Raw genomic sequence first — 70,599 nt, 5'->3', positions numbered from 1 at the left:
CCCGCCATCTGCTCATGCGGTTCCCCACCGGCCAAGGAGTAGGCAAGGTCCGCGGAGACTAGCTGGTCGCTAAGCAATGCTACATGGCGGCCCATGGAGCAAAGCAACCGACCGAGGCGACAATTCAGCCAACAGGCCCCTCATTGCCCATAGAAACCCTCGATGCGAGGGACACCCTCTGGAAGAAGCAAGTAGAGCCCGGTGAGCTTCTTATTCAAGTTCCACTACAACAAAATTTTTCCGAGCTAACTGTGCAGGTCGGCTCCGGCCTCGGCGCCCGCGAGAGGGATCGCCTCGTCAGCTTCTTGCGGGACAATACTGACGTCTTCGCCTGGTCGCCCGCGGACGTGCCGGAAATTGACCCCGAGGTCATGGTCCACCGACTCCAGGTGAAACCAACTAGCAGGCCTGTAAAGCAGAAGAAAAGAGGCTCCGCCCCGGAACGGCAACGAGCTGCGGCCGAGGAGGTGGACAAACTCCTCGGAGCCGGCTTCATCCGGGAGGTCTCCTACCCGGACTGGCTTGCCAACGTAGTCCTCGTCAAGAAGGCCAACGGGAAATGGCGCATGTGCGTGGACTACACCGACCTGAACAAGGCTTGCCCAAAAGACAGCTTTCCCCTCCCAAGCATCGACCAGCTCGTCGACTCCACTTCAGGGCATCAACTGCTAACTTTTATGGACGCCTTTTCAGGGTACAATCAAATCCGAATGGCGCCGGAAGACGAGGAAAAGACGGCCTTCATCACCGACAAGGGCACCTACTGCTACAAGGTGATGCCCTTCGGCCTGAAGAATGCTGGAGCCACCTATCAGAGGCTGGTCAGCCAAATTTTTAAGGATCAGATCGGCTGAAATATGGAAGTCTACGTGGACGACATGCTGGTAAAAAGCCGAGCGGCGGAACACCACGTAGCCGATCTCAACGAGACATTCACCAAGCTCAGGAGATACCAAATGAAGCTCAACCCGGCAAAGTGTGCGTTCGGGGTCACCTCGGGCAAGTTCCTGGGTTTCATAGTGACCCAGCGCGGAATTGAAGCCAACCCGGAGAAAATCCGGGCACTGCAAGAGATGTCGCCTCCGAAGACAGTTAAGGAGGTGCAGCGGCTCGCAGGGCGAGTTGCCGCCTTAGAAAGGTTCGTCTCTCGGTCAGCCGAGCGCTGCCTCCCTTTCTTCAAAAGCCTCAAACGGCCGAAAGACTTTCGATGGTCAGAAGAATGCCAGCGAGCCTTTGAAGAGCTCCGGAGCCTTCTGGCCTCTCCCCCGCTGCTCACCAAGCCCCAGAAGAGCGAGGTTCTTTATCTATACCTGGCCGTCTCCCCGGCCGCAGTGAGCTCAGTCCTCGTCCGGGAAGAGGACAAGCTCCAAAAGCCGGTCTATTACACCAGCCGGGTTCTCAGGGATGCTAAGACCCGATATTCTAAACTTGAGAAGACCATCTTCGCTCTCATCATCTCGGCTCGGAGACTCAGGCCTTACTTCCAAGCCCACACAATAGCTATATTGACCGACCAGCCTATGAAGCAAATATTGCAAAGGTCGGATCGTGCGGGGAGGATCGCCAAATGGGCGGTCGAGCTTAGGGAATTTGACCTCGAATATCGGCCCAGGCCGGCCATCAAAGCTCAGATACTCGCCGACTTCATCGTGGAATGTACCCTGCCGGACGACCCCAAGTTGCCTCCCGTATCCACGGAGGAACACCGAGGCCACCATGGGTCCTACACTCGGACGGGTCTTCAACTTCGGGGGGTAGCGGAGCCGGGCTCATCCTCACCAGTCCAGATGGAGTGGTGGCCGAGCAAGCCTTGCGCCTCGAATTCCCGGCCTTGAACAACGAGGCCGAGTATGAGGCTCTCATCGCCGGGCTCAAGCTGGCGAAAGAACTGAAAGTGGAAGACCTGACGGCCTTCAGCGACTCCCAGCTGGTAGTGAACCAGATCCAAGGAGACTTTGAAGCTAAAGAGCCATCCATGCAAAAGTATCTCCAAAAGGTGCGGGAACTTACGTCTGCCCTGAATTCTTTCAATATTCAGTACATTTCCAGAGCGGAAAACCTCAGGGCAGACCAGCTGTCCAAATTGGCAACCTCCCGCATGAGCGAGCTTCCCAAGGGAACAACGCTTGAGTATCTTCAGATCCCCAGCACGGAGGAACCCGAGCCCACCATGTGCATCGACTCCGAGCCAAGCTGGATCGATGGGCTCGTCTGCTACCTCCAAGATGGGACCCTACCTTATGACGAGACGGAGGCTCGCCGAATCAAGCGCCAAGCCCCCCGGTATGTCTTGTACGAGAATAGGCTTTATCGACGATCATTTACTTCTCCCCTTCTCAGATGCCTCCGCCCCTCCGAGGCGGACTATGCCCTCCGAGAGGTCCATGAAGGGATCTGTGGAAATCACCTGGGGGGTCGAGCACTGGCCCATAAGATCCTGCGGCAAGGATATTACTGGCCCACGCTCCAGAAAGATGCGACGGATTTTGTCCGGAGGTGCGATCGGTATCAACGAAACGCCAATATCCAGCGCCGACCTTCGGCCCTGCTGACTTCCATCATCGCCCCCTGGCCGTTTGCCCAATGGGGGATCGACATCCTGGGCCCCTTTCCCCTAGCCTCCGGACAAAGAAAGTTCCTGGTCGTCTCCATCGACTACTTCACCAAATGGGTCGAGGCCGAACCCGTCGCCCGGATTACCGAGCAAAAGATGCGGGACTTCGTGTGGAAGTCCATAATTTGCAGATTCGGACTATCCCGTATCCTTATATCCGACAATGGTCGGCAATTCGATAATGTCCATTTCAGGGAATTTTGCTCTGAGCTCGGCATCGACCACCGTTTCACCTCGGTTGCTCATCCCCAGACAAATGGGGAAACCGAGGTAACTAACCGCACTATTTTGCAGGGACTCAAGGCTAGGCTTGATCGGTCCAAAGGACAGTGGGTCGGGGACTTGTACAATGTCCTTTGGGCGTACCGGACTACTTTCCGACTGCCCACGGGAGAGACCCCCTTCAACCTAGCATACGGCACTGAAGCCGTCATCCCGCTAGAGATCGGCCTTCCTTCTCCAAGGGTGGAGCACTACGACCCTGACACCAATTCCTCCCAGCTCAGGAGCAATTTGGACCTCGTTGAAGAGACACGAGAGGTCGCCTGGGTTCGTATGGCAAGATACCAACAGCGAACGGCCCAATACTACAACTCCAGAGTCAAGCCCAAGCTTTTCAAAATAGGGGACCTCGTTCTCAGGAGAGCCGAGGCTTCTCAACCGACCGAGCAAGGAAAGCTCGCCCCGAATTGGGAAGGGCCGTATCAAATCGCCCGGGTACAACGACCAGGGGCATACAAATTGAAGTCCCTGGAGGGGACTCCGATCCCGCGAAGCTGGAACTCCGAGAATCTACGAATGTACCACCAATGAAACCCCTAGGGGTTCAAGACAATCAGGACAATGGACTCAGCTTCCTTTTTGCAAATAATTCTCTCATCTTGATGACTGTAATTCTCTTCTAATAATGGGTCGCCCGTGATCCTCAGATTTCTCGGCCAAAATCGGGATGCCTCGAGGCTCGACCGTAGAGTCCCAAACTCCCTCGACCTCGAGAAGTATCGCAAGACGATGAAACGTCGACTGGCGCAAGATTCCCTCGACTAAGGTCGAGATGCCCCGAGTGTCGACAGTGCGTGCCCAGACCCCTCGACACTTCGGAAAGACGGGGTAGTACCTTCGCGGCCCTCCGTGGCGCTCAACACCAACAACGGGGTAGTACCTTCGCGGCCCCCCGTAGCGCCTCCTCGACTAAGGTCGGGATGCCCCGAGGGTCGACCGTAGAGAACCAGACTCCCTCGAACTCGGAAAGCGTCGCAGGTCGGTAGAGCGTGCCCAGACCCACCGGCCTGACGAACGATTCCTCGACTAAGGTCGGGATGCTCCGAGGGTCGACCGTAGAGAACCAGACTCCCTCGACCTCGGGAAGCGTCGCAGGTCGGTAGAGCGTGCCCAGACCCACCGACCTGACGAACGATTCTTCGACTAAGGTTGAGATGCCCCGAGTGTCGACAGTGCGTGCCCAGACCCCTCGACACTTCGGAAAGACGGGGTAGTACCTTCGCGGCCCTCCGTGGCGCTCAACACCAACAACGGGGTAGTACCTTCGCGGCCCCCCGTAGCTCCTCCTCGACTAAGGTCGGGATGCCCCGAGGGTCGACCGTAGAGAACCAGACTCCCTCGACCTCGGAAAGCGTCGCAGGTCGGTAGAGCGTGCCCAGACCCACCGGCCTGACGAACGATTCCTCGACTAAGGTCGGGATGCCCCGAAGGTCGACCGTAGAGAACCAGACTCCCTCGACCTCGGAAAGCATCGCAGGTCGGTAGAGCGTGCCCAGACCCACCGACCTGACGAACGATCCCTCGACTAAGGTCGGGATGCCCCGAGGGTCGACCGTAGAGTCCCAAACTCCCTCGACCTCGGGACGAAGCTGTGAGGGGTGGAAAGGGTGGTTCCACCCGGGGCGCCACAAAGTGGACCCCCGGGAGCGGTCGACGATCCCCGATCCCCGGAGCGGACAATACTTTCTGAAGCAGAGCTCTGCCACTGAGCTAGCGCGCATCCTACTTCGGTAGAGCGCCCACAGACCCGCCGACCTGACGCAAGATCCCTCGACCAAGGTTGGGGCGCCCCGAGGTCCGACCATAGGGTCTCAAGCTCCCTCGACCTCGGAAAGAGCTACAAATCAATAAAGCCTCCCCAGATCCTCTCAACTTCGGCGGGTGCCGTCGGGTCCGTGAGAAGCCCGAGCCCCCCTCTTACAAGCCAAAAATGACTCCGGAGGTTGACGAGGAAGGGAAGTAACCTACTTCGCCATGTGAAGCACAACTCTGAGAATGCAAGAGGTACATCTAACTCGACGCCCTCCTTGTAAAATTTTGTCTACATACTGCTAATCATCCAACATTGGAGTCCTATTTCGCCCCAAAGTCGGGCTACTCCAATGGATCGGCTTAAGACCGATCTCCTAACTACATTATGCATGCTCCGTTCGACAAGTCTCCACTCGTCAAGTCTCAACTGGTACAAAGTCTTCATAAATTAGGGCCCAACTCGGCCCCCATACATAGACTCCGACGTCTAGCTGAGAAAGTGGCCCCGGCCGCGAGTGTACCAGCCGAACACAGATACTAAGGCGATCTTTAGAGATTCCGGCCTTACTCACCGAAACCTCGGTAAATTCCGAGAACGATAACCATGGAAACCTTCGGCGATAATTCGACTATTAGCTCGCGCTCCCTACAAAGGACCCGGAAGTCAAGTTCGGAAACCCGACTGGACTCCCCGAATAGCGGCACGAACAGACCTAGCCCGATCCTACTCGAAGGGCTAAGGCCCGATCGCAATGCCTTGAGATTTCCCTAAAGGCCGAACATGACGACTCTCGCAATTCTAAGATCCGAGTTATAGGACTTAGAAAAATTTTCTGGAAACCTAAGCTCGGAGCTCCCTTTGCTTGGAATGACTAAGATCCGAGAAGGCCAAGGTATAACTCAGGAAAAAGGGCAACTTCGTTAAGTAGCCCGAAAACTAAAATGCAAAGTTAGAGGTCGTCGAGGCGGTTAGCTAAGGCTCTAGCCTCATTCACGACAAGAAAGGAAAAGACGAACACAGAATGACAAAAGTATTTTTTCATTGACAAAGGGCCGGAAGGCCAATTACAAAATTGGAGGTCGGCCATTCAAGAGCCGACCCCGGATACAATGAAAAAGGAAAAATACGCCAAGTCTTAAGCGGCGGCAGCAACATCCGCGGGGTCGTCCACGGTGATGGCCTCGGGACCTTCAGCCGGCACAGGCTCGGGGTCTTCTCCAACTGGCTTAGCACTTCCCAGATCATGCCATCCCCCTTCCCGTTTCAAGTCAGCACCTTTCTTTCTCCCTGACTTGTCTTGCCCACGCTTCTTTAGCATCTCTATCAGGGAAGGATCCATCCTCTCCACCTGTGCCTCCACAATCTCGTCCGCTGACATGAAAAAATGCGCCAAGCCTTAAGCGGCGGCAGCTACATCCGGGGGATCGTCTGGCACTGTGATGACCTCGGGATCTTCAGCCGGCACAGGCTCGGGATCGGGGGCAGGGGCCTCGGGTGCCGCCTCCGGGATGTCGTCCGTCTCGGCCGCCGGTGCCGCCTCCGGGACGCCGTCCGTCTCGGCCGCCCTCGTCGAAGGCTCGGCGGGGTCTTGTTCGTACAATCCTGCCTCGGATGTCAATGGCAGGAAGGTCTTCCGTGTCGGACCCGTAGCCCAAGTCCATCCTCGGACGGACCGTCGAGAGGTCGTACTGGGGGCAGTACCAGGCCATCTGTAGCCGGAAGTTCTCGAAACCCGGAGAAACCCGTCGACCGTCTCCTCCTCTAACATGTCGCGGAACTCCTGCGACCCCTTGAAGAGCTCCACGGCATGATCAGCTCGCTCGAGTGCCCTCCTCTCTCGGGCCTCGAGCTGCTCGATTCGGAGGCGGGAAACCCCGTCCTCATACTTGAGGCCCGCAACCTCGGATTGGACCTCCCCCAGGCGCGCCTCCGAGGCGCGCAAGGCCGACCTGGTTAGGGCGTGAGCAGCCTTCTCCTCCTTGAGCCCCTCCGCCATAGCGAGGCGCTCGGCCTCGGTGGCCGCCCTCCGAGCCTCGGCCTCGGCCAGTGCCGCCTCCAGCTCGGCAACCCTTTTCTTAGCCGGCTCCAACTGCCGGCTGACCCGCCGGATCTCTTCCTGACATCCCTGGGCGATGAACACCAGGGTGTCGAGCTCGTGAACATGCTGTAAAGAAGGAGACAAAATGATCGTGAGTTAAAAACATACGGATTCACTAACAACTTTAAGGAAATCGAGAAAAGGACTTACCCGGGCGGTGTTGCAGTAGGTACTGTCAACGACCTCTTCTAGCGAAATATTCCGGAATTCGGCCCGGTCCGCCGGAAGCATCACACGCCGGAGTACGGCGCGTGCGACCTCAGCATCATGAATAGCTGAACCCCCCTCGGGGATAGGGGAGTCCAGCTCATCCGACTCCTCTTGAAAATACCTTGAGGAGCTCGGCACGTCCGGCCTCGGGATCTCGGGGCTGCTTGCTTCAGGGCCTCTGGTTGGCTCGGGCCCCGAGCGCTGTGAGGAACCCGAAGCCGGGCCCTCCCGCCGGGCAATGGGGGCAAGGCAAGGAGGGGCCGCTGGGCCCGCGTCGCTGACGACCCGCGCCCGCCTCGGGTCGGCTGTAGAGGCCCCCGCCTCAAGGCCACTCGTCCCGGCCGACGTGGAAGCGCCGGCCGACCTCGCCTTCTTCCGAGGCTGGGGCATAGCTCCCCCGGCCTCGGCCTCTCGCCTCCTCAGGCGGGAAAAAAGTGATGTGTTGCTGGTCGGCATATGGGGAATATCTGAAATCAAAAATTTCACTAAGTGTCAGACCAGTGGCAGTAAAAACAAAGGACAAGGAAAGAAAGTAATGTAACTACCCTTACCCTCGGGGCGCGCCGAGCTCAGACCCACGCTCGCCAGGGCGTCCTCCCGTAGGAGCTCGGTCAGGTTGTAGCCCTTCCCGAGGGCTCGGAGAGAGTCCAGGGTCCTCTGCTCCCTCCACGAGGGCTCGGAGAGCTTGTTGAGGGCCTTCAACCGAGGATGTCCCCACCTCGGATTGAACCCCCACGGCGCCTCGGACGCGAGGAAGAAAAATTTCCCCTTCCACTCATGTATAGAGGAAGGGGCCCCGTGAAAGAACGACATACCGCCTCGGAAGGCAAAGTATAGCTAATCCGCGTCCGCCGGGTTCTTCTTTAATAAGAAACACCGACGGAAGACGCTCACGGTAATCGGGATCCCATTCCCGAGACACAGGGAGAGGAACCCGATGATGGTTCTCCACGAGTTCGGAGCGAGCTGTGCTGGGACGAGTTGGTACTCAACCAGCAAGTTGCTCACGAACTCGTGAACAGGGAACCGTAGGCCGGCCCAAAGCGTCTCGCGGTAAACCGCGATTCGACCTGGGGGCGGCTGCGTCACCCTGTCTTCCGGCCCCGCAGTTTCGAGACGAAACCCGGGCTGGAAGAAAAATCGGGAGCGGATTAACTCCAACTCCTCCCCTGACAGACTTGACCCTACCTCCTCCGGACCAAGACCCATTTCACAGGAGAGCGAAATAAAATTAAAAGCAGAGGATGAAAACTGGGAGGAAAAGAGAAGAGGAACCCTAGCAATCACAGGGTAGGGACCTACTGGACATCGCCGGAAATCGCTCCGGGCACCGACGGCGAGGTTCGGTGGAGGAAGGAAGCAAGGGAGGAAGACAACAAAAATAAGAGGCAGCCAAATAAAACCTTTAGGGCAAACTCGAGGGGTTTATATAGACCCCCTTGACGGTCCAGATCGGCAGGGTCGGTTCCCATCCCCCGACCGGATTGCGCCACGTGTCGACCTCGGAGACCGAGGCACCGTATTCACTCCGGATCAATAAATCGGGTACGAAATCGAAGCCCTGTCCCATCGGATCTCGGGGCCTCATTATGGGTCCGCAGAATCGAATCGCCTTGAAGAACGAACGGACGGCACCTCCGCTCCCCTCATTTAATAAGGCCCTGGGGCACCTGGAGCCCCGACGTAGCCTTCACCTCGCCGGATCCATGATCCAGTAATACGAGATCGGAAGCGTCCGATCCTAGGTCATGCCGCGTGTCCGTTTTGAACCCCGTAACGGCACACTCATTCATGAGCGGGGAGTCTCGATTACGGGATCGAGGCGTCGCCTCGTCGAGCCCGAGGACCCTCATCATGGGTCCGCCGCACGAAGCGATCTTGGCGATCCAAGAGACGCCACCCCCGTTACACCCGCTCCGAGAAACGTAAAGACACGAGCTCCACCATAAGTTCGCTGAATAAAGCAACCTCGAAACGCCCAAGGGCGCGGGTCTCGCCATAAACACTCCGAGAAACACGAGGGCGCGGACGAGATTCGCCCCCCAACTTTAATGATAGACTTTACTTCCCACGTCCGAGCCCGCAAGCCGCTCGAACTCGGAAGTCGGGGGGTAGTGTTGGGGGAATAAGATTTTTCCCCCCAAGTGACACAAATGCCCCCAAGAAGCCGCACAATCGCCGACCCTGAACGGCCAAAGTCGGCGTCCGACCTCGGAACGCCCGACCTCAAGACATCCGACCTCGAGACCTCCGACCTAGGAAAATCCTGATGCTCAAGGTCTACCCTTGTCAGCCACCTACTACGGCCGTACTCCTCTGAGGTCCAACTGAGGACCATATCCTGCCGCTGCTTCAGCATTTATTGCGCATGGCTACTGTAAACCTCCAGTTCACTCAACAATCAATGCGGATCTCCGGCCTACTCTGCAATTAATGCGGATCTCCGGCTTACTCTACATTTAATGCGTATGGCTCCTGTCATCTACGGACTCTCAGCTCTCCACGGCAAGTTAGCCCAGCAAAGTCTGGTCAACCATGATAAGTCTCTGATCTCGGCCATACCTCCGACACCAATGCAATGATTCGCCTGGTAGCGTACTGGTTCGGGTCGTACGACGCCCTCACCGCCGACATCAGCACAATGATTCGCCTGACCGTGCGCCGACCTGAGCCACATGCCGAGCCGTACTATGGCCTCGCCCTGTTACATCACAGGTAAACCGACCCCCACCTATAAAAGGGAGCCTTGGCTTCTCAGGAGGGGGTTGGGAAATTCCGTGCCCTACAAGCACTGTTCATCTCCTCCTTACACTATCTGCCCCCTCCCTGACTTGAGCGTCGGAGGGCCGGCGCCGGAAAACCCGGCCACCGGTTTGTCTGCAGGCACCCAGGCGGAGGACGCCGCCCGCTGACGGATCGCTGCCCTGCCGTGAGGACCTCCTGCTCCCTCTCTCCAGCCACCCCAGACGGAGGACGCCGCCCCGCCGTGGTGACCCGCAGCTCCCTCTCCCTCGACCGAAGATTGCCCCCGGGTCCAATTTCCAGCAACAATACTAATCCTTGATTTTTGATTTAGAGGGTTGGATTACATACACCTTCATGAAATAAGGCAATTACCTATAATGATATTTTTACGATTAGAGAAATAAATATAGTCACCTCTTTTAGCTATATATATATTGATTGAACCACTATACAAAAAAAGAAAACTTCCGACTCTTATTTGCCGATGCTTATTCCAAGCGTCGGTAAAAATTTTTCCCCGTCAATATTTGCCTAAAAAGCGTCGGCTAATGACGATGCTTAAAAGCGTAGTCGAAGTTAATATGTAATTGACGACACTTTTAACGACGCTTTTTAACGTCGTTAAATAACGACGCTTAAAAACGTCATTAAAAGTGTCGTCGGAATCCAAAAAACTACCTCATTTTAGTCCCACATCGGCGGATCTGAAAAGAAAAAATAACTGTTTATATAGCCAAACCCAACCACTCCGCACGGATAGAATGAAGGTACCGATCGGGGAGGTTGTTTGTATTTCTGAATAGAAGAGAAGATGCAGACAACAAATGATGATTTGCGACGCTTTAAAGCGTCGGTAAAGAGCGACGCTTTAAAGCGTCGGGAATTAGCGACGCTTTTAAAAGCGTCGGAAAATATTTTTTCCACTATAGCATAGGCGACACTTTACCGACGCTTTGGAAAACGTAGGGATGGTTTCTACCGACGCTTAAAAGCATCGCTAATAGCCAAAAAAAGCGTCGCTAATGTCCAAGTTTCTTGTAGTGAACTAATCCCTGTGAGGGTGTTTGGTATGGGGTGATGATCTCAAGATCACATATGATATAGGTAGAGATGACAGGACCACATTTAGTTGCACCCTAGTGATCCTACGTGGCAACTACGATTCCAAATTACCCTCATTTCTAAAATCGCCCTCCAATCCGGCAATCTTAAACCCATCCTTCTGGGAATCTTAAACCCATCCTTCCGGGATTCAATGATCATCCTAAGGTAGTGACCTTGTGATGAAATATAGGGACAAAAATATCCCTCAATCTAGCAAAAAAATTTAGAATATCAATACACCATTAATATAGTATATCAGTATATTATATGTTATATTATATTATATTATATACTATATTATAGCAAATTTTTAATCATATTATTATTCAATTATACTTTTGTAATTATATTAGAGAAATATTATTGCACTATATATTTATATTATGAAATTATTTAATATATTACTTCAATTTACCTTAGTTTTCTAATCAAAACAAATATTAATATAATATAGGTACTGTTGTGGTTCATCTGATCTAGACTATATAGACGAGAAGGAGGGCAACGGGTTGACTATTTCCTAAATTGGAGGCGAGATTTCGAGTATCTGATGGCTACTTAATGGGCTCGTGCTGCCAAAAATGTCAAAGCTGCTGCCCTTGGTGTCGCTTTGTTCTAACTCCATACGGTTGAGTAACTTCTACCAAGGCCTGGTAGATAATACTTTAAATTCGAAGAAGGATTCATGGGTCATTCTGGCGGCTGAGCCTTCACCCAAAAAAAAAATAGCTAAAAATTATTATTTAAATTTTTTGATTCTGTTTAAAGTGAATAATCAATTTTAGATATTTATATAAGATCACGAAATTCAAAAAAATAGTTTTCAGTCAGCATTTTTAGATTAGGTTCTGAATTATGACCAATAGTATGAAAGCAGATCTGGTCTATCATTCATATAGACTAGATGACACTGTAGTACGGACTCTTTGAGACTGACCATGAATCTATCTAGGAAGTAGGTGGCTTGAACATATGACTGAACATGATATATGTTTCCTCTTCCGCTCTCTAAGCTGCATCTAGTGGATTGCTTATCCAAAAAAATCATTTAGTTTCAGCATAGCAAATGATGTGAGAACCGGCCCAAATTGGGCCGGCTTTGGATCAAAGTCCGCAGGCGCAACTCAATTCTATCCAAAAAATTCAACAGAGAGAGAGAGAGAAGAAGAAGAAGAAGAAGATCATCGAAAGAGAGAATACAATCGTGATGCTCTGCTTCCGCCCCCTCTCTTTCGTTGAGCCAATAAGCCACAGTAATCGTGGATGTTGTGGACTCCGCGGGGCCGTTGAACGGCCGTTGCAGTCATGCACAACGACCACCAAGTTTTGTGGACAGATGCAGCGACAGTCGAGCTTATCCCTCCCAAAATCCTCTATAAATCCTCCCTCTTCCCTCTGCTTGATCCACCATCGGGCTTCTTCTCTTCCTCTTCCACTTCTCCCGTGTCCAGCATGCTGCCTCGGTCAACTACCACCACCTAAAACCCCCTTGCTTCTTTCTTTAGATCTAAGTTGCATGCCTCCCCTGTTCAAAGAGCCATCACCTCTTTTCTCACCAGAATCCATTGGAAATCGCCACCGTTGGCCGAAGTCCTTCGCTTCCATTCGTCACCGGTGAGTTTCTCGTCCCCCGTTGATGCTTCCTTGGGCCGAGAGGGCAGCCACCGAGGCAGCTAGGGGCACTGCCCCTCTTCTTTCCTTTCTCTATTTTGGCAAAGCATAGCCGCTCCTGCCGACCATCGCCGGCCACTCACAACTTTCCACCTTTGCCTCCGGCTACGACCTCTCCGAACCACGACCACGGCAGCCACCAATCCACCCACTTCCTTCCCTTGCTTACGAAGGAAGAAGAAGAAAGAAGAAGAGGAGAGAAAGCCCATCCCTCTCATTATCTCAGTTATTTCTCTCTCATCTCCCACTTTCTCTCTCTAAAAGTCCTACAAAGAAAGGGTCCCACCTTCCTATCCTATGTACCGAGGTAGACTTCCATAAAGAAGCCTTAAACTATCCTCGAGCCCAGGTTGCCTACCAAACCGATCATTCTGGCCTGTTAAATGTCCTTAAACCCATTGATGATGAAACCTATTGAACGACCTTGACCCTAATTAAGTCATGCCCCACGATTCATTGTTCCGATCACCCAGGCCTTGCCCACTTGTAACCGTCGAATGGCATCATCCGGCTCATCGTACCTATTCCTTATTATTTTCATTCCATTCAAGTAATTGAATAAAAATTAATTTCACTTGTAATATTTTTAAATAGATTTAGTAGATTTACCTAACGAAGTTTGCCGATTTAAGGCGAAAGAGATAAGTAGATCTTACACTCCTTATTATTTCAATTTATCATGTTTTCTTGCATCAGACTTGCTTATGAAGATGTCATATTTTGCTTAAAATTATGGATCAACATATGTGTAATGAAAAACTTACTTATTTATGAAAATAACTCCATGAATGATTTAAAGAAAATATTTTTGTTGTGAAATATGAATCTGATCATTCTATTTAGTGTTTTTATCTATTGATGTGTTTTTTTTTAAAAAAAGATGTAAATTTTCTAAAGGTTCTTAAATAGTTATTAATGGGGGGCAAAATGGATCGTCCAGCCCACAACTAAAAAGCCGCCCAGTTTCGGCCCAATAAACGTCAACGCCAACCGGTTGAATCCTCACTTCGGCCCAGAGTCAGCTCGACTTCGGGACTCCGCTAAAAGCTCCACCAACTTCAGATATTCGCCAACCCTCCCGACCAAGTTTGGGGTGCCTCTAGTATTCGCCGACCCGCCCCGACCAAGCTCGGGGCGCCTACCTCAGTAGTACGCCCCGATCCTCGAGCTCGGAGGGCTCCACCGAGCACACCTCGGAATTCGAGAAGCCGAGCTACTCTCAGCACCCGTCAAGCCGACCTCGTCGAACACATGATGCGACCTTTCAACGGGCTCTGCCTCGCCAATGACCGCACCCATGTGCACACCTACGCCCACCTACGTGGTCGTCATTACAACACTACCGTGCCACGTCTCCATAGCCGGCCTTCAATAGTCAGACGGCACCTTGACTACTCTGGCCATACCCTGCTATGACTGTCAACATCCTACCGTTCTCAAGAACGAGTAGTACTACACGCCACCAACCAGCCTAAGTTGCGCGCCATCCGACTCAGAGCCACGCCCCCTCATGATGAGGGCTGACAATGCCTCTGCCACCTGGGCCTCTCCACCAGGACTATAAATAGCTTGGTCAGGTAACTTCTAAGAAACTTTTGGCTGGACCAAATTTATCCCACTCTAACTTGATCATCGAAGGGCCCTCACCGAAAACAGCGGTGAGGCTTTGTGCATGTCCACGGCTGTCGCACAGGAGGTAGCTCCTGTCTTCTCCTTCCAACAACCGGCGGCGCCCTCGACTCCACCAACATGGTCACCCTCGGGCCAAATTTGAACCACAATAGTTATGTATAACTCTTCTTGTAAATTAGAAAAGATCGACATCCGAAGCTAGCATCCATACAAAACACGGCCCTGCCAGTGGATATAAAGCTGGCATACAAAATATGAATCTTTATTTGTTACGGGGGAACTTAGCCACCATGCCCCACGTGACCGGCACGCGCGCCCAGGAAGACTACGGCAGCCCCTTGATCCAGCAATCCGACCCCGAGTCGGACATCTTCGGCTCCGCAGCCCGACCCCGAGTCGGCAGCCCCTTGATCCAGCAATCCGACCCCGAGTCGGACATCTTCGGCTCCGCAGCCCGACCCCGAGTCGGCTGCCCCTTGATCCAGCAATCCGACCCCGAGTCGGACATCTTCGTCTCCGCAGCCCGACCCCGAGTCGGACATCTCTCGACAACGACAGGCTATTCCCCAGAGGCACGCCGCAGCCTCCTGCTCCACTACTCCCTGCAACGGTTGTATCTGGCGCTGCTCCACGATCCCCTGTAACAGCCGTACAAGGCGGAGCTCCACTACGCCCTGTCATGGCCGTACCCAGCGCTGCCCCACGACGCCCTGTAACGGCCGTGTCAGTGGCAGCTCCATCGTGCCCCACGATGACGAACCCCCCTGAAAGACCCCCCAGCCTGGTATATATGCGGCTGGGGGGAGGAGGGGGGGGAAGCGAGAACTTCCAGAGCATTCTCTTACTTGCTACTATTATCTCTCCTTCTCCTCCAATCTCCTCTGACTTGATCGTCGGAGGGCCCCCACTGCCCCAGTGGTGGTGCGAGGCTTGCTTGCAGGTTTTCCGGTGGAAGGTGGAGCGCAATCAACACCAACCAAGGCAACTCAAACGGAACCCCGTTCACACCGCTGTGCCAATCGTTCTCAGTTTGGACCACCAGTTACAGTTGGCGCTAGAGGAAGGGCCTGAATCTCAGAGCGATCGTAATGGCACGGCGAGGTGGTCGTGGAGCTTCCAATGCCTCCGGTCGCGGGGTCTCTCGCGCCTCCGGCCGGGAGGCCGCTGCGTCTCCAACACATTCTCAGCAACACTCCACCGCTCCACCTCCCATTCAGATGGTCGAAGCCGCTCAGTTCGACCAGTTAGCCCAGCAGGTTCGCACCCTCGCGGAGGCAGTGTAGAACCTGCAGGGTGTGATGTCTCGGGCGCCGCAGCGGGCCCAGGAGCCGCTGCTCCCTGAGCGCTTACCTGTCCTCCTCAACCCGCGCTCCTTCCTCTCCTATGGGGAGGAGCGCCGGCGCGAGGAAGATTCTCGAGCACGGTCCATTCTGCCGGGACCTTCCCATCGGAGCTGCGCGGGGTACGAGAGGCGGGCCCGGGCGCGTTCCCAGACCCCCCAGTCCTCAAGGAACCCGCGCTCCAGTCGGTCCCCCTCTCGGTGCTCCTTGTCTCCCACCCATCGGTCGCGCTCCCTGGACCGGCGGGTGGACGATCTCCACCGACAACTCCAAGTCCTGAAGGGCCACTCCAAAGATCCCTTCGCCGACTTGGAGATCTCCTCCCAGCCGGCGCTTGCCTCGAGGATCCTGCGGACCCCGAATCCGCCGGGGTTTAAAATGCCGGCGATCGAGCCCTATGACGGGGCGGCGGACCCGCGGGATCACGTCGAGAGTTTCAGGACCCTTATGCTCCTCCACGGAGCATCAGATCCTCTCCTCTGCAAGGCCTTCCCGGCGACCCTCCGTGGCCCGGCAAGGGCGTGGTTCGCCGGCTTGGAGGCTAACTCAATCCAGTCCTTCGACCAGTTTACTCGCTTCTTCATCCCCCATTTCGCCGTCAGTAGCCGGCGGCGACTGGTCTCCGACTCCCTCTTTGATGTCCGGCAAAACGAGGGAGAAAGCTTACGGGATTATCTTACCCGCTTCAACAAGGCTACGCTGGAAGTCCGGAACCTGAGCCAGGAGGTGGCTCTTTCAGCCCTGAAGCGTGGCTTCCGAAAGGGCAGACTCACTTTCTTCCTGGACAAACGCCTGCCGCGGAGCTTCCCGGAGCTGTTGTCCCAGGCGAACCAGTATGCGGACGCCGAGGAGGCGGCCGCCCACCGGAGCAAGGAGGCCGCCGAGATCCCTCCAAAGCTCGGGAAGAAAAGGCGAAAAGAGGCACGCCAGAGGAGGAGCCCGACGCCTCAACGTCGGCGCAGAAGCCTGTCGCCGGCGAGGAACCACGGCGCCCTATGCCCTCGTTCTCCGCCCCGACGTTTCAACCGGTACACTCCTCTCCTGACTCCCCGGGCCCAGATCCTCATGGAAATCAAGGGGCGGGAGGACCTCCCGGTCCCGAGACAGATGAAGAAGATTCCTGGGAGGAGGCCCTCTCGGGCGTACTGTGAGTACCACCGGGACCACGGCCACGACACCGAAGACTGCTTCCAGCTTCGGGACGAGATCGAGGCTCTCATCCGCCGAGGGCGTCTCGGTCGATATGTGAACGACCGACGTCCCCCCGCAGACCCGCGTCCGGCCGACCCGGCCCCTCAGGAGCCTCGGGAGCAGAATCGACCCGTTGCGGGCGTGATCCACACTATCACTGGGGGCTGCCCAGGGGGCTCGACTGAAGCGTCAGGGGCAGCCGTCGCAAAGAGGCAAAGGGTCGGTAATGTAATCACTTTTTGTGATGAAGATGTAAAGGGGGTTCAGACCCCCCACGATGACGCCATGGTGATCTCCCTCACTATGGCAAACTATGATGTAAAGCGTGTTCTTGTGGATAGTGGAAGCTCAGCTGATATTTTGTTTTACGAGGCCTTCCAAAAGATGAGCTTGTCCAGACAATTGTTGCACAAAACATCCACCCCCCTCATAGGATTCACTGGTGACGCTATCTCGGCCGAAGGTGTCGTTGAGCTGCCTGTGACTGCGGGCGTTGCACCCGCAGAAGCCACGGTGCGGCTCGGGTTCTTGATCGTCCGTGTTCCCTCGGCCTACAACGCTATCCTCGGACGACCCGGACTGAACGCCCTTCGCGCGGTGGTCTCTACGTACCACTTGCTCATGCGGTTCCCCACGGCGGCCGGGATTGGAGAGGTCCGAGGTGACCAACCGACCGCAAGGCAATGTTTCCTAGCAACTCTCAAAGGGAAGAAGCCCATAGAAGCCTTAAGCGTCGAGTCCCTCGACGCCAGAGACGAGGTGGCCTTGCGGCACGGGGAGCCGGCCGAGGGTGTGATCGAAGTTCCCCTCGAGGAAGGTCGCCCGGACAGGACGATCCGGGTCGGCGCCAATCTCGACCCGGGAGCTCGGGCCCGGTTGGTGGAATTCCTCCGAGCCAATGTCGATGTGTTTGCCTGGTCGGCGGCCGATGTACCTGGGATCGACCCGGAGGTCATTTCTCACGCCCTCAACGTCGACCCGACCCACCGACCGGTAAAACAGAAGAAGAGACACTGTGCCCCGGATCGGATCCGAGTGGTCGACCAGGAGGTAGACAAGCTCTTGGAGGCAGGATTCATAAGGGAGGTCAGCTACCCCGAATGGCTGGCAAATGTCGTACTTGTCCGGAAGGCGAGCGGAAAGTGGAGGATGTGCGTCGACTACACCGACCTGAACAAGGCATGCCCCAAGGATAGCTTTCCGCTTCCGCGGATAGACCAACTGGTCGACGCGACTTCCGGATATCAGCTGCTGTCTTTCATGGACGCCTTCTCCGGCTACAACCAGATAATGATGGCTCCACAGGACGAGGAGAAAACTGCCTTTATAACAGACCGGAGGCTGTACTGTTACAAGGTAATGCCCTTCGGTCTGAAGAATGCTGGCGCCACTTACCAGCGCCTCGTCAACAAAATCTTCAAAGAGCAAATCGGCCGGAACATGGAGGTGTACGAGGACGATATGCTGGTGAAGAGCCGCCATGCAGACCAGCACATCGCGGATCTGGAGGAGACTTTCGCCACCTTGCGGAAGTTTCGCATGAAGCTGAACCCAGCGAAGTGCGCCTTTGGCGCTTCGGCCGGGAGGTTCCTCGGTTTCATTGTCAACCAGCGGGGGATCGAAGCCAACCGGACAAAATCAAGGCCATCCAAGATATGTCCCCTCCGACCAAAGTGAAGGAGGTTCAGGAGCTCGCTGGGAGGGTCGCCGCGCTCGGACGATTTGTGGCAAAATCGGCCGAACGCTGCCAACCTTTCTTCAAGGTGTTGAAACGCCCGAAAGACTTCCTCTGGACGGCCGAATGTCAAGCAGCATTCGACCAGCTCAAGGAATACTTGGCGTCTCCTCCCCTGCTGTCCAAGCCGCAAGAAGGGGAGATGCTCTACCTCTATCTGGCGGTCTCCCCAACCGCAGTCAGTGCGGTACTGGTTCGGAAAGAGGCAAAGCTCCAGAAGCCTGTGTACTACATCAGCCGGGTCCTACGGGATGCCGAGACGCGGTATACGAAGGCTGAAAAGATCGCCTTCGCGCTGCTGACCGCGACCAGGAGGCTTCGCCCCTATTTCCAGGCCCATTCTGTCACCTTCTTGACCGATCAACCGCTGCGGCAGATCCTCAGCAATCCTGAGAATGCGGGACGGCTGGTGAAGTGGGCAGTAGAACTTGGTGAGTTCGACATCCGCTACCAGCCCCGACCCGCCATCAAGGCCCAAGCGCTCGCGGATTTCCTCGCTGAGTGCACGGTGCAGGAGGCGGAACCTAGGTCGCCGGAAACACCCAGCCTCGACCTCCCGATTTGGACGCTTCACATCGATGGGTCGTCGAAGCCCGAAGGTGGAGGGGCTGGGCTGGTCCTTACCAGTCCTGATGGAGTAATAGCCGAGTATGCCTTGAGGTTCGGATTTTCAGTGACCAACAACGAGGCGGAGTACGAGGCCCTAGTCATGGGACTCAAACTCACCAAGGAGCTCGGCATCCGGCGCCTGAAGGTCTTCACCGACTCCCAGCTGGTGGTCGGGCAGGTCCGTGGGGAGTTCGAGGCCCGGAACCCAACCATGCAGAATTATGTCCGAAAGGTGCAAACACTCATTCCCGACCTCGGCAGTGTCGACATCCAGCAGGTCCCAAGAAGTGAAAATGCCAGGGCCGACAGGTTGTCCCGCTTAGTGGGCGCAGACGCGCACAACTTGTCGAGGGCGATCTACCTGGAGACCCTGGATGCCCCGAGCATCGGCGAGGCTGGAGCGGTGATGGCGATTGATCCGGAGCCGTCTTGGATGGACCCGCTTGTCGCCTACCTCGCCGAAGGGATCCTCCCTGAAGACGAAGATCAAGCTCGGCGACTTGTTATGAAGTCCGCCCACTACGTACTCTATGAAAGGAGGCTGTATCGGACCTCGTTCACCGCCCCCCTCTTAAAGTGCCTCCGCCCCTCGGAAGCGGCCTACGTCCTCGGCAAAGTCCACGAAGGCGTTTGCGGATCACACTTGGGGGCTAGGTCCTTGGCACACAAGATCATGAGGCAAGGCTATTATTGGCCTACCTTGTTGGAGGACTCAAAGGATCATGTACGGAAATGCGACGCCTGCCAGCGCCACGCCAATGTCCAGAGAGTCCCTTCTGTCCCCTTGGCACCAATCACTGCACCCTGGCCCTTCGCCCAGTGGGGAATGGATATCCTCGGACCATTCCCAGTCGCTTCAGCTCAGCGGAAATTTTTGATTGTTGCAATCGACTACTTCACCAAGTGGGTGGAGGCAGAGCCGCTGGCCACTATCACGGAGGCGCAAGTCCGGAAGTTCGTGAAGAAGAACATCATTGTCCGATTTGGGGTACCTCGGGTTCTCATCTCGGATAATGGTCGACAGTTCGACAACAAGCATTTCCGTGACTTCTGCGAGGAGTTCGGGATCGAGCATCGGTTCACATCTGTGTCGCATCCCCAAACCAATGGCGAGGCCGAGGTCACAAATCGGACAATCCTCCAGAGAATCAAAGCGCGAATCGGTCGGACGGGGCAAGCTTGGGTCGAAGAACTCGAGAATGTCCTTTGGGCGTATCGGACCACGCATCGGACCCCTACCGGGGAGACGCCTTTCAGCCTAACCTATGGCACGGAAGCCGTTGTCCCCGTGGAGCTCGGACTCCCCTCACCTCGGGTGGCCGCGCACCGACCCGAGGCCAATTCGGAGCAACTCCGAGGGAACCTGGATCTCTTGGAAGAAGCGAGGGAAATGGCGCAGGTTCGGATGGCGATGTATCAGCGGAGGGTGGCCCGATATTACAACTCCAAGGTCCGACCGAAGCTTTTCAGAATCGGAGATCTGGTGCTAAGGCGAGCTAAAGCATCTCAACCTGCGGAAGGTGGGAAGCTAGCGCCAAATTGGGAAGGCCCGTATAGGGTTCGCTGGGTAAACCGACCTGGCTCCTACCAGTTGGAGGCCCTAGATGGTCGAGAAATTTCAAGGAGCTGGAATTCCGCTAACCTGCGGATGTATTACCAGTAGAACGACAATGCCAGAAAGACAGTTCAAAAATGTATAACACTTTTCATTTCAATAATTTCTGGTTACAATGGCGTGCTCGTGTGATTACAAGGAATTCCCAGAGGGGAATTAGGGTGTAAAGAAAGTAAAGAAGAGGTGGAGACTCCGAGGAGCTGAAGATCTGGGATCCCGAAACCTCCATCCGAAGCGGCTGCAATCCCACCGGAAGTGGGTGCTTCCAACCGGAGGCGCCATCGACGTCTCACGAAAAAGACGAAGAGCCAGCGCGGATGAAGAAGAAGTGGACGAAGGAGAAGTCCACACTGCTCCTACCCAGAGGCGCCATCCACGCCTCACGAAAAAGATGAGGAGCCGCCGCAGAAGAAGCTCCCGCTGCCTCCAGGGGAACGCCACCTCCAATGGATATTCCGGTCCTCCCCAGTGTTAGGGGAGAGAAGGAATACAAGGGAGAAGAGCATATGGAGGCGCGTTCCCGGATCACGCGTCTGGCGCGGAGCTCAATCGGGAGGCTGAACTTCAAGGAGGGGAGACGTGATCCCGGATGAAACGCCTAGAGCGGAGTTCCGCCGGGGAGAACCTCCTTGTTGATCCCAGATGAAACGGCTAGTTGGCGGAAGTCGCGAAGGGCGCGCCTCCCGTTCCTTCGGTAGGGGTCTCTCAACCATGCGCCGGAGAGGAGGCCCACGATCCATGGCAACCTGAACAGCTCCGGCTTGGCAGGCTCCATCGCACCTGCACCAATATTTATAGCCAAACTGCGGCCCTCCGGTCGTTCCGATGCGGGTGGCTCTAATAAATGCGGGCGCATTGAATCCGGAGCCGATCCGGCTCTCGAGGCGTATCTTCCCACGATTTCCTAAGCGTTATTCTCCTTAATCGCATTCTTTGTGCAGGACACTCCGGGTGGCCTGTACCCCTAGGTCCACATATCTCCGCTCGCGCCCAGGCCGCATCCGCCTCGAAGAACGCGCGTATCGCGGCCGCTTAACTGACACTCCTCGCAAGCAGCAACTGGCAATCCGATTTCCCAGGTAACCCCTCAATTAGCATTTAATGCCCATCTGGTGTTCCCCAGGCGACGCTTGAAGAGGAGGAGAAACACGATCGCAGCTGGCCACGGAGAAATCCCGTCGGGCGGCAAGCGACAGGCGCACGACCAGCGAGCGGAATTTCCCGAGGCTCGGCCCTCGGATGCCAGGCTAACCCGATGATCATCCCGGGAGCAGACTAGCCTGAAGCCCCGACCGGTCGCCTCGGCTTGCGCCAGCCTTGGCCGACCAACGAGCGAAATCTCCCGAGGCTCGGCCCTCGGATGCCAGGCTAACCCGATGATCATCCCGGGAGCAGACTAGCCTGAAGCCCCGACCGGTCGCCTCGGCTTGTGCCAGCCTTGGCCGACCAACGAGCGGAATTTTCCGAGGCTCGGCCCTCGGATGCCAGGCTAACCCGATGATCATCCCGGGAGCAGACTAGCCTGAAGCCCCGACCGGTCGCCTCGGCTTGTGCCAGCCTTGGCCGACCAACGAGCGGAATTTCCCGAGGCTCGGCCCTCGGATGCCAGGCTAACCCGATGATCATCCCGGGAGCAGACTAGCCTGAAGCCCCGACCGGTCGCCTCGGCTTACGCCAGCCTTGGCCGACCAACGAGCGGAATTTCCTGAGGCCTGACAACCCTCAGATGCCAGGCTAACCCGATGGTCATCCCGGGAGCAGACTAGCCTGAAGCCCCGACCGGTCGCCTCGGCTTGCGCCAGCCTTGGCCGACCAACGAGCGGAATTTTCTGAGGCCTGACAACCCTCAGATGCCAGGCTAACCCGATGGTCATCCCGGGAGCAGACTAGCCTGAAGCCCCGACCGGTCGCCTCGGCTTGCGCCAGCCTTGGCCGACCAACGAGCGGAATCTCCCGAGGCTCGGCCCTCGGATGCCAGGCTAACCCGATGATCATCCCGGGAGCAGACTAGCCTGAAGCCCCGACCGGTCGCCTCGGCTTGCGCCAGCCTTGGCCGACCAACGAGCGGAATCTCCCGAGGCTCGGCCCTCGGATGCCAGGCTAACCCGATGATCATCCCGGGAGCAGACTAGCCTGAAGCCCCGACCGGTCGCCTCGGCTTGCGGCAGCCTTGGCCGACCAACGAGCGGAATCTCCCGAGGCTTGGCCCTCGGATGCCAGGCTAACCCGATGATCATCCCGGGAGCAAACTAGCCTGAAGCCCCGACCGGTCGCCTCGGCTTGCGCCAGCCTTGGCCGACCAACGAGCGGAATTTTCTGAGGCCTAACCCTCGGATGCCTGGCTTAGCGCCGGAAGAAGTTCCTGAGGCCTAACCCTCGGATGCCTGGCCTAGCGCCGGAAGAATTCCCTGAGGCCTAACCCTCGGATGCCTGGCCTAGCGCCGGAAGAATTTTCTGAGGCCTAACCCTCGGATGCCTGGCTTAGCGCCGGAAGAAGTTCCTGAGGCCTAACCCTCGGATGCCTGGCTTAGCGCCGGAAGAAGTTCCTGAGGCCTAACCCTCGGATGCCAGGCTTAGCGCCGGAAGAAGTTCCTGAGGCCTAACCCTCGGATGCCTGGCTTAGCGCCGGAAGAATTCCCTGAGGCCTAACCCTCGGATGCCTGGCCTAGCGCCAGAAGAATTTCCTGAGGTCTAACCCTCGGATGCTTGGCTTAGCGCCGGAAGAAGTTCCTGAGGCCTAACCCTCGGATGCCTGGCTTAGCGCCGGAAGAAGTTCCTGAGGCCTAACCCTCGGATGCCTGGCTTAGCGCCGGAAGAATTCCCTGGGGCCTAACCCTCAGATACCTGGCCTAGCGCCAGAAGAATTTCAAGAGTCGGGAGTCAGCGAGACGCTACCAAGAGTTAAAAAGAAGAAGGACGAAAGTGAAATGAAGAAACTCTATTTGCATTAACTTTCATTGTTTCAGGGCCGAGACCCATACAACTTGGCAAAACGCCAACACACAAAGAAAAGAACAAAAATACAGAAGGTCAGCTTGGAGGAACCCCCGGGTCGGGAACGCCGGGCACGTCCGCAGGGGGTAGGGAGGCGGTTGGAGAATCAGCAGGCAATGGCGCCGGAGAGGAGTCTAGAAGAGAGATCCCACTCAGATCAATTTCGGGGTACTTAGCCGACACCCTTGTCAGGCCTTCCTCGAAGCCTAAGATAAAGGAGTCGGACCCCGCGTCCGACATGTCACGGACGAACTCGTCAGACTGACGATAGGCCTGTACCGCCTCCGACATATCACGGGTGAACTCGGCGGACTGACGATAGGCCTGTACCGCCAGACGCCCGATTTCCGCGCTCTTCTCGGCCAGCGCCGCCTCTGCTCGCTCCGTAATCTGAGCTTTTGCCTCCATGACCTTCGCCACAATCCGGTCGTCCGCCTCGGAGGAGACCCTCAGCAGATCAGCCCGAGCCTCCTTGTGCTTCGCCTCGGCAGCAATGCGAGCAGCCTCGGCCTCCTCCAAGCGCGAACGAAGCTCCTGGTCGCTCGCGCGGGACTCCTCCAAGACCGACTCCAATTCGCCCAGCTTGGCTTCAAGAGACCGGGTTCGGTTGCGGGCGTTGTCGGCTGACTGCCGGGCCTTCTCCCACCTCTCCCGGAAGTCGGCAGCCTTCCGGGACTGCTTTTCGGCCCGCTCCTCCGCCTTCTTGATCTCGCCCTCGAGACCCGAGGCAACCTTGAGTTGCTCCTGAGCCTCCAACAGTTGCTTCTCGAGGGTGACGAAGCCGAGTGCCCGCTCTTCGGCCACCTGGAGCCTCATCTCGAGGTCCCTGGTCGTCCTCCCCGCCGCAGCCTGACCTCCCTCCTCTACTGCCTTCAGTTGGCTCTCGGCCCTCGCCAGAAGCCTCGCCTGTTCCTCGTAGCACTCCTCCAGGCGGATCATGTACTGGGCGAGCTAAGAGATAGGAAAAACGAGGGCGTCAGGCGGGGATCAACAGAGCCTATAAATGATGAAAGCGACCAAAAGAACACTCACCGACATAAGACAGACGCAGCTGGCAGCCCCGACGTCAGGGATCCTCATCTGCCGGACCTGCCTACGGTCCTTCTCCAGCAGCACCGTCTCGATGAGGTTTCGGGCGCCGGCGAAAGTGAAGGCCGACCCCGACTTCGCCCCGGAGCCGGACGGTGGTTCTACAGCCTTACCCTTACCCATCGCTTGGGGAAGAGTCATGCTGACCGTGCTCGGGGCGGGGGCCGCTCCAGGAATCGACAGGGTCCCGCTTGGCCGGGGCCTCGGCGCGCCCCTCCTTCTCGTGTCATCCGAAGCCGACCGAGTCGAAGGCCGGGTTGGGGACCGATCGCGTCCAACCCGGCCGTCTCGGGCATGCTCGGATGACACCTCCGGAATAACGATAGTCTCATCACCGGAGGGCTGATACAGCGCCAACTGTCGGTCCGAGCCCGCGGCGTCCCCCTGATCGGTGGGTCCGGACCCGTCTGTCGGCGTCGGAGTCGCCTGCTGGCGGGACTTCTTCGCCGGTGGGACCCCGCTCGGAGGAGTCCGTTTCTTCCTCCGGACCGCTTCCAGTAGGGACGTCCTACCAACAGCCATCGCCTTGTCCGACCGCATGACGTCGTCGATTTCTGCAAAAAGGACGAGATGGTCGGAGACTGAGAAGCTGATGGAAAGAAGAAACGAAAGAGGAGAAAAAAGCTAAAAAAGAAGTGGTGGCGGGCTCACGGTCAGCGGGGACCGAGCTCAGGCCGACGTTCACCAAGGTGTCCTCAGAAATAAGGCGAGACACCGGGGGGAGCCGGCCCTCGGCAACCAACCCCTTCAAGACGGCGACGCCATCGGATTCCTCCCTCGACAATCTCGATAGGCCGATCGGGGACTTCATCGGCGTCTCCCAGGTGGCCCTGATTCCCCAAGAGGGATCTACGTCAATAAAAAAGAAACGCTCCTTCCAGCCGTGAATGGAGGAAGGAGCCTCCTTGACGAGGCCGCACCCTCGCCGCGCCGCAAAGCACCACCACCCTCTGTCCTGGGGGTGGCCGTTCAGGCCGTAGCATTCCCAAAAGACATTCAGGGTGGCGGGAACCTCGTGCATGCGGCAGAGAACCTGGAAGGCCGTCAGGGCGCGCCATGAGTTCGGCACCAGTTGCGTCGGCGCCACTCTTAAACCCCGAAGCACCTGCACAACTAAGTCCGAGGGGGGAAAGCGGAATCCGGCCTGAAGAATGCCCTCATTGATGGCAACCTTCCCTGGAGGAGGATGGGACATCCTCTCCTCAGGCCCCGGGAGCGTAACATTGCAGGCCTCGGGAAGGTGGTATCGAGCCACGAACCTATCTAGGTCTTCGGCGACCAGCTCCGACTTAATGCGGTCTGCTCTCACTTCGCCCATCCCTAATGGCCAGTGAATCTACGGTCAGGACGGGGTCAAGAAGGGGGAAAGGACCGGAACGACTGGAGTACACTAATACAAAAGGAGAAAGTATGGAGAGCCTTAAATTGAAGAATGGGGCAACTCACCGGAAGAGAAGGAAGAACGGCTCCGAGAGCGTCAAAGGAGGAGCAAGCGAACAGTCCGACGGCAATGACGGCAGCGCAAAGGAGAAACTCGAAGATGTCTGTAAAGAGAAAGGCGGACGGAGGAGGGCCCCCGGTTAAATAGGCGGAAAGGTGGGTGACGCCTCGGTGACGCCAGAGGACGCCTGGCTGCCGAAGGGTCGCTCGCGCCCCAAAGGCGAATCGATGCCATTAAGGAAGGATGTCCGCCGAAATCCTCAGACTGCCAGGTCAGCAACAACCGCCATACGCCATAAAGAAGGCGGGGAGCTCGAAGCGCACGCGCCTCTCCGAGGGATGGCGGCAATCTCGAAGCATCACTCCCTTCACCCGTTCCCCTTCTGGTTCCGGGCTCGGAAGTGGGGGGCTACTGTTACGGGGGAACTTAGCCACCATGCCCCACGTGACCGGCACGCGCGCCCAGGAAGACTACAGCAGCCCCTTGATCCAGCAATCCGACCCCGAGTCGGACATCTTCGGCTCCGCAGCCCGACCCCGAGTCGGCAGCCCCTTGATCCAGCAATCCGACCCCGAGTCGGACATCTTCGGCTCCGCAGCCCGACCCCGAGTCGGCTGCCCCTTGATCCAGCAATCCGACCCCGAGTCGGACATCTTCGTCTCCGCAGCCCGACCCCGAGTCGGACATCTCTCGACAACGACAGGCTATTCCCCAGAGGCACGCCGCAGCCTCCTGCTCCACTACTCCCTGCAACGGTTGTATCTGGCGCTGCTCCACGATCCCCTGTAACAGCCGTACAAGGCGGAGCTCCACTACGCCCTGTCATGGCCGTACCCAGCGCTGCCCCACGACGCCCTGTAACGGCCGTGTCAGTGGCAGCTCCATCGTGCCCCACGATGACGAACCCCCCTGAAAGACCCCCCAGCCTGGTATATATGCGGCTGGGGGGAGGAGGGGGGGAAGCGAGAACTTCCAGAGCATTCTCTTACTTGCTACTATTATCTCTCCTTCTCCTCCAATCTCCTCTGACTTGATCGTCGGAGGGCCCCCACTGCCCCAGTGGTGGTGCGAGGCTTGCTTGCAGGTTTCCCGGTGGAAGGTGGAGCGCAATCAACACCAACCAAGGCAACTCAAACGGAACCCCGTTCACACCGCTGTGCCAATCGTTCTCGGTTTGGACCACCAGCAACATTATTGATTACAAAGCATGGCTCTATCATGGATATAAAGTGACCGTAGTACAAATATCTGTGCGCAATATTTTGAACTATGATATGCTAAATGGAAGAAGAATGATTTATGATTTATTTGCAATATGAAGTTAGAACCATATTTATGAAATATTAATGATTTATGCATACATGATTAGCTTTATGACTTGATTTAATATATTATACTATGAAATACTTTATTTTTGCAATAACTATTATTTTTTTAAATAAATAAACTTACGCTTGATCCAGTAAGATAGTGTAAATTTTACTTGCTGAGATATGTCGCTCACGTATCTCTATTTTTATTTTTTCTCTCTCCAAACAAATAAGGTCAGTGGGGACAAAGGATGGTCCAGGATTGGAAGTTCGTGCTAGCAAACTTGGCGACTTGTAGCTGAGCTTTATTTCTTTAGTTGGTCATAGATTTGTAGCTTAATAACTGTCTAAATATTAAGAATTATATGTTGGGTATTTGTGTGGATGTTTTGAACTGAAGTTGACTTTATTATTTTTAATCCTCCCCGATCCCAACCCCATTTTTCTTTTGCAACTCTCTCTCTCTCTCTCCCCCCCCCCCCCCATCTTTCTCCCTCCCTCCCTCTTCGGATCTAAAAATCCAAGTAGCTCTGCATAGGAGCCTTCTTCAGCTCTTCCAAAAAGTCTTCGAAGAAGAAGTGCTGCTCGATCTCTCGTAGCAATGTCTCCATCGTCAACTCCTCCGATAACCATGACTCTGCCTCCTCCTGCCTCCACTCTAGCCCCCACTCCATCCTCCCCGCCTCCTTCGGTCTCTGCCTAGTAGATAAACCACCCTCCACTATCGTATTGTCTTCTCTCCCGACCTACTACTCCATCTCCGACCTCTTCCCTGTCTTCAACCGCAGCAGCGATAGAAAGATTATGCAGCAAGAGCTCGAGGCCATCCTATGGTAGCTCGGCGTGTCGTAGATCCTCCCATGAAGGAGGTGGTGGATCGCAACGGTAACAGGTACATCAGTTTGGAGGAGTTTGGGGCGATCGGGTGGGCCTTCAGGCCACCTTGTTCATTGGCATAGAGGCGGAGCTCCTCTAGTCCTTCCCCACTTTGCAGATTGGTGATGGTGGATCAAGGCGAGGAGGTGAGGAGGCTATAACCCTAGGCGCCTCAATCTTCCTTTAATCAGGTGAACCACCTAATTTAGTTCAAATCGGTTGGATCACCAAACCAGGCATAGGTGGTTTATATATATATATATATTATATATTATATATTTTGTATTATATAAATTTTAGGCTCGATTTAGACTCGAGCTAAGCTGATATAAATTTGAGTCCAATCTATTTAATGAACGGATTCAAATTTCAGATCCGACTTGATTCATCGAGCTTACAATTCTTGAGATACCTTCGAAATTTTTTGTGCTTGGGCAAACTGTTTTGCATTTGAATAGGTCCAAAGAGAATAGTTAGAGAGGAGATTAAAAGGATGAGGAGAACCTGATTGTTGGGTGGGATGGTCTGCCCTATTCTATAAGAATAATTCTATTTGGCACAAAACTAATATTATTTGGTTAGAGGGATAAGTTCATCTTATATAATAATAGATAAAATTACCCTTCTAGCTAGGGAGGTTGAATGAAAACAAGATAGAATGGAGAGGGAAATAAAAAAAAAAGGGACGAAACAGTTATTGAGCAAGATAGTTCTTACCCAACTTCGTAAAGTAATACCATTCGGCCTAGAGAGTTGGATTAAAGTACCTCACCTTTTGGGTGTTGACCATATATCTTAATTTAGGACTGAAATCGAATTGGATACTAGTATATTCATATCCATATGGATCAAACTAAATATAGCCTAAAGAAAAAAATTGTTCTGCAACTTATGGCACCCAACCTTCAAGCTAAATTAATACAAATAATCCCTTAATCATGTAAATATTTTAGGGAAATTGGAGTTCATTTTTTTGTTGGAGGCGTTTCCTGAGTCTATCACCTAGCAACTTCTTGCAAGCTCATGACCAATCCAATTTTTGAAGCACGAAGTGATTCTTAAGAAAGATGCTTGTGAACTTCTCCATCACAAAACTATCAATCTATCGAAATGCTGAATTATGTGGCATAGTTCTGTTGAATTATGTGGGCCTTTCTCGTTTTGTTACCTGTAGACAAAAACATGATAAAATAAAATATTGACAGAAGCATACATATAGATGTAGAGGTCTAGCAGATCTTGTCAAACTAGCAGAGCTCATTATGCTAATGGAAACTTTGGGTTTTTTTTTTGAAAGTATTGGAGGAAGCGAAGAGCTTCTCCCAGCTACATCAAAAGAACAGAGATAACATGTAATTGGTCGCTGTCTTTGTTTTCCTCAGGGCTCAAGCTTTCCCACTGAATAAAACAGAGTAGTGCTTTCTGCAGGGTCGCATATACGGCTGCTAGAACCATGCTCAATTCTTTTTTTCAAAAGCCTTGCTGTATTCTATCAACATATCGACCTGTGGCATAATATTGACCACGGCATCGTTGGACCAGAAACGCCCCGCCCATCCAAACAAAAGAGGTAACTTTTCTCCGTCAAAAAATTTGATGCCGAACATCTTCTCAACTGCCTTTAGCCACCCCAACCAGCTACCAAAGGCGATATCGATGTAGCCAATAGTCTCCCCGCCGAAGAATTTTTTCCCTTTGCAACATTTCGTGAAAGCATCTTCCAGCAGTTGGACGGTGGTGAATATTTGTTCTATTGCTTGTTCCTTGCTCCCTTCAAGCGCTCCTATCAAGATCCGGACTGCCGATGGAAGCTATGACAAAGCAAGAAACATGAAAAATAATATATTTATTTGCATCCACTATACTAATAAATTACGTTTTGTTGGTCAGATTTAAAAACTTTACTACAAAATCTTTGAATATCCTGTAAAATTGCTAATCCGGACTCCTTACTATCTATGAGAGCATATATCCATTCACCCAATTTCGCCCAAAATTAACAGCAAAGGAAAATCTACATGTGACTACGAACTTGCACGGCAAAATTAGCTTTTCGTAAAAACTACAAAATTAGCTTTGATCAGTTGTACCTTGTCATCGATGTATGCAGCCCAGAAGCGAGCGATGGCGCGCTCATGGGGGTCGGCGGGGAGGATGGAAGGCCCTGCACTGGCCCATACCTCGTCGACGTACTCGACGATGATCATGGACTCGCAAATGGGCTTGCCATTATGGATGAGGACGGGCATCTTCTTGTAGACGGGATTGGACTTCAGGAGGAGCTCGCTCTTTTTCCCGAACTCCTCTTGCAAGAGCTCGTAGCCCACCCCCTTGAGGTGGAGGGCGATCCCCACCCTGACAACAAAGGGGCTTCCCCAACTACCCACCAACTTCACCTCCTCTCCAGCTGCTGCCATTCTCTCCAAAATCATGCGATTGCCGGCCTCATCTTATCTAGACTATATGGACGAGATGGAGTGCAACAGGTCGAGTATTTCCTAAATTGGAGGCGAGCTTTCGAGGAATCTGATGGCTACTTAATGGGCTCGTGCTGCCAAAAAGGTCAAAGCTGCTGCCCTCGGTTTTTGATGCGAATGCACTTGGGGAGCTGATAACAAATTTTTGGCCTCCATTGGCAGGACTTCGGACTACGTAAGCGCTGAGGTCAAGTCTCTGGCTACTTAATTTTCCTGGCTTCCTTCAGGTCCTTCTTCTGCGTTACTGGTGCCGCCCAAGGCCAATTTGTTCTCCCAACGACCGTGGACCGAGTTCGGAGTACCATGCACAAAAGCAGAAAAAGAATAGAAGAACAAAAGAAAAGGGTTTAGTGCGATGTTATCGTCTGGGGGTGATGTCTGATGGCAACGAAGTTCTCATTAAAAAAAATATATTTTGTACGTAAAATGAAAGCTTGTTCAAAGGGCAAAATAAATTATCTAAACTGGGCTATACTCCTATGTATAAAGAACTATATCTTCCCTTTATCCATTGTTTTGATTTATTCCACCAGCTGAATCATACTAATCCTTGATTTTTGATTTAGAGGTTTGGATTACTTTACACCCTCCTGAAATACGGCAATTACCTATAATGATATTTTTACAATTAGAGAAATAAACATAGTCGCCTCTTTTAGCTATATATATTGATTGAACTAATCCCTATGAGGGTGTTTGGTATGGGGTGATGATCTCAAGATCAACAATGATATAGGTAGAGATAACAGAAACACCATACTTGGTTGCACCCCAGTGATCCTATGTGGCAACTGTAATTCTAAATTACCCTCACTAGTCACTTCTAAAATCACCTTCCAATCCGGCAATCTTAAACCCATCCTTCGGGGATTCTATGATCACCTTAAGGTAGTGACCTTGGGATGAAATGTAAGGACAAAAATATTCCTTAATCTAGCAAAAAAATTAGAATATCAATACACCATTAATATAGTATATCAATATATTATATTATATATTATATTATATTATATACTATGTTATAACATATTATTAATCATATTGTTATTCAATTATATTTTTATATAATTGTATTAGAGAAATATTATTGCACTATATATTTATATTATGAAATTATTTAATATATTACTTTTATTTACCTTAGTTTTCTAATCAAAACAAATATTAGTATTGAAATATTAATATAATATAAGTACAAATGAAAAAAATCTATAATAATAATTATAATATTTTTATAGGATCTATATTTTTTCTATCAAAATTATAACCGGATTGTCCAAACAATTCTGCATATAAATTACGTGGACCTGCTGCTAGCCATACATGTGTGTTTTTCTATGATTTATTTTGAAAAATTTATTTATTGTTGCAAAATATATAGTGTGTATATATGTGTGTGTGTCTATATATATATATATATATATGTATGTATGTATGTATGTATGTATGTATGTATAAAGATAATTTTGATATTATAGGATCAATGATCTTAAATTTTTATGGCATAACAAATAGATTACTCATGGATAACTGGGATCTTTAATCACTAGAATATAATATACCAAATCTTAGATCATTAGGGATCAATTTACTCCGGAACGAAGATTCACCACTGACCTTGGATTCCAGATAGCCTTTTACAGTAAGGCCCTTGATTATTAGAAATTAATCCATGAATTTTTGTTTGTGCTTAAGGAGATGCAACAGACACAAATATAACTGATAAGTATCAACAAGTATAATTCAAATTGCCAGCAGAAACACAAAAGCCATATTCCTTAACCCCTCACAAATATTTTAAATTAATCCGTATCACAAATAGTTATAGTTTCACATAATTTTTTAAGAGTATTAATGTAAAAAAGTACTCAAGAGACGATATATATATATATATAGAGAGAATTGATAACCTACTTTTTATTATGGTAGGTTATCAATCTACCCTTTTTTTCATAGACAAAAAATATATGTGCTTTTTATAACTATTAAGGGTATTTTATGTTTTTTACAATCCCACATTAACTCACCCTCTCAACCCCCAATTAATACTCTCTCTCTCTCTGGTATATATATATATGCATATGCGTCCATATATATACATACATCTATATATATACATGTATATATATACATACATGTATATATATACATACATGTATATATATACATACATGTATATATATATATATATATGTATGTACGTGTGTGTGTGTGTGTGTGTGTGTGTGTGTGTGTGTGTGTGTGTGTGTGTGTGTGTGTGTGTAGCCACCTGTTTGGTCCAACTAGTCTAGAGATATATGCTCAAGCTAGAAACGATGGCTGGACTCGAGCAGGAGCTTGCTCTTGGTCTCAGGCACCTCCTCCAAGAATTTGTAGCCCACCCGCTTGACATTGAGAGCAATGCTCACCCTTACCACAAAAGGGACTATACCATGTGCCCGACAATTTCACCTCGTCCCCTTTGTTGCCGTTTTCTGGAGGATAGAACTTTTTATGGATGAAGAGATTTGAACTTTTCTTATGATAATTTAAGAAGTTGTTTTGGAAGTGGTCTTTGTCATGCCCCAAACCCAACACCTAGGTTGACTAGGTGATACGGCCGCATACTCTTTTAGATAAAGCCTTAAAAAATATACAAAGCCTAAAAATATATTTCAACCTCAATATTATTGGACAATAATGATCTCAATTCACAACCATTAACAAAACTAGTACAATAATGATACCAGAAGCATGCATATAGATGTAGAGGCCTAGCAGATCATGTCAAGCTAGCAAGCTCATTATGCTAATGGAAACTCTGTTCTTTTCTTCTTCTTTTTTTGAAAGAATTGGAGGAAGCGAAGAGCTTCCCCCAGCTACGTCAAAAGAACAGAGATTACGATGGAACAGAGATAACATGTTACGGTGCCTCAGAGCAACCAAAAACAGAGGTGGACAAATTGAAAGCAACAGGTTACAACCAAGAACAGAGGAGAACAAGAAGTTGCAGAGATATAAACTCAATAGAACAGGGCCAAGAAGATCCCGCAGTGATTGGTAGCTGTCTTTGTTTTTGTCAGGGCACAAGCTTTCCCACAGAATAAAACAGAGTAGTGCTTTCTGCAGGGTCGCATATACGGCTGCTAGAACCATGCTCAATTCTTTTTTTCAAAAGCCTTGCTGTATTCTATCAACATATCGACCTGTGGCATAATATTGACCACGGCATCGTTGGAACAGAAACGCTCCGCCCATCCAACCAAAAGAGGTTACTTTTCTCCGTCAAAAAATTTGACGCCGAACATCTTCTCAACTGCCTTCAGCCACCCCAAGCAGCTACCAAAGGCGATATCGATGTAGCCAATAGTCTCCCCGCCGAAGAATTTTTTCCCTTTGCAACATTTCGTGAAAGCATCTTCCAGCAGTTGGACGGTGGTGAATATTTGTTCTATTGCTTGTTCCTTGCTCCCTTCAAGCGCTCCTATCAAGATCCGGACTGCCGATGGAAGCTATGACAAAGCAAGAAACATGAAAAATAATATATTTATTTGCATCCACTATAGTAATAAATTACGTTTTGTTGGTCAGATTTAAAAACTTTACTACAAAATCTTTGAATATCCTGTAAAATTGCTAATCCGGACTGCTCGCTATCTCTGAGAGCAGATATCCAGTCACCCAATTTCGCCCAAAATTAACAGCACGGCATGCTGTCAAATGAAGCTGGCAAATTTCTTGGCTTTTCGTAAAAACTACAAAATTGGCTTTGATCAGTTGTACCTTGTCGTCGATGTATGCAGCCCAGAAGCGAGCGACCGCGCGCTCATAGGGGTCGGCGGGGAGGATGCGAGGCCCCGCACCGGCCCATACCTCGTCGACGTACTCGACGATGATCATGGACTCGCAAATGGGCTTGCCATTGTGGATGAGGACGGGGATCTTCTTGTAGACAGGGTTGGACTTGAGGAGGAGCTCGCTCTTTTTCCCGAACTCCTCTTGCAAGAGCTCGTAGCCCACCCCCTTGAGGTGGAGGGTGATCCCCACCCTGACCCCAAAGGGGCTTGCCCATCCACCCACCAACTTCACCTCCTCTCCAGCTGCTGCCATTCTCTCCAAAATCATGCGATTGCGACCTCATCTGATCTATAGACTATATAGACGAGAAGGAGTGCAACAGGTTGACTATTTCCTAAATTGGAGGCGAGCTTTCGAGGCATCTGATGGCTACTTAATGGGCTCGTGCTGCCAAAAAGGTCAAAGCTGCTGCCCTTGGTGTCGCTTTCTTCGATCTCAATGCGGTTTAGTAATTTCCACCAAGGCCTCGTAGATAATACTTTAAATTCGAAGGAGGATTCATAGGTCATTCTGGCGGATAAAGTGACTAGCTAATTTCTGGTACTCATATAATATCACGAAATTAAAAAAAAAAATAGCTTCTAGCTAGCCTTTCTAGTTTAGGTTCCGAATTGTGACCAATAGTATGAGAGCGGATCCGGTCTATAGCTCATACAAACTAGATGACACTGTAGTACGAGCTCTTTGAGACTGATTACGATCGTAGTATTTGTGATTAGATTTGAATGAATTTGTACTATCAAAACTTAAATGAAAGGAGTATGAGAGAATTCGTATGACGTATATTTAGTCTCATATTAATTGTTCGCTAGATAAATTTTAGTATTTATATAGTATCAAGAAACAAAAATAATAACTTTCATTTAAATTTTTGGAATAAGATCCGAGTTGGGATAGTCTTGCACATGGGCAGGGAGTTGATAAATTTCTTGACTTTAATGGCATGACTTCTTACAGCAACACACATGGGGCTCTAGCTTATTAATTTGCATCCTTTCATGTTCGCATCATTGGTGACATCACAAGGGCCAACTCCTTCGGCTCACTATAAAGAGTAGACTTTTTTTTTCTAAGACGAATAATTCATACAACACGTGTACGAATATATCTAATAAAATTAGAAACCAGAATATCATGGAGCTCCCGAGGCAACTCTCCATCTCCTGCCCATACAATGCTGCCGGTGTGGTTCGCCACATAGGCGACCATCCAGTCCGCAGCCCCATTGGCCTCTCTAAATACATGCTTAGCCTGGATAACCCCTCCATCCCTCATCATCATCCAGATGTCTCGAAGCAATGGATGATCACCGGCAGCAACCCTCAAACCCCTTGGATCCAACTGATGACCGTAGCCAAGTCACCCTCCAAGATGACTGAACTAGCTAGGAGCACACGGCGAGCATGTAGACTTTACCGGCCAAAAAAGGATGACCGGTGAGCTCAGGCTGGTCTCTTTGTGGAAAAATTTAGAGTTTCGCATCTCTTCCTCTTGTGTTCGTTTGTGAGAAGTATCTGGACCACCTTGAAGAGATTGGCCTACTTGCTTTTAGAACCTGGGAACCTCATGGAGAAAAAGGAAAGTAAACAAAACACTTCATTAAGCTTGGGATCAGCTGGTGATAGCATCGTGTTGGAATGCGTGGCAAGAAAGAAATAGAAGAATTTTCCTCAATAAAAAGTGCTCTCTCTTTTCCGTCTTACAAAAAACTCTAGATTCATTCCGGGTTTGGGACCAATTGGGCTCGCAAAAGATTACTGAAGGTCACCGTCAAATCTAGAATGATCTAAAATCTTTGGTCCAAACAAACAGAACTCAGGATTCTCATTCTGCAATGTATAGCAAAACTTGTCGGAATTTAAGTTGAAGCTGGCCTGTAGAGGTGGTTCAAGTATTTATCTTCCTGGGCCTTGCTATTCTTGATTTGCTGAACTTTTGCTTGTAATTGCCTGTTGATTGCTTAGGCAATCGAATATCATGTAAATAGTTTCTGTTTCTTCCTTTTTAATAAATTTAGATGGCATTTCCAGCCTCCTTTTCATTCAAAAAAACAAAAAGAAAATAACTTTAAAGATTCTTTTTTTTATGTAAAAGGAAAAAAAAAGTGCCCCCATCCATGGTTTCTTCAAGCATAGCTGATAGCTAGCTGAGATGAACCCTCCCTTGTTACAGAAACAAGCTGCCATCCCCTACAGCCGTTTTACCATTTGAAAATGTGTAAAAAATATAACAAGTCAATTTCCGAACCAGTTTGCACACTAACATGAATAACCATCTCGTTAGCAATCGAAAAATCGAATTCTAGTCCTAGCTAGTTCTAGCTTGCTTTTGTACCCTCATATTCGGACTAAAAAGTTGTACCATTTAGATGAAACTTTTCTAATTCAAAAGGTCGTTCTTCAAAAACCATCATCAACTACAACAATAACCACTAAGAATTAGAGCAATGGATACTACAAAAGTTTGAATAATACAAAAGCAACCATGAGCATATGCTTAGTTGGTATCACTCTTTGCCACCTAAACAAGAGAGGCAGGGTTCAGTCAGTACTTACAGGTGTTGTCAACTCGAGAGTGGGGCAGATATAGGGTTGAAAAGGAAAGGAATTAGCTCCTCCTGGTTTTCTTTTAATAGAAAAATAACAAGTTAGCAACTACTATAAGCAATTTATAGCAAAAAATGATGATGTTGTATGTAGTTAGCTCTCCATAGGTGAGGAAGGTATAGGATAGAGAGAAAAGGATTAGCCCCTCCTAATCTTCTTTTATAGAAACAAAACAAGTTAACAACCATTATAAATTGTTTATAGCAAGAAATGATATGCAGAAAAAAGACATCTTCTATTAAAAAAAAAGATATTAGTATTCTTATTATGTCACTATTTAATTTTCTCTCAAAAACTATCACCATTTATTCTCAGGAAATTAATTTTTCCAAATATTAGAGATTTTGATTAAAAAATATTTTACTTAGATAAATAATAAATATGCGAAATAACAATTTTTATTCTTGTTACATAACAGCCCATTTTAATAAAACAACATGAATCCATCAACCATGTTATTAAGAAATGAAAGGGGATTGCACAACCACCTTCCTAACATAATAATACTACATATACGATGACTATTATTGGAGAAAAAAGAACATTATGTCTGAATCTTATGTTGAAAAAATGACCGGCGAGATTGCGATAATAGTTGTATTCATTTAAAAAGAAAAAAATATCACCATTCAAATTTTTAAATGAGAACTCACTATTTTAGGTCATGCAAAGTAGCATAGCGCTTAAGGATCGAGTCCTATAATTAGCAAAATAGTTGCATTTTAAAGTGATCATCCTGATAATATACCAATACAAACTGTTAAATCATCCAATTTAGTGGTTCTATTATGCATAAAAACACAATTAAATGCAAAAAAGACCTTTAATTCTTAGGCTGAGGACAATGGTATAATCGTTTCAACCTTAATATACCATATGATGCTTAGGTTCTCGCACTTAGGGTGCATTAGGTGTAAAATGTTCACGGTGTCATTTTTCTTTTTATGGTAGTTTTCTTAGGTAGAACTGTAGAAGCTTGCTTTGTTGTAATTGGTAGCCTTAAAGGCTCCATTCATTCCTTTGCAGAACACCTATAACGATATCACCAGCCTCTGCCGGTTTTTGTTGCTTGTAAGCTATTCGAGATCAAACTTAGCTTAGCAACCAAAGGTAGGATCACTAAATCAAATTGTAAATAGATTTTTCTCAAAAAATTGCAAAATAGATATAGTATTGACTGACATAAATTGATATAAATGGATAACTCAGTTTAAGTTTTCCTGTCTTTTATCTTAGGCTAGACAAACGGCGATCTTACTTCATCTTGGTATTGACAAGATGACCGACATCGCAACTTTAGCAAAATTGTTGTTTTTATCCTTTAAGATTTTCTTTTCATGATGAGAGCACCGTCGATTATTTTATATGAACAATAACACATAACAGACACCAAGAAAAGTATCCATCTCTATTTAAATGGAGAACCTAGCTTCTGTTAGAGGAAGGGTGCAACCTCTAGAATATAGCCCTGTTTGCTCGACCGGCCACAACGTTTATAAAATCATGGTATGATGGCCATAATTCTTCAATCTAGCCCCGTCAATCACTTGACCAAGAAAAGAACATAATAAATGAGTTTCTAAATGGACGATGTAACGCAATAGAAGCGCAAATTAACTGTCTTCTGGGTCTTGGCAGACATGATTTTAATTTTTGGTCAAGGAGTTGTTCATTTATGCGTTCTCTCATGCATGAATGCTTGCATATCAAAATCTCAAAGAAGCACCAGTACCACTATAAAGCTGCTAATCGAGACCACGCCATTGTGGGGTTATGTTCCTTCATCCACAGCAGAAAAATAGAACAGAAAGGAAATCTCATGTATAAAACCACCAATTTCAAATGCTGCCAACAAAGCTAGCAAAGCCCTCGACTCTAACAAACCATAAGACATTTTACACTACATTCTCAAGAAAGACATTTCAGACGCAACACTCTGGTTCGTCTTATTATTCCTCTTTTTCCCTATCATCCCCACAAATATTTATCCGAATTAGAAGCGTTTATGCCACCAAAACCGCCTTCCTGAAGTCGAAGGCTTTCAGTTGGTGGCAGCAGCATTCTGCCTGGCCCGAAGCATGTTGCCGACCTCGACCAGCTTGTCGACCTCCGGCATCAACTCCTTCACGGCATCGGCCGAACAGAAACGTGCTGCCCATCCCATCAAGAGAGGTGTCTTTTCCTTGTGTAGTAGTTTGATGCCGGCCATCTTTTCCGCTGCCTTGAGCCACCCACAGTAGCACCCAAACGCAATATCAATGTAGCCAACACTTTCCCCGCCAAAGAAGTCCTTGCCTTTGGAGCATTTCTCGAAAGCCTCTTCCAACAACTGGAGTCCCGCAATCACTTGCTCTCTTGCTTCGGCCGTCTCTTCGTCATCAGCCTTTGCTGTTATGATTTTCATCAGAGCAGGGAACCACTGAGACGGAAGGTAACAACAGAAAAAAAAACATGGCTCGTTAGTCTTACATAATGAACTCAAGTTCTCTATTTCGCTTCATTGGGTTCATAGATGGTTAGGTTGCTTGGAGTAAGCCCAGTAAGAGTCAACTGCAATTGGGATGGGTAAAAGAACCGGGATACAAGCCCGAGTTAGATCAGACGCACACCTAAAGTTAGGAAATATGGGATGAGTGATAAAGTAATACCCAACCATCCTGACGTGCTTGACAGAGAGAGAGAAAAATGTCCCAACCGATTTATGTTTAGAGTTTAGACACAACCCAACCAAGATAAAGGTGAAATCTATGTCTGGAAGTTAAAAACTACCCAAAAGCGAAATACTCCTGAACGATCTGTAAGAAAGGCAGAGAAGTAATTCGGTATACCTTGTCATCTATGTAGACGGCCCAAAAGCGAGCAATGGCACGGTCATAGGGATCAGAGGGCAGGATGGAAGGTCCCGCTGCGGCCCAGACCTCGTCGATATACTGAACGATGATCATGGACTCGCAGATGGGCTTGCCGTTGTGGATGAGGACAGGCATCTTCTTGTAGACAGGGTTGGACCTAAGGAGGAGCTCGCTCTTAGTCCCCGGCACCTCCTCCAAGAACTCGTAGCCCACCCCCTTGAGGTTTAGAGCAATTCCTGCCCTCAACACAAATGGGCTCGCCCACAACCCCAACAACTTCAATTCCTGACCTCCTGCCATTCTCTCCGTATGTTCTCTCGAAAGTAGGAACGAAGGAAAATATTTGATAGTAGGTGTGGGTTAGAAGCTGCTTTAGATGTGAGTATATATAGAGGTGAAGGGAGCAGGTTTGGACAAGCGTCACCCGTGACGGGATACTACTCTAAGATTTGGAAGGAGACTATTACGGGCAGTGTGTTCCTCCTTGTGCTTGGAGCTCAAGTTGTAGGCTTGTAGCTTGGAGCTCAAGTTGTGGAATCAAAGTTTGAGTTTTGACCTATCTTTATTTTGTTTGCCAGAATTTGCCGCTAACTTCGTGGGAGGCGCGATGGTCTAAAGCTTTCTTTTTCAAGATCTAAGATCTCTGCATTAATAAGTCCAATGCCTTTCTTCTGAAGCCAAGCTAATTAAAAAGATATTAGTTGATGGAACTCGCAACTCCATTCAGATGGTATGATTCCTTATCACTTGAGCCAGGGACGTGTGTTAGATTTCAATCAGAGTCGTTCCCTCTGGATGGTGTGACTGTATGAAGATAGGGGTCATAAAAAAGGATATTAGCCCCTCCAAATAGTAAAAAAAAATACATTTCAATTTTTCTCTTAAAAATATTATATAGTTCTAGATGGACAAAAAAGATACTAAAAGGTATTAAAAATTAAAATTTTCTAGTACAAAATGTCAACAATAATTGTCGAGGGAAATAGTGATCAAAGTTCACTGATCATTTCGCTGAGATAATGAAATGAGAAGGAAGAATGAAAAGAGATCGAAGATAGGGACCGCAAGGGAATAAAAATAGGTAACTAATCTCCAATTATACAAAACTGAGCAAAACTCAAATAGAACAAATAGGAAACCAAACCGCACTGGAAGAACTCGCGGACATGCTTTGTTTGAGGACACGGCTATTGAGTTATAGGAAGTAGGTGGCTTGAACATATGACTCAACATGATATATGTTTCCTCTTCCGCTCTCTAAGCTGCATCTAGTGGATTGCTTATCCAAAAAAATCATTTAGTTTCAGCATAGCAAATGATGTGAGAACCGGCCCAAATTGGGCCGGCTTTGGATCAAAGTCCGCAGGCGCAACTCAATTCTATCCAAAAAATTCAACAAAGGGAGAGAGAGAGAGAAGAAGAAGAAGAAGAAGATCATCGAAAGAGAGGATACAATCGTGATGCTCTGCTTCCGCCCCCTCTCTTTCGTTGAGCCAATAAGCCACAGTAATCGTGGATGTTGTGGACTCCGCGGGGCCGTTGAACGGCCGTTGCAGTCATGCACAACGACCACCAAGTTCTGTGGACAGATGCAGCGACAGTCGAGCTTATCCCTCCCAAAATCCTCTATAAATCCTCCCTCTTCCCTCTGCTTGATCCACCATCGGGCTTCTTCTCTTCCTCTTCCACTTCTCCCGTATCCGGCATGCCGCCTCGGTCAACTGCCGCCACCTAAAACCCCCTTGCTTCTTTCTTTAGATCTAAGTTGCATGCCTCCCCTGTTCAAAGAGCCATCACCTCTTTTCTCACCAGAATCCATTGGAAATCGCCACCGCTGGCCGAAGTCCTTCGCTTCCATTCGTGACCGGTGAGTTTCTCGTCCCCCGTTGATGCTTCCTTGGGCCGAGAGGGCAGCCCCCGAGGCAGCTAGGGGCACTGCCCCTCTTCTTTCCTTTCTCTATTTTGGCAAAGCACAGCCGTTCCTGCCGACCATCGCCGGCCACTCACAGCTTTCCACCTTTGCCTCCGGCTACGACCTCCCCGAACCACGGCCACAGCAGCCACCAATCCACCCACTTCCTTCCCTTGCTTACGAAGGAAGAAGAAGAAGAGGAGGGGAGAGAGCCCATCCCTCTCATTATCTCACTTATTTCTCTCTCATCTCCCACTTTCTCTCTCTAAAAGTCCTACAAACCTCAGGAAAGAGTCCCACCTTCCTATCCTATGGACCGAGGTTGACTTCCATAAAGAAGCCTTAAACTGTCCTCGAGCCCAGGTTGCTACCAGACCGGTCATTCTGGCCTGTTAAATGTCCCTAAACCCATTGATGACGAAACCTATTGAACGACCTTGACCCTCATTGAGTCGTGCCCCACGATTCATTGTTCCGATCACCCAGGCCTTGCCCACTTGTAACCGTCGAATGGCATCATCCAGCTCTTCGTACCTATTCCTTATTATTTTAATTACATTCAAGTAATTGAATAAAAATTAATTTCACTTGTAATATTTTTAAATAGATTTAGCAAGATTTACCTAACGAAGTTTGCCGATTTAAAGCGAAAGAGATAAGTAGATCTTACACTCCTTATTATTTCAATTTATCATGTTTTCTTGCATCAGTCTTGCTTATGAAGATGTCATATTTTGCTTAAAATTATGGATCAATATATGTGTAATGAAAACTTATTTATTTATGAAAATAACTCCATGAATGATTTAAAGAAAATATTTTTGTTATGAAATATGAATCTGATCATTCCATTTAGTCTTTTTATCTATTTATGTATTTTTGTTAAAAAAAGATATAAATTTTCTAAAAGTTCTTAGATAGTTGTTGATGGGGGGCAAAATGGATCGTCTAGCCCACAACTAAAAGGCCGTCCAGTTTCGGTCCAATAAACATCAACACCAACCTGTTGAATCCTCACTTCGGCCCAGAGTCAGCTCGACTTCGGGACTCCGCTAAAAGCTCCACCAACTTCAGATAATCGCCGACTCTCCCAACCAAGTTTGGGGTGCCTCCAATATTCACTGACCCGCCCCGACCAAGCTCGGGACGCCCACCTCAGTAGTACGCCCCGATTTTCGAGCTCGGGGGGCTCCACCGAGCACATCTCGGAACCTGGAAAGCCGAGCTACTCTCAGCACCCATTAAGCCGACCTCGTCGAATACATGATGCGACCTTTTAACGAGCTCAGCCTCGCCAACGACCGCACCCATGTGCGCGCCTACGCCCACCTACGTGGTCGTCGTTACAATATTACCGTCCACGTCTACATAGCCGGCCTTCAATAGTCAGACGGCACCTTGACTACTCTGGCCATACCCTGCTATGGCTGTCAACATCCTACCGTTTTCAAGAACGGATGGTACTACACGCCACCAACCAGCCTAAGCTGCGCGCCATCCGACTTAGAGGCATGCCCCCTCATGATGAGAGCTGACAATGTCTCTACCATCTGGGCCTCTCCACGAGAACTATAAATAGCTCGGTCAGGTAACTTCTAAGGAACTTTTGGCTGGACCAAATTTATCCCACTCTAACTTGATCGTCGGAGGGCCCTCACCGGAAACAGTGGTGAGGCTTTGTGTAGGTCCACGGCCGTCGCACAGGAGGTGGCTCCTGTCTTCTCCTTCCAACAACCAGCGGCTCCCTCGACTCCACCGACATGGTCACCCTCGGGCCAAATTTGAACCACAACAGTTATGTATAACTCTTCTCATAAATTAGAAAAGATCGACATCCGAAGCTAGCATCCATACAAAACACGGCCCTGCCAGTGGATATAAAGCTGGCATACAAAATATGAATCTTTATTGATTACAAAGCATGGCCCTATCATGGATATAAAGTGACCGTAGTACAAATATTTGTGCGCAATATTTTGAACTATGATATGCTAAATGGAAGAAGAATGATTTATGATTTATTTGCAATATGAAGTTAGAACCATATTTATGAAATATTAATGATTTATGCATACATGATTAGCTTTATGACTTGATTTAATATATTGTACTATGAAATACTTTATTTTTGCAATAACTATTATTTTTTTAAATAAATAAACTTACGCTTGATCCAGTAAGATAGTGTAAATTTTACTTGCTGAGATATGTCGCTCACGTATCTCTATTTTTATTTTTTCTCTCTCCAAACAAATAAGGTCAGTGGGGACAAAGGATGGTCCAGGATTGGGAGTTCGTGCTAGCAAGCTTGGTGACTTGTAGCTGAGAATTATTTCTTTAGTTGGTCATAGATTTGTAGCTTAATAACTGTCTAAATATTAAGAATTATATGTTGGGTATTTGTGTGGATGTTTTGAACTGATGTTGACTTTATTATTTTTAATCCTCCCTGATCCCAACCCCATTTTTCTTCTGCAACTCTCTCTCTCCCCCCCCCCCATCTTTCTCCCTCCCTCCCTCTCCGGATCTAAAAATCCAAGTAGCTCTGCATAGGAGCCTTCTTCAGCTCTTCCAAAAAGTCTTCGAAGAAGAAGTGCTGCTCGATCTCTCGTAGCAATGCCTCCACTCCAGCCCCCACTCCATCCTCCTCGCCTCCTCCGGTCTCTGCCCAGTAGATAAACCACCCTCCATTATCGTATTATCTTCTCTCCCGACCTACTACTCCATCTCCGACCTCTTCTCTGTCTTCAACCGTAGCAGCGATAGAAAGATTATGCAGCAAGAGCTCGAGGCCATCTTATGGTAGCTCGGCGTGTCATGGATCCTCCCATGAAGGAGGTGGTGGATCGCAACGGTAACAGGTACATCAGTTTGGGGCAATCGGGTGGGCCTTCAGGCCACAGTTCATTGGCATAGAGGCGGAGCTCCTCTAGTACTCCTCTCCCCACTTTGCAGATTGGTGATGGTGGATCAAGGCGAGGAGGTGAGGAGGCTATAATCCTAGGCGCCTCAATCTTCCTTTAATCAAGTGAACCACCTAATTTAGTTCAAATCGGTTGGGTCACCAAACCAGGCATAGGTGGTTTATATATATATATATATATATATATATATATATATATATATATATATATATATATATATATATATATATATATATATATATATATATATATATATATATATATATATATATTATATATTTTATATTATATAAATTTTAGGCTCGATTTAGACTCGAGCTAAGCCGATATAAATCTGAGTCCAATCTATTTAATGAACATATTCAAATTTCAGATCCGACTTGATTCATCGAGCTTACAATTCTTGAGATACCTTCGAAATTTTTTGTGCTTGGGAAAACTGTTTTGCATTTGAATAGGTCCAAAGAGAATAGTTAGAGAGGAGATTAAAAGGATGAGGACAACATGATTGTTGGGTGGGATAGTTTGCCCTATTCTATAAGAATAATTCTATTTGGCACAAAACTAATATTATTTGGTTAGAGGGATAAGTTCATCTTATATAATAATGGATAAAATTGCCCTTCTAGCTAGGGAGGTTGAATGAAAATGAGATAGAATGGAGAGCGAAATAAAAAAAAAAAGGACGAAACAGTTATTGAGCAAGATAGTTCTTACCCAACTTCGTAAAGTAATTCCATTCGGCTTAGAGAGTTAGATTAAAGTACCTCGCCTTTTGGGTGTTGACCATATATCTTAATTTAGGACTGAAATCGAATTGGATACTAATATATTCATATCCATATGGATCAAACTAAACATAGCCTAAAGAAAAAAATTGTTCTGCAACTTATGGCACCCAATCTTCAAGCTAAATTAATACAAAAAATCTCTTAATCATGTAAATATTTTAGAGAAATTGGAGTTCATTTTTTTTGTTGGAGGCGTTTCCTGGGCCTATCACCTAACAACTTCTTGCAAGCTCATGACCGATCCAATTTTTGAAGCACGAAGTGATTCTTAAGAAAGATTCTTGTGAACTTCTCCATCACAAAACTATCAATCTATCGAAATGCTGAATTATGTGGCATAGTTCTGTTGAATTATGTGGGCCTTTCTCGTTTTGCTACCTGTAGACAAAAACATGATAAAATAAAATATAGACAGAAGCATACATATAGATGTAGAGGTCTAGCAGATCATGTCAAACTAGCAGAGCTCATTATGCTAATGGAAACTTTGTTTTTTTTTTTTGAAAGTATTGGAGGAAGCGAATTGCTTCTCCCAGCTACATCAAAAGAACAGAGATAACATGTAATTGGTAGCTGTCTTTGTTTTTGTCAGGGCACAAACTTTCCCACTAAATAAAACAGAGCAGTGCTTTCTGCAGGATCGCATATACGGCTGCTAGAACCATGATCAATTCTTTTTTTGAAGAACCTTGCTGAATTCTATCAACATATCGACCTGGGGCATAATATTGACCACGGCATCGTTGGAACAGAAACGCTCCGCCCATCCAACCAAAAGAGGTAACTTTTCTCCGTCAAAAAATTTAATGCCGACCATCTTCTCAACTGCCTTCAGCCACCCCAACCAGCTACCAAAGGCGATATCAATGTAGCCAATAGTCTCCCCGCCGAAGAAGCTTTTCCCTCTGCAACATTTCGTGAAAACATCTTCCAGCAGTTGGACGGTGGTGAATATTTGTTCTATTGCTTGTTCCTTGCTCCCTTCAAGCCTTCCTCTCACGATCCGGACTGCCGATGGAAGCTATGACAAAGCAAGAAACATGAAAAATTATATTTATTTGTATCCACTATAGTAATAAAATACGTTTTGCTGGTCAGATTTAAAAACTTTACTACAAAATCTTTGAATATCCTGTAATATTGCTAGTCCGGACTCCTTGCTATCTATGAGAGCATATATCAATTCACCTATTGTACCAAAACTAGGATAGAAAGAAAATCCACACAATTTCGCCCAAAATTAACAGCAAAGGAAAATCTACATGTGACGAGGAACTTGCACGGCATGCTGTCAAATGAAGCAGGCAAATTTTTTGGCTTTTCGTAAAAACTACAAAATTAGCTTTGATCGGTTGTACCTTGTCGTCGACGTATGCAGCCCAGAAGCGAGCGATGGCGCGCTCATAGGGGTCGGCGGGGAGGATGGAAGGCCCTGCACTGGCCCATACCTCGTCGACGTACTCGACGATGATCATGGACTCGCAAATGGGCTTGCCATTATGGATGAGGACGGGCATCTTCTTGTAGACGGGATTGGACTTGAGGAGGAGCTCGCTCTTTTTCCCGAACTCCTCTTGCAAGAGCTCGTAGCCCACCCCCTTGAGGTGGAGGGCGATCCCCACCCTGACCACAAAGGGGCTTCGCCAACTACCCACCAACTTCACCTCCTCTCCAGCTGCTGCCATTCTCTCCAAAATCATGCGATTGCAGGCCTCATCTGATCTAGACTACATGGACGAGATGGAGTGCAACAGGCCGAGTATTTTCTAAATTGGCGGCGACAGTTTCGAGTATCTGATGGCTAATGGGCTCGTGCTGCCAAAAAGGTCAAAGCTGCTGCCCTCGGTTTTTGATGGGAATGCACTTGGGGAGCTGATGACAAGTTTTTGGCCTCTATTGGCAGGACTTCTTAGACAACGTAAGCGCTGAGATCAAGGCTCTGGCTGCTTAATTTTCCTAGCTTCCTTCAGGTCCTTGTTCTGCGTTACTGGTGGCGTCCAAGGCCAATTTGTTCTTCCAACGACCGTGGACCGAGTTCGGAGTACCATGCACAAAAGCAGAAAAAGAATGGAAGAACAAAAGTGTGAAATACGGGGCGGAGGAACCGGACAGAGGATCGCAATGGCAATCCTCTTCAGCTCCTCCGGGAACAATTGGGGCATGGCGATCCTCTTCGGCTCTTCCGGGAACAATTGGGGCAAGGCGCCGCAGGCATCCTGCGGCACCCCCCCGGGTCAAATCGCGGCCAATCACGGCCATGGATCACGCTCGACCGCCCCGATTTTCGCGGCAGAGAGTCATTACGAGGGGATGATAAAAACCCCTCTTTTCCTTCCCAGATCACCACCGAGCCCCTCTTCTTCCTCTCCTCCCTCTCCTTTCTCTGTTCTTGCCTCCCGAGTGACCGGCGTGCTCTTCCAGCTGAGCACCGTCCGAATCCCTTCACGGCCTTCCCCTATTTCTGGATCTACTTCCCCTTCGGAAAGTGTCGTCGCCACTGCCGCTTGACACCGGATCGAGCCTCCCTTGGCCGAGATCCACCACCTCCGTCGACCGCCGGTGAGTTTCCCTCCTCCTTGTCTTCGATCTATTGCCAAAAGATTGATTTTTTTCTCCTCTGTTTCGGCCCCACAAACCGAGATCATCTCGGTTGCTTCTCCTCCTCGTCAGCCACCGCAACCGAGGGGTGGCCTCCGGCCACCCAGACCAGCCACCCCGCCGGCCCTCTTTCCCTTCCGTCTCTCCTTCTTCCCCTGTCCATGGGAGGTTTGGGGAAGGAGGAGGCCCATCACGGGCCAAACTGGGCCCGTTGGGCCCTATCCATTTTAGGCCCAACTTGGGCCTAGTCTAGCCCAGTTAGGCCCAGTTGGGCCATACCTTATATGGGCCCAATTGGGTCTATTTGAAACCCAAATCCGAAACCCAAAATCCGAAACCCAGTTCAGACCCGAAATCCAATTCAACTCCGAACTCGAACCCGAAACCCGAACCCGAACCCGAACCCGAACAGAGCCCATTTGGCCAGTAAAGGAAAATTTTGCAGAAAAGCCTTTGGCAGTATGTTATTTCACAAAATGATCTTCTATAATTTATATTTGATCCCTATAAGAAAGATTTATTACATAAAGGTCCCCGACTATATTTATTTGGTCCTTTTTCTCGATTTTTATTACGGAATGGTGCTATATAATTAGATATTGGTCCCTGAAATAAATTTTTATTTCATAAATGAACCAATTAGAGGCCAACCTTGAGGGCCTTATTGGGCCGGATCTATGCGGGCCCATTGGGCCATGTCCGATGTGGGCCCTATCGGGCCATGTTCATTATGGACTAACTCTGGGCCCTGTTGGGCCATGCCCAGTAGTAATATTTCTAAATTTTGCTTAGCTCTAAAATTAACAAGAAATTAATTAAATTTAAACAGGTGAACCTGATCCGCCTATCTGAAGTAGGGGTTAAACGAGAAGAGGTAAGTACTTAATGCTTCAAACTGCATTTTTCAAATTATTTAGTAAAATAACTATTAGTGGATTAAATTTTGAAATATGATTTGTATTTAGTAAAATGGGGATGGCATGTTTAAATTTCATCTAAAAATTTTGTTATATGCTCTGAAATCCGTAAACTATAACTGAAAAATTTATGAAATCTATTATATATATATATATATGCATTCTCAGCATGGCTATGAACTGTTCTGTTCTGTTCTGGCCCCGCCAATGGGGATTATACGTTGGACCTGTCGACTTGTAATCTGTGAGGAACCGGCTTCGACATCGCGCCATCGGTGATTAGAATAGTGGTTTCTGGACACCGTTGCCACCGGTGACTAACAATAGTGGTTTCTGGCATTCTGTGCAACCCATACTACTGGGTTACATGGTCGTAGCCTATTATATTAAGATTCTGGTATCAGAGTTTTTGAAAAAATGATAATAAGTTTTGAAAACAGTAAAACGATGTTATTTATGATTTATTCCAGACATTATCCTGTATTTTGATCTGATATGCTCTGACCCCACTTTGGGGTATTTTGTTGCTTACTGGGCTAGTGCAGCTCATTATTTTATTTTCTTTGTTTTTCAGATCCAGAGGCTTGATTGCACAGGATTGGGAAGTGCGTTAGATTTTCCGATGATTTCTTCAGTTATTGGCATTTTAGTTAGATTAGTTTGAACATTTGAATTATGTTAGCAAATATTATTTTGGAATTTTGTAAGACTGCTTTTGAATGACTTTAATTATTTATGTCAATTTTAAGCATCTGTGATTAACCCTTAAATAAGTTTTGAACATCTATATTTGCTCCGATATGTTCCGATGCCTTGCACGTTTGTGCGGCCCGCCGTGCGGGCGTGCGGCGTCTGCCGCGCTCCAGACTCGGGGCATAACAAATTTGGTGGTATCAAAGCTCAGCTTAAGATCACTGGGGACCATAAGTGAAATAGTCATATTTGAGCCTAAATTTTAGGATTCTTAGAATTCGTTGGAAAGGTTGAGAGATGGGTAGGAACTAGATAAGAGGATAATGTTCATTTGTTTTTGTTAACTATTATGTATTATTATTGTGTTTGGATAAATTTATAACATTTATATATTTTCACCAAAAGAGAATGTCGCCTCGCCGTGTCCGTAGCTTGAATCAGATGGCTGAGGGCTCTCGGGAAAGAGCCCCTACTAACCAAACGGGCGAGGCATCGCATAGCTCTAGGGCCTCGGGTCAATCAACTCCAGAAACTGTTGCCGGAAATCAAACTTGGGTGCTCGAACTGATCGAGGAGGTCATTGAGTTAGTACGCCAACAAAAGCAACAACCTCAGCAACCAGTCCAGCAGGATGTTGCTCCTCCTGAGCAAAGGAGTATAGCAGAATTCAAAAGAATGGCTCCTTCGGCTTTTAAGGGCACCACTAGTCCTCAAGAGGCTGAAGCTTGGATAGATGAAATGGAGAAAGCCTTCAGGGCAATGGAATGCATTGATGAAGAGAAGGTCAGATTTGCTATCTATATGCTTCAGGACGAAGCTCATCATTGGTGGATGTCTGTGGAGCGCACATTGGCACATGAGCATGAGCCAGTTACCTAGCAGAGGTTTTGCACAGCCTTCTACTCCAAGTATTTTCCTTCAAGTCGCCTTAGGAAGCTAGAGAGGGAATTTCTAAATCTGTCTCAAGAAACTATGACCGTGGATGAATATGAGGCAGAGTTTGACAGGCTATCTCGGTTTGCTGCCACCCTCATTATGGATGCAGAGTCCAGAATGAGGAGATTTGAAGAAGGATTGAAGCCTTACTTACGTCGAGGTTTGGCCGTGGTACACTCAGCAAACTATGATGATCTGGTAGACAGGGCCAAGAATCTAAAAATTATCTGAAAGAAAACACAAGATACAAAAGATAGAATACAAAAGAAGAGGAGCAGAGATGATGATACTCATAGTGGACAGAATTTCAGCAGGACTGCAAAATCTCATAACCAACCCTGGCAATCAGGGGAGCAGGGATTCTATGAGAAGACTGCTCAGCATCAGCAAGACAAGCCTAAGTGTGATGCATGTGGTGGTATGCATAAGATTGAACATTGTCGACGATTATCCGGCGCCTGCTTCAGATGCGGCCAGCAGGGTCATAAGGTAGCTGAGTGTCCTCAACAGGACCTTCGATCAGTTCAGAGGCCTCAAGCTACAAGGACCCAGCAAGTGCAAGCTTCTCTTGCTTCGGTTCAGTCGGCTCAGCCTTCTTCTCCCAAGCAGCAGACAGGAGGGAGACCGCACACACAGGGTCGTATTTACGCACTAACTCAGCAGGATGCTCGGGCATCCAACACTGTGGCATCAGGTACCTTGCCAGTTGCTTCTGTTTATGCTCATATATTGATTGATTCTGGTGATACACATTTCTTTGTGTCATCTACATTTGCGCAAAAACATGACCTGCCTTGTGTGCCGTTAGAGTATGATTTGCAAATTAGTACCCCTGTCGGGAGTGGGATGATTGCTAAACAGATCAGCAATAATTGTCCGATTTAGATAGTAAATAGAGACTTGACTGCTGATTTGATAGTTATAGATATGCATAACTTCGATATAATTCTTAGTATGGACTGGTTGGCGTCACACTTTGCTACCATTAACTACCATGAAAAAACGGGTAAACTTTCAGATCCCTAGAGACACTGAATTCAGCTTCATAGGTAGTGGTGCTTATACTTTCCCTCGAGTTGTCTCTGCTATGCAAATTAAGCGACTACTCAAGAAGGGGAGTATGACATATATTGCCACTGTAGTTGATACTAGACAATCAGATCAAAAATTGGAAGATATCCGAGTAGTGAATGAATACCCTGATGTCTTTTCGGAAGATCTCCCTGGCTTGCCACCAGATAGAGAAACTGAATCTGCAATTGATTTAATTCCTAGTACCACACCAATCTCTATGACCCCCAATAGAAGTGGCTCCCCTACAACTTAGAGAAGATTTGACATATCCTGAGTAGCCTATACGTGTGGTTGATAGAAAGGAATAAGTGTTGAGGAGGCGCACGATTCCTTATGTTAAGATCTAGTGGAGCAATCACTCAGAACATGAGGCTATGTGGGAACTGGAGGACGAGATGAAGGAAAAATATCCGGACCTTTTTGCAAGCTAAGGTATGTTAAATTTCAAGGACGAAATTTTTTTTGGGGGGGGAGAGAATGTGAGATGCGGGGCTAAAATCGGCAGCCCCAGCCGACTTCAGCCCCGATCCTAATATGGGAGGAACTGGACAGAGGATCGCGATGGCGATCCTCTCCAGCTCCTCCGGGAACAATTGGGGCAAGGCGTTGTGGGCATCCCACGGCACCCCCTCTCCGGTCAAACCGCAGCCAATCACGGCCGCGGATCATGCTCGACCGCCACGATTTTCACGGTGGAGAGCCGTTACGAGGGGATGATAAAAACCCCTCTTTTCCTTCCCAGATCACCACCCAGCCCCTCTCCTTCCTCTCCTCCCTCTCCTCTCCCTCTCCTTCCTCTGTTCTTGCCTCCTGAATGACCGGCGTGCTCTCCCGGTCGAACACCGTCCGAATCCCCTCGCGGCCTTCCCCTGTTTCTGGATCTACTTCCCCTTCGGAAAGTGCCGTCGCCACCGCCGCTTGACACCGGATCGAGCCTCCTTTAGCCGAGATCCACCACCTCCGTCGGCCACCGGTGAGTTTCCCTCCTCCTTGTCTTTGATCTATTGCCAAAAGGATTGATTTTTTTTCTTCTCTGTTTCGGCCCCACAAACTGAGATCATCTCGGTGGCTTCTCCTCCCCGTCAGCCACCGCAACGGCCGCCGGCCGCCATGGCGGCCGGCTGGCCGTCGACCGAGGGGTGGCCTCCGGCCACCCCGCCGGCCCTCTTTACCTTCAGTCTCTCCTTCTTCCCCTGTCCATGGGGGGTTTGGGGAAGGAGGAGGCCCATCACAGGCCAAACTGGGCCCATTGGGCCCTGTCCATTTCAGGCCCAACTTGAGCCCAGTCCAGCCCGGTTAGGACCAGTTGGGCCATACCCTATATGGGCCCAATTTGGGCCTATTTGAAACCCAAATCTGAAACCCAGTTCAGACCCGAAATCCAGTTCAACTCCAAACTCGAACCCGAAACCCGAACCCAAACCCGAACTTGAACCCGAGCCCATTTGGCCAATAAAGGAAAATTTTGTAGAAAAGCCCTTGGCAGTATGTTATTTCACAAAAGGATCTTCTGTAATTTGTATTTGATCCCTATAAGAAATATTTATTACATAAAGATCTCCAACTATATTTATTTTGTCCTTTTTTTTATTTTTATTACGGAATGGTGCTATATAATTAGATATTGGTCCCTGAAATGAATTTTTATTTCATAAATGAATCAATTAGAGGCCAACCTTGGGGGCCCTATTGGGCCGCATCTATGCGGGCCCTATTGGGTCGGGTTCGATGTGGGCCCTATCGGGCCATGTTCATTATGGACTAACTCTAGATCCTGTTGGGTCGTGCCCAGTAGTATTATTTCTGGATTTTGCTTAGCTCTGAAATTAACAAGAAATTAATTAAATTTAAATAGGTGAACCTAATCCGCCTATCTGAAGTAGGGGTTAAGCGAGAAGAGGTAAGTAACTTAATGCTTCAAAGTATATTTTTCAAATTATTTAGTAAAATAACTATTAGTGGATTAAATTTCGAAATATGATTTGTATTTAGTAAAATGGGTCTGGGGTGCCTAGGCCTATTAGCCACCCCAGGCCTTACCCACTTGTAACCGTCGAGTGGCATCATCCAGCTCATCGTACCTATTTCTTATTATTTTAATTCCATTCAAGTAATTGAATAAAAATTAATTTCATTTTTAATATTTTTAAATAGATTTAGCAGATTCACCTAACGAAGTTTGACTATTTAAGGCGAAAGAGATAAGTAGATCTTACACTCCTTATTATTTCAAATTATCATGTTTTCTTACATCAGACTTGCTTATGAAGATATCATATTTTTCTTAAAATTATGGATCAACATATGTGTAATGAAAAACTTACTTATTTACGAAAATAACTCCATGAATGATTTAAAGAAAATATTTTTGTTATGAAATGTGAATCTGATAATTCCATTTAGTGTTTTTATCTATTTATGTGTTTGTTTTTAATAAAAAAAAGATATAAATTTTGTAAAAGCTCTTAGATAGTTATGTTAACTCTCCCCGTAAATTAGAAAAGATCGGCACCTAAAGCTAGCATCCATACGAAACACGGCCCTGCCAGTGGGTATAAAGCTGGCATACAAAATATGAATCTTTGTTGATTACAAAGCATGGCTCTATCATGGATATAAAGTGACCGTAGCACAAATATCTGGGTGCAATATTTTGAACTATGATGTACTAAATGGCAAAAGAATGATTTATGATTTATTTGCAATATGAAGTTAGTACTATATTTATGAAATATTAATGATTTATGCATGCATGATTAGCTTTATGACTTGATTTAATATATTGTACTATGAAATGCTTTACTTTTGCAATAACTATCATTTTTTTAATAAAAAAACTTATGCTTGATCCAGTAAGATAGTGTAAATTTTACTTGCTGAGATATGTCGCTCACATATCTCTAATTTTATTTTTTTCTCTCTCCAAACAAATAAGGTCAGTGGGGACAAAGGATGGTCCAGAATTGGAAGTTCGTGCTAACAAGCTTGGTGACTTATAGCTGAGCTTTATTCTTTAGTTGGTCATAGATTTGTAGCTTAATAACTGTCTAAATATTAAGAATTATAGGTTGGGCATTTGTGTGGATGTTTTGAACTGATGTTGACTTTATTATTTAATAGATGATAAATTTGGGCTCTTAGTTATTATATTTTATCTAATATGAATTTAGAAGCTAAATGAAATATTTGGCTTCATATTACCATAGATTGTACCCCGATATCTATTAAATACACATATCTCAAGAAGTGCAACTCTCTCTTCTGGTGGTATCCCCCCAACCATCAAAGTCGTGGAATCCAAGAATGTATGCGATGGTTTAGATGGTCGACCCTTTTTATTATTGATTCTCTCCTTGTCATTAACGATGAAATATCGAGTCCCCACTTGCAAACCATGGGCTGAGCGAGGTACGCTTTGCCCAGAAGATTCTTGATGTACTTGTCGACCAATATAAAAGTGACGCTTCGTCAAACATCATTTGTTATAATAGGTCGCATCAAGTACTTCCATCGTAATTATAAAAAGCGTTCTATCTGGCATAGTGTTCGGATAGTCGAACACTTTGCATCGTATACTATTCGCAAGATTAATCCATTATGCTAATGCCTGATCGTGGAATGATCATGAAGGGACAAATACCTTTTATTCAAAAAAATTATTTTTATTCGGATAAGTGTAGATGTACTCCATGGGTTAGAATTTTGCGCATTTGTTTGCTCACAAGGTGTCCCACGGAGAACCAAGCTGATTTTTGTTTGTTGTAAAGAGAGCTCACCTATTATGGATACTGACAAAATTGCCTTTCTATCGGTGGAGACTGAATAAAAAAAAAAGGAGAAAGATGCCTACTCAACAATCAAGTTGGGCCAGATTCGGGCCAAGCTTAGCACTAGATATAATCAAAATTAGCTAAATCTAAATCCAATCCGATCCAACCTTCAGGCCTATTTTTCACACCCGAGTCTGATACTTAGTCGTACATCAGCTTTCAAGCGAATCTTGGGCTTTCTAGACTAAGTGAGCTGCATATGCCAATGAACTTCAAAAGTCGTCCATCAATATTGCTTGGGAGTGGGACAACCCTAGCCAACCTGATCAAGTGAGAATTGAGGCAGAGTTCTTAAGGGCCGAAGTAGCTCCTCTAGTCCCAAGCAACACCCACACACACCACTCTCCCTTTTTAATCCTCCCCGATCCCAACCCCATTTTCCCCTATGCAACTCTCTCTCTCTCTCTATCTTTCTCCCTCCCTCCCTCCCTCCTCAGATCTAAAAATCCAAGAAGCTCTCCATCGGAGCCTTCTTCAGCTCCTCCAAAAAGTCTTCGAAGAAGAAGTGCTGTTCGATCTCTCGTAGCAATGCCTTCATCGTCAACTCCTCCAATAACAACGACTCCACCTCCTCCCGCCTCCACTCCAACCCCCACTCCATCCTCCCCGCCTCCTCCGGTCTTTGCCCAGTAGATAAACCACCCTCCACTATCGTACCCAACAAATTTTGTCTCCTCTCCTGGCCTCCTACTCCATCTTTGACCTCTTCGTCGTCTTCAACATCGACGACAAAAGCAAAATTATACAGCAGAAGCTTGAGGCCATCCTGTGCTAGCTCGGCGTGGCATGGATCCTCTCATGAAGGAGGAGGTGGATCGCAACAACAACAGGTGCATCAATTTGGAGGAGTTTGGGGCGATCGGGTAGGCCTTCAGGCCACCTTGTTCACTGGCATAGAGGTGGAGCTCCTCTAGCCCTCTCACCACTCAACAGATTGGTGATGGTGGATTAAGGTGAGGAGGTTGTAACCCTAGCCACCCTGATCTTCCTTTAATCAGGTGAACCACCTAATTTAGTTCATATCGGCTGGGTCACCAAATCAGACATGTGTGGTTTATATATATAATATATATTGTATATTATATAAATTTTGGGCTCGAGTCAAGCTCAAGCCACGCCGATGTAAATTCAAGTCAAATTCATTTAATGATTGGGTTCAAATTTCATATTCAACTTGATTCATCAAGCCTAAAATTCTGCTAATACCTCCCAAATCTTTTGTACTTGAGCGGACCAAACAGACCGTTTTGAATTTGAACAGGTTCAAAGAGAATAGATAGAGAAAAGATTAAAAGGACGAGGACAACATGATTGTTGGGTAGGATAGTTGTTGCCCTATTCTATAAAAATAATTCTATTTGGCACAAAACTGATATTATTTGGTTAGAGAGATAAGATCATCTTATATAATAATAGATAAAATTGCCCAACCAGCCATGGAGGTTGAATAAAACGGAGAAAGGATGGAGAGGTAAATAAAGAGTTAACGATGAAACCATTATTGAGCAGGATAGTTCTTACCCAAATTTCGTAAAATAATTCCATTCAGCCTAGAGAGTTAGATTAAAGTACCTCACTTTTGGGGAGTTGACCCAATATCTTTATTTAGGACTGAAATCAAATCGGATACTAATATATTCATATCCATATCTATTTTATTTGACATATACAAGTATGGATACAAATATTGGTTGAATACAAAAATTCATATCCATATTTGTTTTGAACGGAGATGGATACAAATTGAATATCAAAAGTATGAATATAAATACAAATATAAATTGGATAAGTAAACTTAATGACTACAAAATAAAAGATATTACTAAATGGATCATAAGTCAAATTAATAGCATATTAACATGGTCATTTATTTTTTTTAGAGTTAATGAGAGTTTACAAAATTAAATAGAGTCATAAATTGTCACGCCCCCGCCTCTGCGAGGCACGTGAGGCACCTAGTGCCCACGTGGGGGCCACATGAGGGGGGACCGCGGGGCTCCCCTGCCAGATATTGTCCGGTTCTGGGGCTTCACGCAAGCGTCCTTCACCCCTCCCCGGTTTTGTTTTCCACCCAAAACACGTCTGCAGGATTAGGAGACACCCGCCTCATATGCCCAGGCTCTGGAACGAGTCTTTCCGATGTGGGACTATTGGGCCTCACACCCTTCCCACCATCGGACAAGAGTCGTCCTCGGCTCTGATACCAAATGTCACGCCCCCGCCTCTGCGAGGCACGAGAGGCACCTAGTGCCCACGTAGGAGCCACATGAGGGGGGAACACGGGGCTCCCCTACCAGATATTGTCCGGTTCTGGGGCTTCACGCAAGCGTCCTTCACCCCTCCCCGGTTTTGTTTTCCACCCAAAACGCGTCTGCAGAATTTGGAGTCACCCGCCTCATATGCCCAGGCTCTGGAACGAGTCTTTCCGATGTGGGACTATTGGGCCTCACACCCTTCCCACCATCGGACAAGAGCCGTCCTCGGCTCTGATACCAAATGTCACGCCCCCGCCTGCGCGAGGCACGTGAGGCACCTAGTGCCCACGTGGGGGCCACATGAGGGGGGAACACGGGGCTCCCCTGCCAGATATTGTCCGGTTCTGGGGCTTCACGCAAGCGTCCTTCACCCCTCCCCGGTTTTGTTTTCCACCCAAAACGCGTCTGCAGGATTAGGAGACACCCGCCTCATATGCCCAGGCTCTGGAACGAGTCTTTCCGATGTGGGTGTGAGGCCCAATAGTCCCACATCGGAAAGACTCGTTCCAGAGCCTGGGCATATGAGGCGGGTGTCTCCTAATCCTGCAGACGCATTTTGGGTGGAAAACAAAACTGGGGAGGGGTGAAGGACGCTTGCGTGAAGCCCCAGAACCGGACAATATCTGGCAGGGGAGCCCCGTGTTCCCCCCTCATGTGGCCCCCACGTGGGCACTAGGTGCCTCACGTGCCTCGCAGAGGCGGGGGCGTGACATTTGGTATCAGAGCCGAGGACGGCTCTTGTCCGATGGTGGGAAGGGTGTGAGGCCCAATAGTCCCACATCGGAAAGACTCGTTCCAGAGCCTGGGCATATGAGGCGGGTGTCTCCTAATCCTGCAGACGCGTTTTGGGTGGAAAACAAAACCGGGGAGGGGTGAAGGACGCTTGCGTGAAGCCCCAGAACCGGACAATATCTGGCAGGGGAGCCCCGTGTTCCCCCCTCATGTGGCCCCCACGTGGGCACTAGGTGCCTCACGTGCCTCGCGCAGGCGGGGGCGTGACATTTGGTATCAGAGCCGAGGACGGCTCTTGTCCGATGGTGGGAAGGGTGTGAGGCCCAATAGTCCCACATCGGAAAGACTCGTTCCAGAGCCTGGGCATATGAGGCGGGTGACTCCAAATCCTGCAGACGCGTTTTGGGTGGAAAACAAAACCGGGGAGGGGTGAAGGACGCTTGCGTGAAGCCCCAGAACCGGACAATATCTGGCAGGGGAGCCCCGTGTTCCCCCCTCATGTGGCCCCCACGTGGGCACTAGGTGCCTCACGTGCCTCGCAGAGGCGGGGGCGTGACATTTGGTATCAGAGCCGAGGACGGCTCTTGTCCGATGGTGGGAAGGGTGTGAGGCCCAATAGTCCCACATCGGAAAGACTCGTTCCAGAGCCTGGGCATATGAGGCGGGTGTCTCCAAATCCTGCAGACGCGTTTTGGGTGGAAAACAAAACTGGGGAGGGGTGAAGGACGCTTGCGTGAAGCCCCAGAACTGGACAATATCTGGCAGGGGAGCCCCGTGTTCCCCCCTCATGTGGCCCTCACGTGGGCACTAGGTGCCTCACGTGCCTCGCAGAGGCGGGGGCGTGACATAAATGAAATCGGATATTCGGATATGGATCGAATAGTTGTCTATCCATATCCATATCTATTTTTCTTTAACGGGTATGGATACGGATACGGATATTAGTTGAATGCTCAAATTTTTATCCAATCCAGATAGTTTCGGATACGAAAATGGATCCGGACGGATATCATCCGATCCACTTTCGCCCCTATCTTTATTTTTCTTGGATTTTGAGGGTATTTGGCAAGCAATCATCAAACTAAACATAGCCTAAAGAAAACAATTGTTCTACTACTTATGGCACCCAATCTTCAAGCTAAATTGATACAAATAATCCCTTAATCATGTAAATATTTTCTAGAAATTGAAGTTCATTTTTTGTTGGAGGCGTTTCTTGAGCCTATCACCTAGCAACTTCTTGCAAGCTCATGACCAATCCAATTTTTGAAGCCTAAAGTGATTCTTAAGAAAGATGCTTGTGAACTTTCTCCATCACAAAAGTATCAATCTATCGAAATGCTGAATTGCAGGCTCTTACTTATCTTGCCCAAGACAAATATCTGCAAATGCTACTGCACTAACCACCATGATATCCCATGGCATAGTTCTGTTGAATTATGTGGGCCTTTCTCGTTTTGTTACATGTAGAATCCAAAGTTTTGCTTTTTCGCTTGATTGCCAGATAATCTTTTAGATGTGTTAGGCTGGTTAAGACTCTTTTTTTTCACCATTGATTTCGATGGCCATTTCACTTCAACCTCTAGTAGAAGTATTAGCTTGTATAGTTGGTAAAGTTCTTCATAATTGGAGCAAATAATTTGGGAGTTGAGGGTATTTAGGAGAGGGCTGAGCGTATTGTGGAGTTCACTGCCTATGGCCTTTTCACAGTAACTCCAACCTATTTCACCGTTAGATTCGAAGATGATACTTTAAAGATGCTTGTAAAGCCTCCATCCCGAATCTATCTATCCACCTTTATATCAAATGCTAAACAATATGCACTTTGGTTTATGCCGCACGCTGAACGACAAGCATTTTAATATTTGTATACCCGTCGCATTTACTAGCGAACTAGCTTTCTCTGACCCGTGGTATAATTTTGATAAATTGATGTGGGCTTTTTATGATTTGTTACTTATAAAAACTAATTCTCGCCTTCTGGTTGGATTGCCAGGTGCTCTTTTTGGATATGTTGAATAAGAATTTTATTTCTCACCCTCGAATTTTTATGATCTTTTTTTTTGTGCTTAAAAAAAGGAGAAGGGGGGAGGAAGGGACAAGCCCATCCCCGCGTAGCAGCCTCCACTGGGCCCCCACCCCGCCAGAAGAATGTTCGATGCGAGCAGAAATGGCCATGTATTGGGCATCCCGGCTGGTTTTACTCATATCCTCCCCATCCGTGGCCCGGCTCGGTTACCTCTCTAGGCTCCGACACGAATATCACGTGTGAGTACGTCACGTCTGGTATCACCGAGGTTAACAGCAGAGCGATACGTCCTTTCAGATCCCGTGTCCGAGTAGGAAGCATCCAGTCTCCACAATTTAATGGCCGTGGGCTACCACCTCAATGGTAATTTTTATGATCTTTTAACTCCAGGTTTAGAACGTGGTAGCATTTTTGGATTTGTTGAAGAAGAATTTTAAAATGGCAGTGAGCAGCTAACAATTACCATCCCGTATCATTTTCTCCCCCCTTTTGAAGGATTGATGACTAATTAATCCACACTCTTCAAGACCGTGCAAGCTGGCAGAGCAAAGAAAGTAAAAAATAACCAACAATAGTAGAAGCAAACATATAGATGTAGAGGCCTAGCAGATCATGTCAAGCTAGCAGAGCTCAGTATGCTAGTGGAAACTCTGTTTTTTTTTTTTCTTTTTTTTTTTTGAAAGAATTGGAGGAAGCGAAGAGCTTCCCCCTGCAGGCGCCCTCCGTGGGCTGGTCGCGTCCGCGGAAGTCACGTACGCATCCTGGCACCCACAGGCGTCCTCCGCAGGCTGGTCGTGTCTGCCGAAAGCGCGGACGCATCCGCGGAAGGCGCCCTTGATGCCTTTTTGGGCCAACGAGATGTTGGCCCAAGAAGGCTATATAAATCCTCCGTTTCATTCTATTTTGTCAGAAAAGAAAAGAAAAAAAATCCTGAAAAAATTCTGAAAAATAGTATTACTCTTCCTCCTCTTGGCCATTTTTTGATTTTATTTTTTGCGCTTTCATTCATTGAAGTTCTTTTCTTCTTTTTATTTCTTTTTTTGCTAGATCTGCAAGTTCGGTCGGGTTTGTGTTAGTTTCTTCCGAAACGTACTGAAGAAGAAGCTTTGGGTCATCGTATCTCTGAGAAAGATTGCCAGAAGATCCATATGTAGGGGCAAATACTTGTTTGGAACGATATCTACGCGCTTCGACCTACTTGCATTCAAGCTATTTTTTTTTGCCTTTATTTTAAATTTAATATTAGTAGATCTGTAGCATTTATAATTTATGATTTAAATTTATTATATATTCTATAGAATAGATTTCTTTGTACTAAATAGCAATCTTTTGATTCTGAATAATACATATATACACACACGTAAACATATTATTTTTTTAATTGTAATTATAATTTTATTTATTTATTTAGGTGATATATTGCTAGCACTCCCAGCTACATCGAAAGAGGAGATTACAATGGAACAGAGATAACATGTTACGGTGCCACAGAACCACCAAAAACAGAGGTGAACAAAATGAAAGCAACAGGTTGCAACCAAGAACAGAGGAGAACGAGAAGTTGCAGAGATATAAACTCAATAGAAGAGGGCCAAGAAGATCCCGCGGTAATTGGCAGCTGTCTTTGTTTTCCTCAGGACTCAAGCTTTCCCACTGAATAAAACAGAGTAGTGCTTTCTGCAGGATCGCATATACGGCTGCTAGAACCATGATCAATTCTTTTTTCGAAGAACCTTGCTGAATTCTATCAACTTATCGACCTGGGGCATAAAATTGACTACGGCATCGTTGGAACAGAAACGCTCCGCCCATCCAACCAAAAGGGGTAACTTTTCTCCGTCAATAAATTTGATGCCGACCATCTTCTCAACTGCCTTCAGCCACCCCAGGCAGCCACCAAAGGCGATATCGATGTAGCCAATAGCCTCCCCGCCGAAGAAGCTTTTCCCTTTGCAACATGTCGTGAAAGCATCTTCCAGCAGTTGGACGGTGGTGAATAATTGTTCTATTGCTTGTTCCTTGCTCCCTTCAACCGCTCCTATCAAGATCCGGACTGCCGATGGAACCTATGATAAAGCAAGAAACATGAAAAATAATATATTAATTTGTATTCACTATAGTAAAAAAAATACGTTTTGTTGGTCAGATTTAAAAACTTTACTACAAAATCTTTGAAGATCCTGTAATATTGCTAATATGGACTCCTCGCTATCCATGGAAGCAGATATCCATTCACCCAATTTCGCCCAAAATTAACAGCACGGCATGCTGTCAAACGAAGCTGGCAAATTTCTTGGCTTTTCGTAAAAACTACAAAATTGGCTTTGATCAGTTGTACCTTGTCGTCGATGTATGCAGCCCAGAAGCGAGCGATCGCGCGATCATAGGGGTCGGCGGGGAGGATGGAAGGCCCTGCACTGGCCCATACCTCGTCGACGTACTCGACGATGTTCATGGACTCGCAAATGGGCTTGCCATTGTGGATGAGGACGGGGATCTTCTTGTAGACAGGGTTGGACTTGAGGAGGAGCTCGCTCTTTTTCCCGAACTCCTCTTGCAAGAGCTCGTAGCCCACCCCCTTGAGGTGGAGGGCGATCCGCACCCTGAGCACAAAGGGGCTTGCCCATCCGCCCACCAACTTCACCTCCTCTCCGGCTGCTGCCATTCTCTCCAAAATCATGCGAGTGCGGACCTCATCTGATCTTAGACTATATAGACGACATGGAGTGCAACAGGTCGAGTATTTTATATATAGGAAGCGAGTATCTGATCGCTAATTAATGGGCTCGTCCTGCCGAAAAGGTCCAAGCTGCCGCCCACAGTGTCGATTTCTTCGATCTCCAAGGGCTCATAGATGATATATTAATGTTTCTCTTGATGGTTATCCGCATGGGGATTTTATTTTTTTTTTTGATGGGAATGCACGGAGGGAGCTGATAGCAGGTTTTTGGCCTCTAATGGCGGGACTTCTAAGACTGTACGTAAGCGCTGAGGTCCCGGCTCTGGCTGTTTAATTTGCCTAGCTTCCTTCGACTCCTTTTTCTTCGTCAACGGTGGCTGCTTATAGGTTAGAAAAGGCTCTGAGGTCAAGGCTCTGGCGGCTTAATTAGCCGGTATCACTCTTTGCCACCTAAACAACAGTGACCGGGTCCAGCCAGTGGTTACAGGTGTTGTCAACTCTTGACAGTGGGGCAGATATAGGGTAGAAAAGGAAAGGAACCAGCTCCTCCTGGTCTTCTTTTAATAGAAACATAACAAGTTAGCAATTACTATAACCAATTTATAGCAAAAAATGATGATTTTGTTTGTAGTTAGCTCTCCATAGGGGGGGGAGGTATAGAGAGAGAAAAGGATTAGCCCCTCGTAATCTTCTTTTATAACAAGCAAAACAAGTTAACAACCATTATAAGGGGTTTATATATAGCATGAAATGATATGCAGAAAAAAAAGAAAAAAAAACATATCTTCGATTAAAAAAAGAGGATATTAGTATTTTTATTATATCACTATTTAATTTTTCTCTCAAAACTATCACTATTTATTCTCGAAAAATTAATTTTTCCAAATATTAGAATTTTGGTTAAAAAATATTTACTTTAGATAAATAATAGACAAGTTATAAATAGATGTGAAGGGAGCAGGTTTGGACAAGCGTCACGGGTGACGGGTTACTACTCTAAGATTTGGTAGGAGACTATTACAGGCGGTGTGTTCCTCTTCCTCGTGCTTTTTCGGTGTTAAGATTTTTCTTTTTTTTTAATGCAAAGGAGTCGAAGAAATTTAGGCAAGCTTCTAAACAACGAGGATGAATTGTATGATGTCGCACCTACTGCCGTCAAGTCATTTGTTTTGAAGGTCTTTATTAACTCCGAATCAAGCTTGAGGGTCAGCAATTGCACAGCATGGTGTTGCTGCTATTCTACATATTTCGAATATATAATATTATGCGGACGCATGCACTTGTAGCTTGGAGCTCAAGTTGTGGAATCAAAGTTTGAATTTTGACCTATCTTTATTTTGTTTGCCAAATTTTGTCGCTGACTTCGTGGGAGGTGCGGTCGTCTAGAGCTTTCTTTTTCAAGATCTAAGATCTATGCATTAATAAGTCCAATGCCATTCTTTTGACGCCAAGCTAATTAAAAAGATATTAGTTGATGGAACTCGCAACTTGTTCAGATGGTATGAATCCTTATCACTTGTTTAGATTTCAATTAGAGTCGGTCCCTCTGGATGGTTTGATTGTATGAAGATAGGGTTCATAAAAAAAAGGATGTTAGCCCCTCCTAATAGTAAAAACAAGTACATCTCAATTTTTCTCTTAAAAATATTATATAGTTTTAGATGGACAAAAAAGATACTAAAACGTATTAGAAATGAAAATTTTCTAGTACAAATTGCCATAGGCCGCTGGAAACTACTGATCAACAATAATTTTCGAGGGATATGGTGATCAAAGTTCACTAATCATTTCGCTGAGATAATGAAATGAGAAGGAAGAATGAAGAGAGATCGGAGATGGGCAGTACTGCAGCAGAATAAAAATAGGTAACAAATCTCCAATTATACAAAACTGAGCAAATCTCAAATAGAACAAATAGGAAACCAAACCACACTCGAAGAACAGGAGGACATGCTTAGTTTGAGGACTCGAATATTGAGTCATTGGAAATAGGTGGCTTGAACATATGATTGAACGTGATATACATTTCTTCTTCCTCTCCCTGAGCTGCACCTAGTGGATTTCTTATCCCAGAAAATCGTTTAGTTTCAGCAGAACAAATAATGTGAGAACCCACACAAATTGGGCCTGCTTTGGATCGAAGTCTGCAGGCCCAGCCGGCTTCTATCCAAAGAATTCGAAAAAAGAACAAAGAGAGAGAGAGAGAGAGAGAGAGAGAGAGAGAGAGAGAGAGAGAGAGAAGAAGAAGAAGAAGGGATCAAAATAGAGGATGCAATCGCGATCCTCTGCTTCCGCCCCCTCTCTTCCGTTGAGCCGATAAGCCATAGTAATCGTGGCTACCTTGGACTCCACGGGGCCATTGAACAGTCATTGCGGTCATGCACAACGACCGCCGAGATCCATGGACAGTCGAGCTTATCCCTCCCAAAACCCTCTATAAATCCCTCTTCTTCCTTCTACTTAATCCACCATCGGGCTTGCTATCTTCTTCTTCCATGTCTCTGGTCGCCGGCGTGCCGCCTTGGTCGACCGCCGCCACCCAAAACCCCCTTTCTTCTCTATTTATATCCTGATTGCCTGCCTCCCCTCTTCCGAGAGCCATCACCTCTTTTCTCACCAGAATCTGTGGAAAATCGCCACCGTCGGCCGAAGTCCTTCGCTTCCATCCCTCACCGGTGAGTTCCCCATCCCCTGTTGATTCTTCTCTGGGCTGAGAGTGCTGCCACCGAGGTAGCTAGGGGTGCTTCCTCTCTTCTTTTCTCTTTGTTTTGGCCGAGCACGGCTATTCCCGCCGGCCATCGCCGGCCACTCACCACTTCCGACTTCGCCCTCCGGTTGCCACCTCGCCGAACCACAACCACGACTACGGGTGCAAATGGGTTGAGTCGAACCGTGACCCCAATCCAATCCAGTTTCTTGTTCGGATCCTAATGTTGGAACCAGATCCAATCAAATAGAAGATCGGATCGGGTCGGGTCTATTACTAAAATTTCTAACCCAATGAGTCACTCGGGTCGGATGGGGTCTATGTATAACCCGCAAAATTCGGATCCGATTTGTACCTAAAGTTTTTGTATTGTTGAAAAAACACTCTAGTGAAAAGTCTTTTTATATTAAAGTAGAACAGGGGAAAAGGCCACCACATATTTCTAGGTTCAAAAGAGAGGGGATAAGAGGAAACATCAAAGAAAACAAAATTCTAGAGACAAGAAGAAATAAAAAATAAAAAATAAAAGAAGGGAAGGAATGGAGAGGTTCCAAAATTATATAGAATAGGAGAGGTTCCCCTCTCCTATTCAAGAAAGCCCAACCCAAAATTATATAGAATCCAACCACCACAGAACAGCCATCACATAGCCTTAAGGGCCAGCACCCGTTGGCCATGCTTCAATAGAGAAGCTACACATCCCTTCTGCAATTTCTTTCTGCAAGATTTCTCAGTTGATCTCTCGAATTATTGTGGATCAGGATGTGGGAATGGCACTTAAGCTTTTACTAGAGGTACTTTCTCTTGTTAATATGATCTGAGTCCTTAACACTAGAAAGGGCTAGTACCATGCCTTTGGTTCAGAAGATCATCAACTGGAGCAAAGGGATGACTCTTGTCGAAGGGATAAAAAGCAATGGAACTCCGGGGGCCCAAAATTGGATCTCCCATGTTCCATGAGAAAAAGCTGCATCACCAAAATTCAAATAGGACGGGTTGGGCTGAATTCAATAAATCTAGACCCGGTCCAAAAAATAGGACAAGTTTAACTTTAAAACCCGACCCAGCCCCACGGGTCCTCCAAAATGAATTGGGTCGGGTCATGGGTCAACCCGACCCATTTGCAGCCTTAACTATGATAGCCACTGATCCATCCACTTTCTTACCCTGCTTGCCAAGAAAGAAGAAGAAATAAAGAGGAGACGAAGAAGAAGAGGACAAGAGAGCCCATCCAATATCTATTTCTCTCTCTTATGTTCTCTCTCATCTCACACTTTCTCTCTCTAAAAGACCTACGGACATAGAGAAGTGTCCTACCTTTCTATCCTATGGACCCAAGTTGACTTCCATAAAGAGGCTCTGACTGCCCTGGTGCCCGGGCTGCCTACCGGATCGATCATCCCGACTCTGTTGAATATCCTTGAACCCACTGATGATGAACCCTGTTGAACGACCTTGACCTTGATTAAATTCGTACCCCATGATTCATTGTTCCAATCACCTAGGCCTGACCCACCCGTAACCACTGAGCGTCATCATCCGGCTAATCGTCCCTATTTCTTATATTTTAATTCTATTTAAGTCATTAAATACTTTTTAATTTTACTTTTAATGTTTTTAAATATGTTTAGCAGATACGCCTAATGAAGTTTAACGGTTTAAGACAAAAGAGGTAAGTAGATCCTACATTTCTTTTTATTTCAAATTATCATATTTTCTTTGCATCAGACTTGCTTATGAAGATATCATATTTTTCTTAAAATTATGGATCGGCATATGTGTAACGGAAAACTTGCTTATTTATGAAAATAGTTCCATGAATGATTTAAAGAAAATAACTTTGTGACAAAATATGAATCTGATCGTGCCATGTATTGTTTTCATCCATTTATGTGTTTATTTTAAGAAAAAAATATAAGTTTTCTAAAAGCTTCCAGATAGCTATTTATGACCCTCCTCCTAATTTGAGAAAGATCGACATTCGAAGCTAGCATTCATACAATTCACATCCCTACCAGCAGGTATAAAGCTGGCATACAAAATGTGAATCTTTGTTGATTATGAAGCATGGCCTTATCACGAGTATAAAGTGATCGTCGTAGGAATATCTGTAAGCAATATTTTGAACTACGATGTGCTAAATGACAGAAAATAATTTATCAATTTATTTGCAACATAAACTTGAAACCATATTTATGAAATATTAATAATTGATGCATGCATGACTGGCTTTATGACTTAATTTAATACATTGTACTATGAAATGCTTTACTTCTACAATAATTGTTATTTCTTTAAATAATGCATTGACATGAAAAAACTTATACTTGATCGGATAAAATAGTGACGGTGTTTTTCACATCCGCTCTTGTAGCACCATGGACGGTGTTTTTCACCTGGGATGCCCCACCTCTGAGCTTCCTCAGGGATATTTTGACGGATGCGTGCTAGATGATGGCAGGAGGGGTGGTGCAGGCTTCGCCATCATAAGCCCAATCTCCAAGATAGTTATTGCTGGTGGGTGCCAGATCTTTGATATCTCTATTCCGGGGGCGGAGTTGAGGGCACCTTGGGCTAGTTTGTATCAAGCCCGACGTATTCTATGGGGCAGCGTAGTCCTACTCAAGGGTGACTTGGCAATGGAGATTGGCTGGATCCAGGGGGCACTAGCGGCATGGTCGGGTGCCACCCCTTACTTCGGAATATTCGAGCCATGGTAGGTAGAAACGTCACTTTGCAAGCCAAACATGTATATAGAGAAGCCAATGAAGTTGCAGATTGGGTAGCCTCGTATGTGGCTGACCACTCTAGGAAGCCCCATGGGTTGGCGAAGGAGAGTTGCCTAGAGCATTCCATGACTTGTTATTTTTTTGACTTTTTTAGATGTATTTACACTATAAGTGTATGAGTCATCCATTGTAGGGAAAAAAAAAACAAACAAACAAACAAAACAGTGCCTACTATTGAAATGGTGGTGGCGATGCTTTAACCAAAATCAAAGGTCATGGAGGGAAACAATCAGAAGACTACATTTTACAAAGATCACACCAAGTCAACCATCAGACAAAAGCCTAAAATCATCTCTTTTTCTCTTTTTTTTTTTTGGTGAAAATGGCAATTCATATAGCTCTAACTTGAGTACATCCTGCCAAATCAAAAGAAACCAAAAAATACGGAAGTTGGAGATTATCCCCTTCACAGGCATGGAAACATTATATCAATCAGAGGATGCTTTCTTGACATCATATGTTTCAAGATCGGAAATGGGAAGAATATATCTTTCTGGTCTGACTGCTGGGCAAGCGAAGATCCACTCAGTAATTTTCTTCCAGCGCTGTTTCATCAGCGGAAGAGACCGAACATCTGAGTGGCAAAGAAACTAGCCAGCACCTAAACAGTCGAGGAAGAGACGGACTGAATATATTTAATTAGGTTACTATTGTACTAACATTAACAAAGGAGGAAGACGCGGTGGAATGGAAACGGAGCGCAACAAAATCCTTCTCGGACAGAAACAGTGACAAATTCTTCAAGAATGGAGGGATTGTACCAGCCTTGGGTAGGAGGAAGCTTTGGAAAATGCCGGTCCCGGAAAAGATTAAGGTTTTCAGCTGGCTAGCATGGCACAACAGAATCTTAATTAACAGTGGAAAACTTGAAAAAGAGAGGGTGGAAATCACCGTCGGCATGTCATCTATGCAGTAGCACAGAGGAAACAGTGGATCATCTGCTCCTTCAGTGATCATACACCGTATTGGTTTGGTGGCAATTGAATGCAAAGGCGAACATTCCTCTCCCTCCCACGACACTGCAAGAACTATGGACTCCTTGGAGCAAACAAGCCGCAGACAGGTCTTTAAGAATCGCCTCTGCTAAGCCTAACAATGGTGATATGTTGGGTCATATGGATAAAGATAAAAAATTCGCCCCTAACCATCGTTTCTTCAAGCTTAACTGACAGCTAGCTAAAGTGAACCCTCCCTCGTTGCAAAACCATCTACCATCCCCTACAGCCATTTTACTATTTAAAAATATATTAAAAAAAATAATATGTCTATTTCCGAACCAGTTTGTACACAACGATGAATAGCCATGTCAATTGCAATCGAAAGATACAAAACCAAAGGCCACATCCTGGATCGAATTCTTGCCATTGCTAGTTCTAGGTTGCTTTTGTACCTTCGTATTCAGACTAAAAGGTTTTACTATTGAGACGAAAATTTTCTTACTCAAGAGACCGCCTTTCAAAAGCCACCACTGACTACAACAGCATGATATCCACCAAGAATAGGAGTCAATGGATATTAAAAAAAAATTGAATAACGCAAAAGCAACCATCAGGCACTTTCTTGGTGGCAATGCATGCACCTTGCCGCGTAAACAAGAGAGTCAGGATTCAGTACTTACAGGTGTTGTCAACTCTTGAGCGGTGGGACAGAT

At 47.6% G+C, this 70,599-nt stretch overlaps 5 protein-coding genes across 5 annotated transcripts; all 5 read right to left on the bottom strand.

Moving 5' to 3' along the window:
- Window positions 1–29,569: 29,569 nt before the first annotated feature.
- LOC120108794 (glutathione S-transferase U18-like) lies at window positions 29,570–30,812 on the bottom strand. The gene is made up of 2 exons (XM_039122509.3): window positions 30,400–30,812; window positions 29,570–30,120 (listed from the first exon to the last, which is right to left on the bottom strand). The coding sequence occupies exons 1-2, from the start codon at window positions 30,739–30,741 to the stop codon at window positions 29,767–29,769; spliced, it is 696 nt and encodes a 231-aa protein (XP_038978437.2). The 5' UTR covers window positions 30,742–30,812; the 3' UTR covers window positions 29,570–29,766.
- Window positions 30,813–33,452: 2,640 nt separating this feature from the next.
- Window positions 33,453–34,889, bottom strand: LOC103697455 (glutathione S-transferase U18-like). The gene is made up of 2 exons (XM_008779309.6): window positions 34,549–34,889; window positions 33,453–34,277 (listed from the first exon to the last, which is right to left on the bottom strand). The coding sequence occupies exons 1-2, from the start codon at window positions 34,873–34,875 to the stop codon at window positions 34,038–34,040; spliced, it is 567 nt and encodes a 188-aa protein (XP_008777531.4). The 5' UTR covers window positions 34,876–34,889; the 3' UTR covers window positions 33,453–34,037.
- A 4,141-nt stretch (window positions 34,890–39,030) lies between these two features.
- On the bottom strand, window positions 39,031–40,461 carry LOC103697457 (glutathione S-transferase U18-like). The gene is made up of 2 exons (XM_026801245.4): window positions 40,058–40,461; window positions 39,031–39,648 (listed from the first exon to the last, which is right to left on the bottom strand). The coding sequence occupies exons 1-2, from the start codon at window positions 40,379–40,381 to the stop codon at window positions 39,271–39,273; spliced, it is 702 nt and encodes a 233-aa protein (XP_026657046.3). The 5' UTR covers window positions 40,382–40,461; the 3' UTR covers window positions 39,031–39,270.
- A 5,723-nt stretch (window positions 40,462–46,184) lies between these two features.
- On the bottom strand, window positions 46,185–47,413 carry LOC149768110 (glutathione S-transferase U18-like). The gene is made up of 2 exons (XM_089929695.1): window positions 47,067–47,413; window positions 46,185–46,729 (listed from the first exon to the last, which is right to left on the bottom strand). Exons 1-2 carry the CDS (start codon window positions 47,406–47,408, stop codon window positions 46,376–46,378), a joined length of 696 nt encoding a protein of 231 aa, XP_089785821.1. The 5' UTR covers window positions 47,409–47,413; the 3' UTR covers window positions 46,185–46,375.
- Window positions 47,414–62,141: 14,728 nt separating this feature from the next.
- On the bottom strand, window positions 62,142–63,596 carry LOC108510859 (glutathione S-transferase U18-like). Its single transcript, XM_089929694.1, has 2 exons — window positions 63,111–63,596; window positions 62,142–62,838 (listed from the first exon to the last, which is right to left on the bottom strand). The coding sequence occupies exons 1-2, from the start codon at window positions 63,450–63,452 to the stop codon at window positions 62,485–62,487; spliced, it is 696 nt and encodes a 231-aa protein (XP_089785820.1). The 5' UTR covers window positions 63,453–63,596; the 3' UTR covers window positions 62,142–62,484.
- Window positions 63,597–70,599: the final 7,003 nt, after the last annotated feature.

Source organism: Phoenix dactylifera, chromosome 3, assembly GCF_051530095.1.
Source record: "Phoenix dactylifera cultivar Ajwa chromosome 3, Ajwa_hap1_PhDact_Kaust_v1.1, whole genome shotgun sequence".
Lineage (NCBI taxonomy): Eukaryota > Viridiplantae > Streptophyta > Magnoliopsida > Arecales > Arecaceae > Phoenix > Phoenix dactylifera.
Note: the sequence above shows the minus strand (reverse complement) of the source record. Positions and strands in the feature narration are given on the sequence as shown.

Excerpts from the sequence above, each read along its gene's own strand:
- LOC103697455 (XM_008779309.6), bottom strand. The coding sequence starts at position 34,875 with ATGGCAGCAGCTGGAGAGGAGGTGAAGTTGGTGGGTGGATGGGCAAGC. Across the intron at positions 34,278-34,548 it reads CTGCATACATCGACGACAAG|CTTCCATCGGCAGTCCGGAT; the intron begins GTACAACTGATC and ends GCTTTGTCATAG.
- LOC108510859 (XM_089929694.1), bottom strand. The coding sequence starts at position 63,452 with ATGATTTTGGAGAGAATGGCAGCAGCCGGAGAGGAGGTGAAGTTGGTG. Across the intron at positions 62,839-63,110 it reads CTGCATACATCGACGACAAG|GTTCCATCGGCAGTCCGGAT; the intron begins GTACAACTGATC and ends GCTTTATCATAG.
- LOC149768110 (XM_089929695.1), bottom strand. The coding sequence starts at position 47,408 with ATGATTTTGGAGAGAATGGCAGCAGCTGGAGAGGAGGTGAAGTTGGTG. Across the intron at positions 46,730-47,066 it reads CTGCATACGTCGACGACAAG|CTTCCATCGGCAGTCCGGAT; the intron begins GTACAACCGATC and ends GCTTTGTCATAG.
- LOC120108794 (XM_039122509.3), bottom strand. The coding sequence starts at position 30,741 with ATGATTTTGGAGAGAATGGCAGCAGCTGGAGAGGAGGTGAAGTTGGTG. Across the intron at positions 30,121-30,399 it reads CTGCATACATCGATGACAAG|CTTCCATCGGCAGTCCGGAT; the intron begins GTACAACTGATC and ends GCTTTGTCATAG.
- LOC103697457 (XM_026801245.4), bottom strand. The coding sequence starts at position 40,381 with ATGGCAGGAGGTCAGGAATTGAAGTTGTTGGGGTTGTGGGCGAGCCCA. Across the intron at positions 39,649-40,057 it reads CCGTCTACATAGATGACAAG|TGGTTCCCTGCTCTGATGAA; the intron begins GTATACCGAATT and ends CTTCCGTCTCAG.